We start from the raw sequence: 72,089 nt of genomic DNA on the forward strand, positions 1-72,089 counted from the left end.
AGCCTCTCACCCTTACAATATTGATCACAATAAAACCACAAGAGTAAGGGAGGGATAGAAACACACACAAGCGCTAGAGTCAAAGCAACACCATGCACACAAGTCAAGAAACGAGCACACAAACACAACGCAGCGAGTTCACAGCTCAACAAGTGCTCAGATCTCAAACACAACGAATCAAATGTGTGCTTGCGGAGTCTAGACGTCTTAGGATGTTCAATGAAGGCTTGGTGTACTGCTCCATGCACCTAGGGGTCCCTTTTATAGCCCCAAGGTAGCTAGGAGCTATTGGAGCTCCATTTGGTACGCAATTCTTGCCTTCTATCCGTGGGCACACCGGATAGTCCGGTGCACCACCGGACATGAACAGTGCACGATTTATTTCCTTGTTTAGCGAAGCCGACCGTTGTAGCCACGATCCCCTTGGCACACCGGACAGTCCGGTGCGGCCTGGTGACCGTTGGCTCTTGCCACGTGTCGCCCGTTGATTGCGCGCTAGTCCGGTGAATTTTAGTCGCAGCGTCCTTGGGGATTCCCAAGAGGAGCGAGTTTGTGGCTGCACGAGCCTGGGCACCGGACAGTGTCCGGTGCACCCGCATGCTGGTGCAAGTCTGGCTGTTCCAGCTTAACTCCTTTTGCTCTGTTTGGACTTGACTTAATTGAGTTCCTGGCAATTAGACAAGCATGTTTAACACATAAAAAATTGATTAAATGTCTAGAACTTACCTTCATACTTGATCCATCTCGATATACCTTTGCTCAACATTTTGTTAGTTCTCACCTAGTGTGTTGTGCATCTAATCACCAAAACAATATAGAAATGGCCCAAGGACACATTTCTCTTTCAATCTCCCCTTTTTGGTGATTTATGCCAACACATTAAAAGGTAACTCATTTTGAACCAACATATCTAGAAGAGCTAAAAAATGCAAATTTATGTCAAATTGAAGACCAATAATATTATTATGGAATTTGGCATATTTGGATCACTTTTGCCACCACTTGGTTTATTTTCACAACACAAATTATTTTTCCTATCTCTATGTCAAACACACTTGTTTTTGCAAATCAAGAGATTTTTCAAGAGTAAATTTGATCAAATGCCAAAAAATCCCCTTTTTCCATACTCAAATTTCTCCCCCACAAGAGAACAGTTTTTTTGCAATAAGGGGTTTTGTTCAAACACAAGGAGTCTAACTCTACAATTTTTGAAATTCACAAGTGGTTGGCTGATCCAGTTGCTTTGGCCTTAATTTCTCCCCTTTGGCATTAAGCACCAAAACAAGAGACCTTTTTGGCCCTTTAACCCCATTGCCTCACCAAAATGTCAAATAAGAGCAAAAAGGCAATGAGAACACAAGTAAGAACTTGGGACAAGATACATTGATACTGGAATGCAGTGGAAGCCCTTTGTTTGTCCAAGTTCACCCTTTTCCCTTTCAATGCAACTTTGAGACTATATCAAAAGTACTCAACAAACAAGTCAGTCTCAAAGGAGTCAAGTTGTAGCAGATCCTCCCCCTAAATATGTGCATCATTTGCATAAGGACTTGTGAGGTCCGGGATGACTTGTACAACTTGAGCGCCCACAAATAAGCAAGTAAAGACATTGATGCTTAAAGTAAAATGATCAAAGGCATAGAACACATATATGCTATAGATCAATCCAAGTTACACGAATCTAAGACATTTAGCTCACTACGCAACCTGCAAAACCTTTTCTCATCTAAAGGCTTGGTGAAGATATGGGCTAGCTGGTTCTCGGTGCTAATATGGTAAATATTGATATCTCCCCTTTGCTGGTGGTCTCTCAAAAAGTGATACTGGATGTCTATGTGCTTAGTGCGGTTGTGTTCAACAGGATTATCCGCCAAGCGGATTGCACTCTCATTATCACATAGGAGTGGGACTTTGCTTAGATTGTAGCCAAAGTCCCGGAGGGTTTGCCTCATCCAAAGTAGTTGCATGCAACACTGTCCTGCGGCAACATACTCGACCTCAGCGGTGGATAGGGCAATAGAAGTTTGTTTCTTAGAGCTCTAGGACACCAGGGACCTTCCCAGAAACTGACAAGTCCCTTATGTGCTCTTCCTATAAACCTTGCACCCGACATATTCGGAATCTGAGTATCCGATTAAGTCAAAGGTAGACCCCTTTGGATACCAGATCCCGAAGCAAGGCGTAGAAACCAAATATCTAAGAATTCACTTAATGGCCACAAGGTGACATTCCTTGGGGTCATATTGAAATCTAGCATACATGCATACACTTAGCATAATATCTGGTCTACTAGCACAAAGATAAAGCAAAGATTCTATCATAGACCGGCATGCCTTTTGATCAACGGACTTACCTCCTTTGTTGAGGTCTAGATGTTTGTTCTTTCCCATCAGTGTCTTTGCGGGCTTTGCATCCTTCATCCCAAACCTCTTGAGCAGATCTTGAGTATACTTTGTTTAGGAGATGAAGGTCCCTTCCTTGAGTTTCTTCACTTGGAATCCAAGAAAGTAGTTCAACTCGCGCATAATAGACATCTCGAATTTTTGCATCATCACCCTGCTAAACTCCTCACAAGACTTTTGATTAGTAGAACCAAATATTATGCCATTGACATATATTTGGCATACAAAAAGATCACCATTACAAGTCTTAGTAAAGAGAGTAGGATCAGCTTTCCCAACCTTGAAAGCAATAGAAATAAAAAAATCTCTAAGGCATTCATACTATGCTCTTGGGGCTTGCTTAAGTCCATAGAGCGCCTTAGAGAGTTTGTAGACATGGTCGGGATACCTGTCATCCTCAAAGCCAGGGGGTTGTTCCACATACACTTGCTCCTTGATTGGTCCATTAAGGAAGGCGCTCTTCACGTCCATTTGAAACAACTTAAAAGAATGGTGAGCAGCATAGGCCAATATTATGTGAATTGTTTCAAGCCTAGCTACTGGAGCAAAAGTCTCCTCAAAGTCCAAACGTGCGACTTGGGCATAACCTTTTGCCACAAGTCGAGCCTTGTTTCTTGTCACCACACCGTGTTCATCTTGCTTGTTGCAAAACACCCACTTGGTTCCCACAACATTTTGCTTCGGACGTGACACCAGGCTCCAAACTTCATTTCTTTTGAAGTTGTTGAGCTCTTCCTGCATGGCCAACACCCAGTCCGGATCCTGCAAGGGTTCTTCTACCCTGAAAGGCTCAATAGAAGAAACAAACGAGTAATGCTCACAAAAATTAGCTAAACGTGAGAGAGTGGTTACTCCCTTGCTGATATCGCCCATAATCTAATCCACTGGATGATCTCTTTAAATTATTGCCTAGACTTGAGTTGGAGGAGCTTGTGGTGCTTCTTCCTCCTTATCTTGTTCTTTATGTGCTCCACCTTGATCCAGCCCTTCATCTTGAGGTACCTATTCCTCATTTTGAGTTGAGGGATGCACCAATGTGGAGGAAGAAGGTTGATCTTGCTCTTGTTGTTCATGCGGTCACACATCACCTATCGCCATTGTTCGCATCATGGCCGTCAGAACCTCATCCTCGTCTACATCATCAAGATCAACTTGCTCTCTTGGAGAGCCATTAGTCTCATCAAATACAACGTCGCTAGAGACTTCAACTAATCTTGATGATTTGTTGAAGACCCTATACGCCTTTGTATTTCAGTCATAACCAAGTAGAAACTCTTCTACAACTTTGGGGGCAAACTTCGAATGTCTACCTTTCTTTACCAAGATGTAGCATTTGCTCCCAAATACACGAAAATAAGAAACATTGGGTTTGTTACTGGTTAGGAGTTCATATGATGTCTTCTTGAGGAGGCGATGCAGATAGAGCCGGTTTATGGCATGGCAAGTTGTATTCACAACTTCTGACCAAAACCGCTCAGGCGTCTTGTAATCTCCAAACATTGTCCTCGCCATATCAATTAGCGTCATGTTCTTCCTCTCTACTACACCATTTTGCTATGGTGTGTAGGGAGCGGAGAACTCGTGCTTGATGCCTTCCTCCTCAAGATACTCTTTGACTTGAAGGTTCTTGAACTTAGATCCGGTGTTGCTTCTTATCTTTTTCACCTTTCACATCAAACTCATTTTGAGCTCTCCTTAAGAAGCGCTTTAGAGTTCCTTGGGTTTCAGATTTATCCTGCAAAAAGAACACCTAAGTGAAGCGGGAAAAATCATCAACAATTACAAGACCATACTTACTTCCCTCGATGCTAAGATAAGCAACGGGCTCAAAGAGATCCATATGTAGAAGTTCCAATGGTCTTGATGTCGTCATTACGTTCTTGCCTTGATGAGTACTTCCCACCTGCTTCCCTGCCTGGCACGCTGCACAAGGTCTGTCTTTCTCAAAACATACATCGATTAGTCCTAAGTAGAGCTTGTCGTCTAATACACCCTTAAAAGCTAATGAACCATCACTTCTTCTAAAGACAGATACGTCAATATTTGTAAATAAGCAATTATAACCCATATGACATAATTGGCTTACATACAACAAATTGTACCCGAGCGATTCTACTAGAAACACTTTTGAAATTGAATGCTCGGTTGTGATGGCTATTTTGCCTAAGCCCTTGACCTTGCCTTGGTTCCCATCTCCAAAGATGATAGTGTCTTGGGAATCCTTGTTCTTGACGTAGGAGGTGAACAATTTCTTCTCCCCTGTCATGTGGTTTGTGCATCCGCTATCAATGATCCAGCTTGAGCCCCCGGATGCATAAACCTGCAAGGTAATTAAGCTTGGGTTTTAGGTATCGAACTCTTGTTGGGTCCTACAAGGTTAGTCACAACAGTCTTTGGAACCCAGATGCAAGTTTTGTCTCTCTTGCACTTAGGTCCCAAACTTCTAGCAACTACTTTATCATTCTTGCATAAGAGAACAAATGGAACATCACATGTTTGATAAATCATAGTTGGTCCACTTGATGCCTTCCTAGGCGCATTAGAAACATTATGATGGCACCTAGATCTATTCCTATCATGAGCATATGAAGAACTAGATGCAAACATGGCATGGGAATTATAAGTAGCACTATGACATACAGGTGAAACAACATGATTATGACTCCTATCATGATGAGCAACACTAGTAACTTTTTTTTATCATGAGCATAAATATAGGCATTGTTCTTTTGAGAGCTACTAGCCATAGGAGCCTTCCCTTTCTCCTTGTTGAGATTGGAAGTCCTTTGGCTTGTTGAGTTCTTAGTTCCTTTTTGGAAACCTAGTCCATCCTTAATAGAGGGGTGTCTACCAATGGTGTAGGCATCCCTAGCAAATTTTAACCGCAGCATCCTTGGGGATTCCCAAGAGCAGCGAGTTCGTGGCCGCGCCAGCCTGGGCACCGGACAGTGTCCGGTGCACCCGCAGGCTGGTGCAAGTCTGGTTGTTCTAGCTTAACTCCTTTTGCTCTCTTTGGACTTGACTTAATTGAGTTCCTGGCACTTAGACAAGCATTTTTAGCACATAAAACAATTGATTAAGTGTCTAGAACTTACCTTCGTAGTTGATCCATCTAGATATACCTTTGCTCAACATTTTATTAGTTCTCACCTAGTGTGTTGTGCATCTAATCACCAAAACAATATAGAAATGGCCCAAGGATACATTTCCCTTTAAATTAGTAGCACGTGTAGTAGGTCGAAGAGATGCTAGGTCACATTTCCTTTACTGGATGATCTTCTAATGCTAGTCCACCTTAAAGTGCACCAGACACTTAGCCTCGACCCACTTGATCAGTTGTCTTTTGTAGTCCTTGAATTCATGTTGTTCTTCAGCCGACAGGTTCTCAAGAGTTGAATTCATGATGTTGTTGGGGGAGCCTTCGGTGTGATCCTTAGAACCAGTCATTTGGAGGCCGATATTTAGTAGATATGGACACCCTCGTCCCTAGCGGAGTCGTCAAAAAGTGTGTTGGCGCCTTTTTGGGCCAAACACTTATGATCCCTAGATCTGGCTCGTAGGGAACAAGACCTTGGGGAACCACTCTGCTTGGCAGCAGACAGTCTGTGGTAGGTCACCGGATCGTCTGCGGTTGGTCACCAATGTGTAGATAACTAGAGATAATCACCATCGAGTAGATAACTAGAGATAGTAATCATGAAAGCGATGATCTCCTCCCTACGATAGGTCCAATTGCAATAGGGGATCCCCACCTCTATGTTGGCACCATTTCAGGGCCAACTACCAAGAAACCCTAGGGCCTTCATCTGATGTGCAGGACCTTGGGTTTAGCTTTGAGAGGTGCTAGGGGTCCATGGTAGGGTGCCGGACCATTTGCAGTAGGCCACTGGACGTCCGCGTGTAGGCGGCAGACTATTCGCGATGGTGCAGAAATGTCCCAAGACGACGTAGAGTCACCTAGGGATTAAGAAGATGGAAGTGGTGGAGACTAAGATGAAATGGACCTTGCTCTACCGAGGGGAACCTCATCAAGGTAAGATCCTAGTGTTGTCTTGAGGTCGATAGGCCACCTAAGGCGGTTCTAGACGACGTAGAGTCGAATAGAGGCAAAGATGATGCCCTAGGATCGACAGGCCTCCTAGGGCGTCCCCATATGAATTCGAGCCAAAAAGGGTGATGATTGGGGGGACTACAACTAGGGCTACGCTACATCTACTCTCCTAAGGCATGAATGATAAAGAAAGTAAATTGATTGGTTCGATTAGAATGTGTTCGACGGTTCTCAATCGGCCACCCCTTTATATTTATAGGGGAGGACATCTGGACCTGTTCCTAGGCGAGATCCAACAGAATCCCTGTAACATCCCGTCCACTCCCGTATTGGCGGTACTTACTCCTGGCAGCTTTCTAGGACCATAGACCATCCCCATAGACCAATACGAGTCTTTTGTGTGCACTTTGTCCTCACTCATGCGCACCTAAGAAAACTTCTCGGTCGGTCACCCATCCTAAATTGCTTCAAACCAAGCACGCTTAACCTAGAGGTTCTTTCGAGATAGGCTTCCAAAAAAGAAGATACACCTTGTTAGTATGAGTAATCTATTAATTCTATTAAGCCTTGGGCCAGGATATCACCATCCACCAGGCCAGGATATCACAATCCACCCCCATAGAAGATCGACGTCCTCGTCGATCAACCCCAAGCCAAGTACCTCCCCTCTTGGCCACGTCTGCGTGTCTAGTGTAGTCATATGTCATGTGACCACTCTGGGCCCACATGCGCCATGCACTATATACCCGAACCCCTAACCAACACTCGCCCGTGTAACCGCAAGGGTCGGCTCTGATACCAATTGTAACACACCGTGTCCAATCCTAAACCAGTGGATCTTACACCTGGCAACCATCTAGGACCATAGACCAACATGAGCCTTTTGTGCGCACTTTGTCCTCACTCATGCGCACCCGAGAAAACTTCCCGGTTGGTCACCCATCCCAAATTGCTCCAAGCCAAGCATGCTTAACCTGGAGGTTCTTTTGAGATAGGCTTCCAAAAAGAAGATGCACCTTGTTAGTATGAGTACTATATTAATTCTATTAAGCCTTGGGCAAGGATATCACCATCCACCGGGCCAGGATATCACATTACCTCGGATAGGTTAGGATAACCTCGCATGAGATAAGTACTCTCGCCCCTCTTAATCTGGTCATGGCAGCGCGATCCGAGCCATAGGTCCAGACCATCTGGCCATGCCCAGGTGCCAAATATGGTGCTTAACAGCTCCATACTGTTAGGCCTGGTTCAAAAAAATAATTGAAATTAGTTTCATCCTTTTCTGGGAAAATATTTTTTTCAAGATTGAACTAAATTTGGGACCAAACTGCCATATTTTTAAGAACAATATTTGGGTAAATTTTTGAAGACTAGTTCTTTAAGTTTTAAGTCTGTTTTATCCCTTAAACTAATAATAGTCTGAAAACATATAGTTCCTAATGGTTTTGGTGATTAATGACGACACATGATTTTTATGACTAACGTGGGCTTTGCAGCGACAATTTAACTTGGATTACAATAATAGGGATTGTTTAGACAATCAATGTTTTTATGTCCCTAAGTGTGGAAATCATTTCGGTTTTTCAAAGGATGGACGACTACAATTAAGGTTATACTAGTTCTTAGTGTCGATTGGATTCGAGAGACACTTAGAGTAGTTTTAGACTTTGTTTTTTCATTGATCGTATTATAAAGAGGGTATAAACTAGTAGATTGACCTAGAAAAGGCTAAAGGGTTAAGTGTGGTGCACATTAGTTGTCTTTAGCTCTAGATAGTTCAAATGAGGTCCATAAATTGTTTGGAACAAGCCACATTGCTAAAGTTTTTGAAATTAAAAGTGTTTGGGAAGTTTTTGATGCGCCTGATCCTAAGAAACACGACATCAAACCAATGAAAATGGTTTGACGCCTGCACGTGCAATGCCAGTGAAGGCATGATCATTGAAACCTATGAGGAGAGTTGTCACACCAATGATAAAGAGTCTGATAGTCTACGAAAATAGAATAGATAGTTGTAGGTTACGTCGAACTAGTTTGATAAGGGTCATTGGACCAAACGATGGAACTATACTAGCTAGGGTTCTTCTATAGGAACATTAGACCCTATAAACAGGGTGATCATTGGACTAGTATGTCCCGATCCAATGCTCTTTAGAGGTTTTATGAGTGTTGGATTGGTCCAACAAAGGGCATCGAACCTTACGCTCCATGCATTACAGTCTAGCAGCTATGTCTGACACAGTGGGGTCACTATAAGCATTATGTCTGATTGAACCTTGACTAATGGTCTGACGACTATGGAGTTTGCCAAAAGTAACGGCAATAGCTAGTTGGCCAGTTGGAGACTCTTTTCTCATGAACAATTATTCCTACCACTAAGTTGTTGATGTAGTTTGCATTAGGAAAAAATATTATTATTAGAACTTGACACTACTATAAAAGGGGCTTTGAACCCCTTACATTACTCCCTAATTAGAACAAGTACCAAAGAGATTTAGGTGGTGTTTGGTTTGAAGGGACTAATTTTTAGTTACTCCATTTTATTCCACTTTAGTTCCTAAATTATTAAATACGGAAAATAAAATAAATTTTTCGTTTTTGTATTTGTCAATTTAGATACTAAAATGGAATAAAATGAAGGTACTAAAAATTAGTCCCAAGAAATCAAACACCCCTTAGTACCAGATAATAATAGATGTGGTCTCAAAAACTCTTTTGTAATTGGAACTAAAGAGTTGACTTTAGTATGGATTAGTGACATCAACCAATACTAAATAAAGCATCGAACCCTTACCGATAACCAGTACTAAACCCTTTTCTAGAGTTAAAATAGAAAAAAATATCTTCTTATTAGTCACAAATAGCTCTATAGTTAAGGGGTGTTTGGTTTCTACGGGCTAATCTTTAGTCCCTTCATTTTATTTTATTTTAGTTCCTAAATTATTAAATACGGAAACTAAAATAGAGTCTTAGTTTCCGTATTTAGCAATTTAGTTACTAAAATGGAATAAAATGTACGGACTAAAAATTAGTCCCTATAAACCAAATATCCCGTAAATCCTAGCATCGCACATGCTTGTATTTCAAAAATCACGTGAATTGTAACGTGAGTATGTGTAGTATCAATTGGAGAATATTTTTGTACCAAGCATGCAACTGGAAACCAAAATAAGAGAACGAAAACTTTAGACCGGTTGAAAATCGAATACTATATACACTATCGGAATTCGGCTCATTGTCGAGTGCCAAATAAAAAATCCTCGGTAAAAGAAAACACTCAGCAAATAAGCTATTTGCCGAGTGTTATATTTTTGACACTCGCAAAGAGTTGCTAAGCGTAAAAAATATAACACTCGGCAAAGAGCTTCTTGCCGAGTGCTTTTTTCAACATTAGGTAAAGACAGTTTAAAAATCATATTTTAAAGTAGTAAATCAATTTAAATGAAAAAATTTTCAACTACAAATTTGTATAACTCATCATGATGTACAATTTATATTTTGAACATTTCTTCATATGACAAAATAAGAGGAAATTTGTTCATAAAATCTATATCTCTCGTAGTTTATGAAACTACGAGAGAGATGTATTAGATTTGTGCATATTGTTAGAACCATCATGTGAGATGAACAAATGACCAAACAATCAAAATAAACTTTGTAGATATTGAGAAGTAGTAGAATTTTGTAGTTGACAACTTTTTCATTTGAAGTCATCTTGTCATTAAAACTACGTCTGGATTTAAAAAATTTAAAATTTGAATTTTGAAAACGACCTCGAAAGACCACCAACATGAAAGTTGTAGGTATTGAAGAGTTATGAAACTTTGTAGTTGACAATGTTTTGGTTTGAAATCATCTTGTCATGTAAAACTATGTTTGAATTTTAAAATTTAAATTTTTCAAACTACCTCGGATGTAAAAAACCATCAAAATAAAAGTTGTAGGTCTTAAAATGTAATGAAACTTTGTAATTGATATATTTTTGATTTGAAATCATCTTATCATTGAAAAAATCATGTGAAGTTTTCAAATTTAAAATTCAAAATTTGTTAACGGCCTCAGATGTAGAAACTATCAAAATATAACTTGTAGATCTTGAAAAGTTATGCAACTTTATAGTTAATTGGTCACATTTTCAAATGAATTTATTTAGTGCCTAAAATAATCAAATTACTCTCGGTTTGTTATAGTACATGAGGAATGAAAATGTAATATAGACATAATTGATGTAGTAGTGTAGTGGTAGAGTAGGGTATGCGCGAAAGAGAGGTTGCGAGTTCGAATCTCAATATTCACAAAATATGTAAATTTGATTCAAAATAATAATAATAATAATGAAAAATTATAGGGTGATGGGTATGGTAATGGGGTAGTGGTTGGAGAGTTGTTCCCATAATTTAAAAATGTTTTGCTGTTTTTTTGGGTTTTTTTGCAATTTTTAATTTGCCGAGTGATTTTCTTTGCCGAGTGCTTTTCGACACTCGGTCCGAGAAAAAGTACTCGACAAAGAACCCTTTGCCGATAAAATGTTTGACGAGTATTCTTTGCCGAGAGACTTTGCCGAGTGTAAAATGACCCTCGACAAAGAACACGGTTCCTATAGTGATAGCCCGTTTTCGCCTGGTAGTAAAGACAATGATGGTAATGGATCGTGATCCAAATGTTTCATCACAATTTGTTAGAATTTTAAATTAATTTTAGTTTGAAAATAAATAGAAATAGAGCTTAATTCTAATTCGATCTGATCCTTAAATTATATAATATAAAATTTAAAGCCAATTGTCACTCAGTCTAAATAATAAAACCATGAACCGGAATCTTGAGCACTGTCATGTGATGTAATCAAAATAAATGTATTGTCAAACTTTATCACTTAACCCTACCAAGGTTGCCATGTGAAAATCGCGAGCGATACAAACACCCATTTAACCGGATATTAATGCATTTCCCCCTTTCTTATAAACATAAAAATAATAAACACCGTATAATATGATGAGTCTTTTGAGTTTTTTACTCTTTCCAGATAAATAGATATGCTCACCACCAACTTGTTGATGTAGTATTGATATGGAATAAAAGTTACTCCCTCTTTCCCAAAATAAAATTCATTTTACATTTTTAGTTCGCTTCAAATAAAAGACGGCTGTTTAGTTTGCTGCAACTGTAATTTATAGAGACAAAAAATATAGAAACATCAGAAACCGGTATAGATTAAAGCCAAGCAAACAGACTTAGAGATTCATACAATAATTAATGTATTTATTTTACATATATCTAGATTTATTCTCATTCATTTAAATATAGATATAAAAATCAAGAGCTAAACGACTAATATTTTGAAACGGAGAGAGTATTATTTATTATTAGAGCCTAGATAGCCGATTGTCTAACAAATCGAACCATGAATTAAAATCTTAAGTATTTTGTCATCTAATTTAATCAAAACAAATATTAAGTTCAATGCAGACACTAGTACAACCGTTGACGAAGGTTGCCATGAAAATCAAAATATATCCAACTGCGGCTAACTCCTCGCCGTTTAATCAGATGTTAGAATCATACCTCCCTCTCTTCGTCCTAAAATAAAGTTTATTTTAACTCTTTAGTTAATTCATATACAATACTTGGTATATGTGTTCTATATATGTGTTTATATTTATCATCATCTAGTTAAATATAAACATAAAAATTAAGAGCTAAAATGAATACTATTTTGGGATAAAGAGAGTATGCTTTTATGGGTACTCTCTATATTTTTTAATTGATATAAATAATGTTTTTATTAAAAAATACCTTCAAAAAGCTTATTTAAATAGTTATTAAAATATAGTTATCTTCTATTTCGATATTCTCGCTAGTCAAATATAGAAAAATAAATGGCTCTATAGAGTACAACTAAGATATAGAAAAACTATTGGAGATTGGAAAGATATATAAAGTAGTTTTTATGTAAATTGAAAGACTCTTGGAGATGCTCTCTATTGTATCTAACTCTATCTACAAATAAATAGTATGAAAATCAAGGCTATAATATATATAAGTAAATATTAATGAATTTAACAACAAAAGGTTTCAAAATTATATTTTAATTTAGTTTACACTCAACAGGACACTGGAATTTTTCTTTCTACCAGCCATAATAACTGCACAGACCCCACAGGCCAGTGGGTCACTAACCGTTCGAAAAACATGGCGCGCGCGCAATGGCCGGGCAGCCATCGGTTTCGTCTCCACCTCATGTTTCCACGAGAGTTCCTCCCATCCTCTCAAGTTTACCAGCACGACGCTTATAAAACTTCTTCCCAATCTCCCTTTGCAACTCACCCCACAAAGCAAGAAACAATCCTTGCACCCCTCCCCTGCGTCACCCCACCATATCCGGCCAGCCCAACGAAAATGTCGCGCGCCACAGCTGCGGTCCTCTTCTACATCCTCGCCGTCGCTGCCCTCAGCGCGGCCGAGGCACCGGCAGAGTCACCGAAGGCAGGCAGTCCTGCCAAGGCACCGGCCGAGTCACCGAAGGCAGGCAGTCCTGCAGCTCCTGCCAAGGCACCCGAGTCTGCTGCCACGAGAACTGCCCCCGCTAAGGCACCTCAAGCCGCCTCCACCCCCGCCGCTGCCGCTGCCCCATCGTCGTCGTCGTCTAGGAAGTCTGGTCCAGCTGCCGCGCCGACCACCGCCGCCTCTACACCGTCTTCTTCCACGGACGAGGAGTTGAGCCCTTCGCCGTCGGCATCCACCGCCGAGGTGGCGTCCCCTGCCGCTGATGGGCCTGCTGAGGGACCGGCGGCTGCTGATGCCTCCGGTGCTGCTACCCTTGGAAGCGGAGCTGCCATCGCTGGTGTCGCCGCTGCTGTCGCTACCATGATCTTCTACTGAGTTCACCAGGGACCGTGTCGTCGAGGGTGGGCACGTAGTTGGCTGTGCGGTAATTGCTCGTCTGGTCGGGAGGGACCAATAACGCAAGTGTTGCTTTGCTTTGCTCACTTCGTTTGCTCTTGTAACTTTATGGGGTCAACCGTTATATAACTGAAACGATTTGATTAATTGATACTAATGCTCTCTATCTGTCATGTATATATTCTGGCGTACGGCTTGTTCTCTTATTGGTCTTTCATATTTGTTTACCTCAAACTCTACATCATAAACAAATTAAAGTGGGTTCACACATTTATGTGTATGGAAACAACCTGTATAATGCCCTAGCTAGATTGGGAAATTCTCAAAACTAGCTACCAGGAAAATACTTATCTGGGTACCATCATGGATGTATCACACGTTATACACATAACCATCAGACCAACACACAATTTTGGATTGTTTAACAAGTATTGTTTTTTTCTTTGTACTCCTAAATCACAAATACATGTTAATTTGCTATCAAAATTTAAATGGATGTAGCATGCATGGTTTCTCCATATTTTTCTTGTTTTCAGATTTTTTTTGAAACAAATATAAATATAATTATGGATATTTTGGTGTTCAATACATTATTTTCGCTAAATATGAATTCCCTTTTTAGTGGTAGTCACAACAGAAAAACGATACAAGTCTGACGGTTTGTGTATTTCCGACGGTCTCCAGTCAACCGTTGGAAGTAAAACAAACCTCAATCGATGCCATGTAAATCAACAAGTGGCTCATGCTCTCTTGATAGATTGACACATTATACAAAGTGATACAAGAAGGGACGACACATATACGTCATATATATATATATATATATATATAATTGGAATCCGGGCCTTTGCCGAGTGTTAAATATGTGGCATTGGGCAAAGAGAGTCTTTACCGATTGTCTTCATTGGATACTCGGCAAAGCATATTTTTATTTTTTTATTTTGGCCACCAAACTTTTTGTGGTATGTTCCTACACTATGTAGACCTACATGTACCATTTTGGGATAATTATAACAATGTTTTCAATAGCTAGTAGATTTAGTACGTTTATTTGATTTTTCGGAAAATTCATATTTGAACTGCAAGTCATTCGAAACTTGGAAAACCGTGCATGCAAAAATGATATTCATGCTACTTAGCACAATTTACGATCGATTTCAGGAGCGGACCGGAAACTTCGAGCACCATGCTCACTCAACATGGCCGTGAACTTGCCATCCAGTTGTTTAAAAATTGTATAAAACACAAACAAAGTCAGAAAATCATGAAACCTGTCCACGTGTCATGATATCATATATAGAGGCTGTGATAAAAATTTGAAAAAGTTTTGAGAAAGCTGTGACGCACTATGTGTACAAACCTAAGAGATCCACATTGAAACTCTATGATTTCATGTGTAGTTCTCTTAGGTTTCTACACATAATGTCTCACAACTTTTTCAGACATTCTAAATTTTTTACCACAGCCTCTACATATGGTATCATGACACATGGACAAGTTTCATGATTTTTTGAGTTTTTTTGTGTTTTATAAAAATTTTAAACAGCTGGATGGCAAGTTCACGACCATGTTGAGTGAGCATGGTGCTCGAAGTTTCTGGTTCGCTCCTTAAATCGGTCGTAACTTGTGCTAAGTAGCATGGATATCATTTTTGCATGCACGGTTTTCTAAGTTTCGAGTGACTTGCAGTTCAAATGTGATTTTTTCGAAGAAATTCAAATAAACGAACTAAATCTACTAGCTATAGAAAACACTTTTCTAATTGTATCAAAATGGTACATGTAGGTCTATATAGTGTAGGAACACACCACAAAATTTTGGTTGGGAAAATAAAAAAAATAAAAATGTACTTTGCCGAGTGTCTAGAAATAACACTCGGCAACGTAGCCTTTGCCGAGTGTCCCCTGGGCGACACTCGGCAAAGAATTGTAAAATAGGCTTTACCGAGTGTCGCCCAGGGGACACTCGGCAAAGTCGTCTTTGCTGAGTGCCCCTGATCTGGCACTCGGCAAAGCGTATTTTAAAATTAAAAAAAATCTTTGCCGAGTGCCAGATCGGGGGCACTCGACAAAGACGACTTTGCCGAGTATCCCCTGGGCGACACTCGGCAAAGCCTATTTTACAATTCTTTATCGAGTGTCGCCCAGGGGACACTCGGCAAAGGCTGACATAAAAATTTGAAAAAGTTTCGAGAAAGCTGTGACGCACTATGTGTACAAACCTAAGAGATCCACATTGAAACTCTATGATTTCATGTGTAGTTCTCTTAGGTTTCTACACATAATGTCTCACAACTTTCTCCAAACATTCTAAATTTTTTATCATAGCCTCTACATATGACATCATGACACGTGGACAAGTTTCATGAATTTCTGAGTTTTTTTGTGTTTTATAAAATTTTTAAACAGCTGGATGGCAAGTTCACGGCCATGTTGAGTGAGCATGGTCCTCAAAGTTTCTGGTCCGCTCCTGAAATCGGTCGTAACTTGTGCTAAGTATCATGGATATCATTTTTGCATGCACGGTTTTCTAAGTTTCGAGTGACTTGCAGTTCAAATGTGATTTTTTCGAAGAAATTCAAATAAACGAACTAAATCTACTAGCTATAGAAAACACTTTTCTAATTGTCTTAAAATGGTACATGTAGGTCTATATAGTGTAGGAACACACCAAAAAATTTTTGGTTGGGAAAATAAAAAAAATAAAAAATGTACTTTGCCGAGTGTCCAGAAATGACACTCGGCAAAAGTAGTCTTTGCCGAGTGTCCCCTGGGCGACACTCGACAAAGAATTGTAAAATACGCTTTGCCGAGTGTCGCCGAGGGGACACTCGGCAAAGTCGTCTTTGTCGAGTGCCCCCGATCTGGCACTCGGCAAAGCGTATTTTAAAATTTTAAAAAAATCTTTGCTAAGTGTCAGATCACGGGCACTCGGCAAAGCACTCGTACATAGCGCTGGTCAGTTCTTCTTCTTCCTCACTCTCTCACTCTCTCACTCACCGTGCCCACGCCCTCGCCGCGCCGCCGTGCCCTCATCGTGCCCCCACCGTGCCCTCGCCGTGCCCCCGCGGCGCCCCCGCCGCGCCCTTGCCCGCCCGCCGCCTCGCCCGCGACCCGTCGTCTCGCCCGCGACCAAACCTCCAAGGTGATTGCTTGCTTTTGTTTTGTGATATTGTAATTAAAAAGCTTTATGTTCTATATGTATGATTTATATGAAATGATTAGGTTTAATATTGAGTTAATTATATATGTGTATGATTAGGTTAATATGTAGTCTTGTTGTGTTAAATTTATGTACGTGTATGATTAGGTTAATATGTAGTATTGTTGATTGCCGGCCATCGTGCCGTTAAATTATGTGTGGATGTCAACCATCGTGCTGATAGTTTTATTTGTAGGATTTCGAAACCTCCCCGTGCAGGGGAGGTGCTGCCGAAATTTTCTGTTGCTAGGCTTTTGTTAGAGCATGGAGGACCGTGAGTGGATGTACACGGGCCATAGAGGAAGGAACGATGTCACCACTGAATGGATTAGAAAGACCGATGATTTCGTGGAATGGGCATATGGTGAAGCTGCTAAAGGAGCGAGTCTAGTCCCATGCCCGTGCAGCAAATGTGCCAACCGGAAAAGAAAACCAAAGAAGGTCATGGTAGAACATATTTGGAGGAATGGATTTACGCCGGGCTATACTCGATGGATATTTCATGTTGAAGCGCATCGTATGAGAGAGGAGGTGCTGAGACAACTTGTCGAGGATTATGACACGGATGCGGGGGTAGCGGATATGTTGAACGACTATCAGGAGGCACAGTACACGGGAGGATGTATGGATGACGAGCCAGAGCCGACTGCAAAGGCGTTCTACGACATGTTCGATGCGGCACAGAAGCCCCTTCACGGCCAGACAAAGGTTTCTCAACCGGATGCCATTGGGCGTGTAATGGCGTTCAAGTCGCAGTACAACATGAGTAGAGATGCATTCGATGGCTTGTTGACGGTTATTGGGAGCCTGCTTCCAGATGATCACGTTCTGCCAAAGAGCATGTACGAGGCACAGAAACTCCTTCGTGCACTCAAGATGACGTATGAGCAGATTCATGCTTGTCTGAAGGGCTGCAGCTATTTAGGAAAGAATACGCGGAGGCAAAGTACTGTCCCAAGTGTAAATCGTCTAGGTTCATGGAGGTAGACTCTGGTGATGGACAGAAGAGGCAGCTCGACATCCCCTTGACAATCCTATGGCACCTTCCGTTCATACCGAGGATCCAGCGTCTATACATGACAGAAGAATCCGTGAAACAGATGACATGGCACAAAAATGGAAAACGATACAATCCTAACAAGATGGTGCACGCATCCGATGGTGAAGCATGGAAACACTTTGATGTCATTCACCGCGAGAAAGCCGAAGAGGCTCGTAATGCACGTGTTGTGTTGGCCACAGATGGGTTCAATCCCTATGGAATGAGCGCTGCCCGTACACATGTTGGCCCGTGTTTGTTATCCCAATCAATCTCCTCCTGGTGTGTGCTTTCAAAGGCAGAATATATTCGTGTCGTTGATAATTCCCGAACACCCGAGAAATAAAATGGGCGTGTACATGGAGCCTTTGATCGATGAATTGGTACATGCCTGGGAGGAAGGGGTATGGGCGTATGATCGAGCTACGAAGACAAACTTCAGAATGCATGTTTGGTACCAGTACTCCATGCATGACTTACCAGCGTATGGGCTATTCTGCGCCTGGTGTGTTCACGGTAAGTTCCCATGCCCAGTTTGCAAGGAAGCTCTCAGGTTCATTTGGTTGAAAAAGGGTGGCAAATATTCGTCCTTCAATAAAATCGACAATTTCTCCCTCCTGACCATCCATTCTGCCTAGACATCAAGAACTTTACGAAAGGTGTCGTAGTGACAGACCGCCCACCTGCAACGATGACTGGTGCCGAAATTCGTCAACAGATAGATGGGCTCGTGGCCAATACAGAAGGTGGTTTTGTGGGATATGGTGAGCAGCATACGTGGACACATAAGTCTGGCTTGACTCGGCTCCCCTATTATGACGACCTGCTCCTTCCACACAACATTGACGTGATGCACACTAAAAAGAATGTTGCTGAGGCAATGTGGGCAACAATTATGGACATTCCTGATAAGTCAAAGGATAACATGAAGGCAAGAGTGGATCTGGCAGCGTTATGTGATAGACCACACCTAGAGATGAAGCCGCCAAGTGGCGGAAAGACGTGGAGAAGGCCTAAGGCCGATTTCATCCTAAGCAGGGCCCAGAGGAAGGAAGTACTTCAGTGGATCAAGATGTTGATGTTCCCTGATGGGTATGCAGCTAACCTGAGTAGGGGGTGAACTTATCTACTATGCGAGTCTTAGGGATGAAGAGTCATGACTTCCACATATGGATTGAACGGATTCTTCCTGCGATGGTTCGAGGCTATGTCCCTGAGCATGTCTAGCTAGCGCTTTCAGAGTTGAGCTATTTCTTTTGTCAGCTTTGTGCAAAAGAGTTATCTCGGACCGTGGTTGTAGACTTGGAAAGATTGGCACCCGTGTTACTGTGTAAGCTTGAGAAGATATTTCCACCCGGCTTCTTCAATCCAATGCAGCATTTGATTCTTCATCTCCCCTATGAGGCACGAATGGGAGGGCCCGTGCAGGGACGTTGGTGCTATCCAATCGAGAGATGTCTAAAGACTATTCGAAAGAAATGTAGAAATAAATGCAAAATCGAGGCTTCCATTGCAGAGGCATACATTCTAGAGGAGGTCTCAAACTTCACAACAACTTATTATGGTGACAAACTGCCGAGCGTGCATAATCCACCCCCTCGTTACAATGATGGCGACAATGAATCGAACCTTAGCATATTTTGAGGCCAACTCGGAAGCGCAAGTGGCTCGACCACCAAGACCCTGACACATGAAGAGTGGCGGCATATCATGCTATATGTATTGACCAACCTTGAAGAGGTGACGCCATACATGGAACAATTTCTTCATGAATTCTGGCGTCGATCAAGGGACCCCACTCCACAGGAATATGACACTCTTCTTAGAAAGGGTGCAAGAAATGGGTTGCCCGATTTCATTTCCTGGTTCAAATGTAAGGTATGTGTTTAGTTTGTAAAAGAGATACGTCTTTGAACTCAATTTAGCGTCTTTTAACTTGTGAATACTTGCAGGGCCAAAGAGATCCGTCTATGAGTGCCGAGTTGAGACAAGTAGCCAACGACTTTGCTTATAGGGTCAAGAAATATTCTGGGTATGACGTCAATGGATACCGTTTTCGCACAACAAACTACGACAAAAGTCAGCCTAATCGGAAAACAACGTGTTCTGGAGTCTTTACGCCCGGCCTTGATGATGTCGATTATTTTAGACGAATCGAAGAAATATATGAGCTCAGTTTTTATGGTTCCAAACCTCTTACTCCAGTGATATTCAAATGTCATTGGTTTGACCCTCAAGTGACGAGATGAACACATTCTAATCTTGGGATAGTCGAAATTCGACAAGATTCCACCTTAGCAGGAGACGATGTCTATATCGTGGCCCAACAGGCCACACAAGTGTATTATCTCCCATATGTGTGTCAAACGAAAGAACATCTTAAGGGTTGGGATGTTGTGTATAAGGTATCGCCGCACAGGAGGTTACCTATTCCTAACGATGAAGATTACAACTTAGACCCGGACACATATGATAGAGAGTTCTTCCAAGAAGATGAGCTAGAAGGGTGATTTGAGATAGACTTAACCGAAGCTATCAGAATGGACGTAGGTATTGAAATGGTTGTTGATGAGGAGGATGATGAGGTGCAAAATGATAATGACTTAGTAATCCTTGAAGGCAATGACATTAATGATGAACTTGCGTCTTCCGATGGTGTTGAGATTGAAATGGTTGATAGTGATGATGAGAGTTATGATCCGGCTAACCCCGACACATATGAAGATTATTTTTAACGTAATGCTATATAACTTTTTATTTCGCACCTGTTTTTATATATATCTTTTTATATGTGTTTATTTGTTTACTCTTAATTGCAGGTTTTTGGACAAATATGGTGGGCGGTTGGCTGAGGAGGAGGAGGGGGAGGAGGAGTAGGACACCGGACGAGCCAGAGCAGGACGAGGCACAGCAGGCGGCGCAGCAGGACGACCTTGTCCAGCAGCAGGCGGCGCAGTAGGACGACGACGACCAGCAGTAGGACGACGACGAAGCTCAGCAAACCACCTCAGGTTCTGGCGCCTCAGGTTCAAGGAGCATCTACCTGCAAGGTCCCGCAAGTCTGCCTTAGCGTCCCATACTTCGGGACAGGCGACCTCTGATTTGGCTGGATGGGGAGAGGCATGTAACTTTATGTTCTTCATTCTTGTTCAAAATCATAATATAAACTAATACTTTTTATTTATCACTTGGACAGGTCTTGGACGGTTGTGGATTATGATGGGGGTCATCGTCGCCTCCCCAATGGCATCTCCGGGCTGCTATGCAGGGAACACTTCCCTGGACTGGTTGAGTACGCTGGAGTAACGGGCCTAGCCTACACCTTCGACCACTACGCCGTCGCCCCTGATGCAGTAGACCGGGACGACCGGGAATTCAATAACAAGGCGGAGCGGGTGAAGCAAGAGCCGTGGGTAAGTCTTAGTATAATGTAAAATATGTCGCATTTGTTGCAAATTATTTAAATAATGTATGGATACATCATTTTTGTATGCAGGATTTCTTCAGATGCGAGGCTGGATACGAGGCTAGGGTGAATGTGGTGGCCACCACGAGCTGTAAGAAGCTCGTCGTGGACATGCACTATGAGGCCCGAATCCAGGCCATCGTCACCTACCACGGCTCCATCCTTGGGGAGAGGGTGACCAAGCAGCAAGCCCGAACCATGTCGTTGACCAGGGACCAGTACTTGCAGGTAAATCATGCATGTTTGGTACCAGTACTCCATGCATGAATTTTATTTTATCTTCTGATATGCACTTTACGTGTTTACTTTGTAGGTTATTCCACATTGGTGCGCCGCACATCCTCTGTGTTGGGAGCAGATGGTGGATAGGTGGTATTCGGCTGAGTGGGACGAGGCGCACAACGCTAGCCGAGAACGGCGTATGATGATGCAAGGTCCCTCCCATCACCAAGGCAGCCGGAGCCTGGGCCAATATGCCGAAGCATGGGTACACCCTCTTTTTTATTTAGGTATATAGCACTGGATTACATATTATTTCTAACTATCTTGTTGGTTTTCTTGCAGTCGGCGTCACATGGTGGCCGGCCTTGCTCCACCTTCTCGGCCTATGCTATGGCCCATAAGGGCAAGGTGATGTCCAACGTCACCTACAACTCGGATGACAGGCCCGAGGCCTACACCAACCCCGCCGTCTACAGCCGCCTTCATGACTACACCGCCATGGCACAAGAGGTCCATGGCCCAGAATATGATCCGAGCACCAAGCCGATCGACCCCGATGTGCTCATGAGGGTCGGAGGAAGCAAGAGACATGGGCGGTACTGGATTGCCGATGGGGCAATCGACTCGTCCTCCACTCCCACTCTGTCTCAGGTGAGAGCAAGGAGCACGGGCTCGAGTCCAGCCATATGACCTCGGCACGACAGCTCACAACTTCGCATACAACAACTCGAGGTTAGTGCTTCTGTAACTCGACCTTCCATGAGTTATATACCTTCTCTTTGAGTTACTATAACGTTGGCTTGTAATATTACAGACCCAACTAGAAGAAGAGAGGAGGGAACATCACGAGATAGAGGCATGGATGATGGCGGAACGAGAGGCGGAGCGGGCGGAGCGGGAGGCTCGCCTGGCAGATCATCAGAGGATGGCGGAGATGTTCCAGTACATGCAGAGCCTTGGCGCCACACAGGGTTTCGCTCCGCCACCTCCATTATTCCCTGCAGTTGACCCTGCTATCTTCCATACTCCTGTGAGTATCAATATTGTAGTTAGATGTTGGTAATGCATCTGGTATAACACATGCAATCTCTTCTCTGTGCAGGGCCAATCTGGGGCGGCATCCAACAACCCTCATGAAGGGTTCAGCCCAACGCAGCACCAGTCGAACCGCCCACCTCCATGAGAGTTATGTTTTCAGTGTTTAGACTTCAGAACTTGTGTTGAATACTTATGTTCTTGATACTTATGAGACTTATGAACTTGTGTTGAATAGTTATGTCAGAGCTTGAGACTTATGAGACTTATGTTTTTGATACTTATGTTTGCGTTGAGAACTTGGATATTTATGTTTGTGTTGGATATTTATGTTTGTGATGATATCTATGATATATGTGAAGTATATGTGGTATCTTTTGTTTGGATGGATGGAATTAAAAAACAAATAAAAAAGGTGTATACTGGTCACTTTGCCGAGTGTAACACTCGGCAAAGAGGTGCTTTGCCGAGTGTCAGGGTCATAACACTCGGCAAAGAACCAAGACCTGGGCACCGGTATAGGTTCTTTGCCGAGTGTAATGTCTATGGCACTCGGCAAAGAAGCACGCTTTGCCGAGTGCCATACCAAGCACTCGGCAAAGTACATGACATGGGGACCCCCTCTGGCGGATTCTTTGCCGAGTGCTGTCAGGCTGACACTCGGCAAAGGTAACTTCTTTGCCGAGTGTTGCAAGGGACACTCGGCAAAGACTCCATCTCCATCACCCTGTTGCCGCAACGCCTGCTTTTCTTTGCCGAGTGCTCTTTGGCACTGGGCAAACCACTTTGCCAAGTGCCCGAGAAAAAGTACTCGGCAAAGACTGCTTTGCCGATGCACTGTATGCTAAGCCCTCTTTGCCGAGTGCGACACTCGGCAAAGCCTTTGCCGAGTGTTTTTAAGGCTTTGCCGAGTGCTTCAGGCACTCGGCAAAGCCGGCGATTCCGGTAGTGATAACTTGAGGCCTGATTGAGGAGTTCAACATTGTGGTGACACAGCACTATAAAACAACCTGACTTATTTCCCACATATATAATATTATCTCTAGCAATCTTACATATTCTATCTTATATTTCAAACTCCACTTTGCAAATAGTTAATCTATAGTGTGAAAAGTGTAAAGCAGTTAATCTGTAGTGTGAAATAGTGCAAAACAGTGTTTTGCACGACCATATACACGACAAGTTTAGTTTAGCCTTTTTCTGACAAGCTTTTATGAAAATCTTGTGAGACTCTAGGATTACGTGCGGAGTAAGATAAATGGGTCCATATTGGTTAGGATCTAGAAAGTGACATATTCCTCTTATCATCATGAGACTCGGTTGATTCTGTGTTCACGTTGATTTTAGACGGTTTTTACCAAAGCAGTTATCAAAGAAACAGGATAAAAAACTAAACGTTTCATAGTTCGCAATAGCTTTTGGTAGCGAGAAGCTAGATTTAAGCTAAAACAAACAACCGAATAGTCTGCTGGTCATATCCTAATGGCATGCAGACACCACCCTTACCTTGTGGTTGTATTCACATAAAGTTTTGTGCAGGTCAAAGTACCAACAAGCATTGCTAGGGCAGCACTCTGCATTGAAACATCAATTCAATGAGCCATGTGAGATAAGGTATTCATGCACATACCGTTGTAGAGATTGGTTTCCACACTATAAAGAGGTGACGACGCTAGAAGGAAGGTTTCAAGAGTAAACCCTCGTGATACCATGATATATTGATGTTTAATATAACATAGCAAGTTTTTCTAGTAGGGACAATATGCATGTGTTGTTCATATATAGCATTAGACCTTCAAGGAGAAACTCACAAATCTAGCCAATTACAATATGTCTAAGGTATGATTTTGACACATTCTCGTCTAACTATTTATCGGTGTTTGGACCACGGGTCCTTAACCAACCAGTAATGTGTCGCGTGGCTGGCTCTAGATGTGTGCGAGATGACACAAGCAATTATCCTGGTTCAGGCTTCTCAAGGCCCTACTTCCAGCAGAGGGGATGAGGCTTATATTACTCGCACCATGGTGCCTACAGTAGGGGTTTACATGCACAGGGGGAGAGGGGAAGTCCCCAAGTCCCTAGAGATGATTGAGGCAAGTGCCAATATCTAAGACAGAGTGAGAAAGTAAGAACTCATCTACGTGTGTCCTCCTATCCCATGGAGGGACCACTACCCTATTTATACACCAAGGGGAGGGTCCGCAGTGAAGCTGAGTCTTGTATTCGAAGGAGAGATGCCCTAGCATCTGATGTGATGACGATCCATGAAGTAGATTCGTGCCCGCTGATTCTATGTAGAATGTCGGGGCTGAGGGGTTGTCCGTACGACCGAGCCCCCGAGGGAGAGGCTGCCCATGCCGTAGTGGTTGTAAACAGCATCGGGGTATGGGCCAAAGGCTGCTTACAGGGTGCGTCATCATCATGGCGCGTGATGACGTCGAGATTCCCTACAACGCTCATTGAGATCAGAGTCCCTATTTGGCGAGCTCGAGCGAGATGGAGAACTTGCCCGAGGACTGAGCCCGAGGTCAGACGAGGCAGAGCGGTTGTGCCCGAAGGCTCGTCTGCTCGGCTTGTCGCGTTAGGCGTCCCATTGGAGGGCGTCAGGCGGTGTGCACGCACTGTGATGTAGGCGTAATCATACCGCTGTGCTGGACGTGATTGTTGTCTTGTCTGATACTGTGTTTTGCTGCCACAGCGCGAGTTGGCACACACATTAAATGCACCTGTCCCCGCCCGTTTTGGGTGCCCTTGTCCTATTCGCTTAAGGCCGGCTCGGGCGAGACGAACTGGGCTGAGGCGGCTTCGGGCAAAGCGGAGCGAGTGGTGTCGACTTCAGGCGAGGTGGGGCCCTGCTCAAGGTGGGACACCCTTGGGGGATGTCTTGGTCTTATTATTGGTGTCTCTGTCGTCACCTTTTGGGAGTTCTGTCCTTTATTCCTCTAAGTGCGTTTGTTAGGGGAGTAATCAGGGTATCCCTAATTACTACCCCCGACAGTAGCCCCTGAGCCTTCCAAGGAAGTACTTCTGGTACTTGTTTGGAGGCTCTGCCGCTGGCCCACGGGCGTGCTGCTTTTTTGAGAGATAGGACATGTCTGTTTTCCGAGGGGTGCGCATGAGCGCACCCATCGGGTGTAGCCCCCGAGGCCTCGAAGGAGTGGTTGACTCCTTCAGGGGCTTTAATTCTTTGATCGGTCTCGTTTGATCTTTTGGTCAGACTGGGGGGACCTTTTTGCGAGGGTAGCCCCCGAGCATTTGCATAGAGCAATAGGTCGATCGAGGGATGTCTCGACTTTTGGTTCATATGCCCCTTCATCGCCTCTCCGCAAGGAGGAAGGGGGGATGCATCACGCTGTCCTTGATGGGCGACGAGCGTGACGTTTCCATTGAGCTGCTAATGGGAAATTCAAGCAGGGGTCTGAGCTCCTTTCGATTGGAGTCAGCTTGAGATCCGGATACATGCCCCAAAGGCTCCTACAGGTAATTCGCTTGGTCCCAGACCCGTTCGATGAGGTCCGAGGGCTCGATGCCTCCCTACGATGGGATACCGTCACGAATCGCTCTCGGGGGTTCTCGGATATGCCTTAAGATACCTTGGGTCGCAACCCGAGCCGAGGACGTGTACGGGCGTACCTATAGTCATCCCTGACTCTACGCTATGGGTGGTTTTGAAGCCCTTTCGAGGGGCCAAACTTTGAACCCCTGATCAGTATTGGGCTCAGGCCCTAAAGTCCTGAGGTAGTTCGTCTTATTCCTATTGAGGGTCGAGCCTTTGAACCTCTAAACAGTATCGCTTTTGCCTTTTTTCCTCCCGAAGCGACACATCGAGGTAGAATACGACTCCGATTCGCTGCTCCTTTTCTGAAGGGGTCACCCGAGGCAGATGACGCTTCTTTCTAGTTTGGTTGCCGAGGCGAGTAGGAGGTGGTATAGTCGAGGGGAGAGGGCGTACCTTTTGAGGCGGAGTGCGGAACAACGCTCAGCGTGTTTTTTCCTCAGAGGGGACATGGTCATTTAATGCGATGAGACGTTCTGCCTGCCAACCAACCGTTCGTGGCACATGTGCTCACGGGATTCGAAATGGCCGTCGTCCAGCCGCTTTTCGAATCACACCTTGGTGGCTCTGTCCATCCTATAAAGCTGACCGAGAGGGAGGGCTTCAGACCGTTACCTTTGCAGTCTCAATCCTTTGCCTTCAAATGTCGTTTTCACCTTCTGCCTAGAGAGCTCTTTGTCTTCTTCTCACCCTTCTGTTTATTTCAATGGCAGAAAAGATCATCGTCCTTCCTCCCCGCGACCCGTGGCCTATGTCTTCCATCACCAATGCAGATCTGGAAGCGCTGGTTGATGCCGACCTGCTCCGACATTGAACTATCGGCCCGTAGCCCGAGTAGATCGCGCCGCACAATGAGAAGGTGCCGAATCCGTTCACTCGCTAAATCGTTAGCTTCACCTCGTTCCATGAAAGGGGCTTTGGGGTTCCAGCGAGCCGCTTCATGCGAGCCTTGCCGCACTACTACGAGGTGGAGCTGCACAACTTCAACCCCAATTCCATCATGCAGGCAGCCATCTTCTCTGCCATCTGTGAGGGATTCCTGGGGATTGAGCCCCACTGGGACCTGTGGCTCCATCTCTTCCGTGCAGAGCCCTTCTCCCTCCCTAGCGAGGTGAGGAAGGTGCGCCACGCCGTCCGCGCCAGTGGCTGCATGCTCCAGCCGCTTAGATCGAGTGGTGCTGTACATCCCTGCCACCCTTACCTCGTCGAACAAGGGGTGGTAGAGCCTGTGGTTCTACCTCCGTAACAACGATGGGCGGCTGCCGGAGTTTACACACCGTGTCGTCCTCGGAGCGGAGGAGAAGTGGAGGTGGGGGCTGCAACGCGATCTCCAGACCCACCTGAAGTCGTTGCTAGAGGCGCTGCGGAAGCTTCAGGACTACAATCTCACCGCAGCTGGAGTTGTCGTGGCCTTCCATTGGTGGCGAGTGCTGCTGCTAGCCGACCGTCGACTCCGACTCGATGTGATGACCCTCGAGGGATTCGTGGAAAGTTCTTGGATGGCCTCGGACGCCCTCTCCACTGACAAACTTCTCCAGCAGGTGAAGGGAACAGTGGGGAAGGCAGATTATTCTGCCGTAGTGCTGATGCGCCCCGAGCAGGGCTATGTGTTCTTGGCGAGTCTTTTGTTTTTGTTTTTATCTTTAGCTTCTTCTTTTTTGTCCCAGTCTTACCTTCTTGTCTCTCAACAGGAACTCCGGGGCTTCCTAACCGCCCGACCCCCGGTCCCAGAGGATGCGGCGGCCAATGAGGTGCACTGGCTGGCAGCCAAAGAGCAGAAGCAGAAGAAGGATGAGGCGAAGAGGCGAGCCCGCAAGAAGATGGTGGCCCATGATGTGATGGAGAAGTGTTGCAGAGTGCAGGCGAGGGAGGGGCTCCCGCTCGAGTCCTCTCCCAAAACTGAGGTGGAGGAGGATGACGATAATGATGACGACGAGGGGATGGAGGTCCACGAGGGCTTCAGCCCCCAGGCCAGGTTCAGTTCCGTGCCAGCCTCCATGGATCCTTCTGACGGCGCAGCCCCTCCCTTGTAGGGGCTGGCAGCGTCCTTGTCCGGGGTGTGGGTATTTGCCGAGCCTGCTCCCGTCCCTGCCAAGATGGAAGAGGCAGAGGTCGTGGAGGGGGAAGTCGTACCTCTTCCCGTGGAAGTCATCATCGTCCCTATGGGTGCGCCGACGGGGTCGCCTTAGCAGCCTCCCGCTGGAGGGAACACAGAGGACGGGCCTATCACTCCCCCTCATGTTGTTGTCCCGGGGCCCGTAGTGGCCCCAGCTATTGTCCCGCCCTCGGCCCCCGCGCCGAGGGTTGCAGAAAAGGTGACCATTGCCCCGCCTTTGTCATTGGTGGGGCAGTAGGAGCCAAGGATCCGGAGGACAAGGCGTCAGTTTTTACCTATCTCTGGGTACGTATTCATAATGCAGGAAAGTCTACTTGTGTACCATCTTTCTTTTTGACAGTCGTTTCTGTTTTTTGCACCAAGCACCGGGCCGACACGCCAATCTCTACTGCCACTAAGGCAGTGAAGTGCGGCATGGGGACGTCTGCAGGGGCCTTGTCTCACCCCCCTTCTATCCAGGAAGCATCTCAACAAGTTGCTAGGGTGGCAGTACCCGTTCCCGGGGCACCGGTCGAGCTCAACATAGCTGCGACTGAGGTGGCTCCCGCACGTCCGGTGTCGCCGACTAGGGCCATCGTCGTCTCCTCTGAGGATGAGGCAGAGGCTGCGCCGTGTGCCACGACGCCCATAGTCTCCGACCTCCTGCACGCTATGCCCGACACCTCCGAAGTTGCACCGAGCTCAAGGACAGGGCACGTAGAGGGGGCCAGCACCTCGGAGGGGCCGTGGAAGATACCCTTCAGGCCATTGCTTAGCGACCTGATAATCGTCGAGCCCCCCATCGTGGGGGTTACCGTTCATCTTGTCCGCTCCGGGCTGAACACCTCGTTCCAGTCAAAGGCGCCCCTAGCGTGGGTGTCTACCGAGGGTGACCCATACTTCATCCTCAACGACATCGACGAGTGGGATGCCTAGGCCGAGTTCTAGGCACAGGGCCATGTAAGGGCATTGACCTTTTCTTTGCCGAGGTTGCTTGTCCCTTAGCATGCAGCGATGGAAGTTTCATTTCTTTACATGATCTCATGTTGCGGTCGATTGCTAAGTCCATTTCCTCCGCCACGAACGGGGGTCTAGGAAGCGTTGTAGCCTCACCAGGCCACACTGCTTCGGTCAAACGAGCAGTTGGCTCAGAGGAGCGCCGAAGTGGCTGACCTAACGTCCCGGCGCGTGGGACTAAAGGAGGAGGGTGCGGTAGACTGTGAGGAGGCCCGTCGACTGAGGGTTGAGGTCCTTGGTCTGAAGGCAGTGGCAGACCACCATGAAGAGGTGCTGCGACGGGCGCAGGAGGGCCTCCAGGCAATGACAGAGGAACGTAACTCCCTTGTCAAGTCTCTGGAGGATGAACGGTCCTCGAGTCGGGCTCTAGGCGCCCGTATAGAAGGTGTGTTGCTGTCGTCTTGTTTTCGCTTTTCGGGTTCGGCTCTTTGTCTTATCTTGTCTTGATCCCTTCATCCACTTTCCAGGTCTTGAGAAGAGTCTAAAGGGTGCAGCCCGAACCATGGAGCAATAGGGGGTCGAGCTGAGGGAGGTGTCCGAGGCGGTGGCGGACCACTTTTGAGACCTCGATGTGGTGGGCGTGCCTCGAGGTGGACCATGTGGCCTTGCATGCAAGCCCCAGGTGACTTTGTACGGGGTGAGCTCCGCGGGGCCATCCACCACAGGGTGAAACGGGCCCTAGCGGTAGTCGCTTCCCACTACGAGATTGACCTAGAGCGGGTGTGCGACGGCTTTGTGCTCCCCGATGAGCCCGAGCTGGTTGCTGCCGAAGGGCAGAGGCTGATGGACGTCGTCGAGGGGCTAGGGACCTTGCTAGGTTATCACTTCGAGGACGAGGCGTTGCCTATTCCCTCGTCGCCTGCGGTTGTCGAGCCTCCTGTGGGACCTCCTCCATCTGCGTGAAAGATGACCCTAGCCCTACGAGGAATTATCAATCTTTTTGTAATATATGCTAAGACTCTTTGTAGATACTAAGTGTTTAAACTCGTATCCTTTTGTTGTGTGTTTTTTCCGCTGTTTTGTGCCTTTTCCTTAGTCCTACCGTGGTGTCCCCATTAGAACGCGAGTTTCCCTTTGGGGAGAGAGTAGTGAGTGAGGAAACCGTATCCCTGAGGCATAGGTGTTCTAGTGGCTCGTCTATTCTTCCTTAGTCAGGACGGCCTCTGTTCCTAGGGGCTTCCACGTTACAACTTAGGGCGAGGCTATGAAACATGTTCATTTTTCAAAACTGCGAGAGAAAAGGCAACATAGAGGAGGGGTTCCCCCTTCTAGCCCCCTAGGGAAGCTCGGTTTTGAAAGCAAGGCCGAGCCTCTTTTGAGAACCATTCATTATTAATTATGCAAACATAGTACAACTAGGCCTAGACCAGTATGCCTAAGGGTAAAAGCGACGTAGCTGCTCAATATTCCAGGCATTGTCGTAGATTTCTCCTTTCTCGTTGCAGAGCATGTATGTTCTCGGCTTCAGCACCATGGCAATGATGAAGGGTCCTTCCCAGGGGGGAATGAGCTTGTGGCATCCTTGGTTGTCTTGTCATAGCCGAAGCACCAGGTCACCTTCCTAGAACCCCCGGGGTCAGACGCACCGTTCGTGGTAGCGTCGTAGGGGTTGTTGATATTTTGCTGAGTGAAGGAGAGCTACGTCCCGAGCTTCGTCCAACTGGTCCAGAGAGTCTTCACGACTGACTTGATTGTTGCGTTCGTTGTACGCCTGTAGCCTCGGGGAACCATACTCTAGGTCAGTGGGTAGGATAGCCTCGGCCCCATAGACCAGGATGAATGGTGTGAACCCCATGGCTTGGCTCGGAGTAGTCCTTAGGTTCCAGATCACTGAAAGGATCTCAGCGAGCCATCGCCTGCCGAACTTGTTTAGGTCATTGAAGATCCTCGACTTTAGGCCCTGTAGGATCATGTCGTTGGCACGCTCTACTTGCCCGTTGCACCTCGGGTGTGCCACTACTAACCAATCTACACAGATGTGATGGTCGCTGCAGAAGCTGAGGAACTTCTTCCCTATGAACTAGGTGCCGTTGTCGGTGATGATTGAGTTGGGGACCCCAAAGTGATGAATGATATCCATGAAGAATGTGACCGCCTGCTCGAATTTAATGTTGTTGAGGGGTCAGACCTCGATCGACTTGGAGAATTTGTCGATGGCGACCATCAGGTGCGTGAAGTCCCCAGGTGCCTTGTGTAGAGGACCGATGTGATCCAATCCCCACACCACAAATGGCCACGTTATTGGAATCATCTGAAGGGCCTGAGCTAGCATGTGCGTCTGCTTTGTGTAGAACTGGTAGCCTCGGCAGGACTGCATGATCCTGATAGCATTCGCTACTGCAGTCGGCCAGTAGAACCCTTGCCTGAAGGCGTTGCTGACGAGGGTCTGGGGCATCGCGTGGTGCTCGCATGCCACCAAGTGGATTTCTCCTAGCAACTCCTTCCCTTAGCTGATTGGTATACACCGTTGAAATATTCCCAAGGGGCTACTTCGGTACAACTCCTTTTCTTCTCCTATCAGCACAAAGGTCTTTTCTCGGCGGGCGAGGCATCGGGCCTTGGTCTTCCCTAGAGGGAGTTCTCCCCGAAGGAGATATTCTAGGTAAGGTGCCCTCTAGTCCAAGGCTGGAGCGGCTCGGTCATCGTCGTCATCGATCTACATAGCCTCGAGTCCATTGGTCGGGGGCGAGCTTGGATGCCTCCTTGGGCATTACCGAGGGTTTGAATATGTCCCTGGCGAAGACGTTTGGGGGACCATGGTTCGCCCTAAGGTGATTTTCGCTAGTTCATCAGCTACCTCGTTGTACCGGCTTGCGACGTTGTTGAGCTCCAGGCCGAAAAATTTATCTTTGAGGCGCCGAACTTCCTCGCAGTAACCCTCCATCCTCGCGTCATGACAGCTTGAGTTTTTCATCACTTGGTCAATGACAAGCTGGGATCCCCTCAGACGTCGAGGCGTCTGACCCCTAGCTCGATGGCGATGCGCAAACCATTGACCAAGGCTTCGTACTTAGCGACGTTGTTGGACGCAGCAAAGTGGAGATGCACGACATATTGCAGATGTACGCTGAAGGGTGAGATAAAAAGCAATCCAGCGCCTGCCCCAGTTTTCATCAGTGATCCATCAAAGTACATGGTCTATAACTCGGCTTGGATCGGAGCCGTTGGTAACTAGGTATCAGTCCATTCAGCCAAAAAGTCAGCCAGGGCTTGGGATTTGACGGCCTTCTTGGGGGCGAACGAGAGAGCCTCTCCCATGAGTTCGATGGCCAACATGGCTACCCCACCTGAGGCTTCCCTATTCTGGACGATCTCTCACAAAGGAAAAGACAATATCACCGTTACAGGATGGGACTCGAAATAATGACACAATTTTCTTCTAGTTAGGATCACCGCGTACATCAGCTTCTAGACTTGTGGGTAGCGCACCTTTGTTTCTGACAGCACCTCGCTAACGAAGTACACCGGCCTTTGGACCAGCAAGGTGTGTCCTTCCTCCTTTCTTTCTACCATGATAGCGGCGCTGACCACCTAGGTGGTTGCGGCTACGTAGAGTAAAAGGGGCTCCCCTTCATCCGGGGATATTAGGATGGGAGCGTCAGAGAGAAGCTTCTTGAGGTTCTTAAGGGCCTCTTCGACTTTGGGTGTCCAAGCGAAGCGCTCGGTCTTCCTCAAGAGATGATATAGGGGCAGGCCCTTCTCGCCGAGTCGCGAGATGAAGCGGCTCAGGGCCACGAGGCATCCCATGACCCGCTGAACCCCCTTGACATCTTTGATGGGCCCCATGTTAGTAATGGCCGAGACCTTCTCCGGGTTGGCTTCGAGATTATGAACCCTAAGAGCATGCCTCAGGGGACACCAAAGACACACTTTTCAGGGTTAAGTCGAACGTTCTTGGCTCGTAGACAAGCAAATGCAGTCTCTAGGTCGGCGACAAGGTTGTCGACCTTCCTAGTTTTAACCACTATATCATCGACATAGGCCTCAATCGTGGAGCCTATGTGGTCGCCGAACACGTGGTTCATGCAATGTTGATACGCGGCTCCTGTGTTGCGCTGCCCGAAGAGCATGGTTGTGTAACAATATATGCCCTACGGGGTGATGAAGGAGGTCGCAAGATGGTCGGACTCTTTCATCCAGATTTGGTGGTAGCCCGAGTACGCATCAAGGAAGGAAAGTGTTTTGCACCCTGCAATAGAGTCTATGATCTAATCTATTTGAGGAAGAGGATAAGGAACTTTCAGACATGCATTATTTAAACCAATGTAGTCTACACACATCCTCCATTTCCCTCCCTTTTTCCTAACTAATACAGGGTTTGCTAACCACTCTGATGGAATACTTTCTTGATGAACCCATCCGCCAATAGCTTGTGGACCTCTTCCCCAATGACCCTGCATTTATCCTTGTCGAATCGGCGCAGGGGTTGCCTCACCGGTCTGGAGTTGGCTCGGAAGTCCAAGGAGTGCTCGGCGACTCCCAATGGTATGCTCGGCATGTCCGAGGGACTCGACGCGAATACTTCATGTGAAGAAAGTCGACGAGCACTGCTTCCTATTTGGGCTCAAGCTGAGAGCCCATCCGCAATGCCTTCTCCCTAGAGCTACTAGGGTCGAGGGGGACAGTCTTCATGGCTTCGGTCGGCTCGAAGTTGTTGGTGTGCTTCTTGGCGTCGGGCACCGCTCCAGCGAGGTTCTCTAGATCGGCAATGAGAGCCTCTGAGTTAACGAGCGCCTCGGCATATTCAACACATTCGACGTCACACTCATAGACATGGCGGTAAGTGGAGCCGACGATGATGATGCCCATGGGCCCAGGCATCTTTAGTTTCAAGTACTTGTAGTTTGGGACGGCCATGAACCTAGCGTAACATGGCCGCCCGAGCACAACATGGTACATACCTCGAAACCCTACCACCTCAAACATGAGGGTTTCCTTTAAGTAATTAGTGGGGGTCCCCAAGCAGATAGGCAGATCAATCTGCCTGAGGGGATGCACCCTCTTGCGTGGGGTGATGCCGTGGAAAGGTGCGGCCCCGAGTCGAATCTGAGATCGCCCGACCCCTAGGAGATCCAGAGTGTCTGCATAGATGAGGTTGAGGCTGTTGCCTCCATCCATGAGCACCTTTGTGAGGCACGTGTTGCCTATGATGGGGTCGATAATGAGTGGATATTTCCTAGGGTTCGGGACGTGGTCCGGGTGGTCATTCCAGTTGAAGGTGATGGCGCGATCCAACCAGTCTATGGACCGGGGTTGCTGCTTCAACCGAGAAGACTTCCCGGTGCTCCGGCTTGCGTTTCCTTGAGGACATGTTGACAATGTCCCCTAAAGATTATGTAGCAGTTATGCACATCGGGGAAGCCATCAACCTTGTTGTCGTCGTCTCCGGTATCGGGGGACTTCCTGTTTCCTCCCTCCGTGGAGGGGCTAGGCTTGTTGTAGAAGCGCTAGAGCATGTCACATTCGCCGAGGGTGTGCTTGACCGGGCCCTTATGATAAGGGCACGACTCCTTCAACATTTTGTCGAAGACCCCTGGCCCCCCTTGGGGGACCCGAGGATTGCGTTTTTCCGTAGTGACAACGAGCTCGGTGACGAGGGCCTCGAGCGGGCCCTACTGTGTTTTTTCTTCCTTTTGCCCTTCTTCGGGTTACGTGGGACAGATGCCTAGGGGGCACCCTCCTTTCGCTTCACATCCCCTTTGTCCTTGTGGAAAAGGGCCTCGACTGCCTCCTGCCCCAAAGCGAACTTCATGTCGATGTCCATTAGTTCGTTGGCCTATGTTGGGGTCTTGCGACCCAACTAGCTGACCAGGTCCCGGTAGGAGGTGCCCGCGAGGAAAGCCCCTATGACATCGGAGTTGGTGACGTTGGGGAGCTCAATGCACTGTTTTGAGAACCTGTGGATGTAATCGTGGATTCTTTCATCGGATTTCTGTCGGCAGCTTTGGAGGTCCCAAGAGTTTCGCGCGTGAAAGTACGTGCCCTAGAAGTTCCCTCCGAAGACCCGGACCAGGTCTTCCCAGTCATGGATTTGTGCTGGCGAGAGCTGCTCGAGCCATGCTCGGGCAGAGTCGGAGAGAAAGAGAGGGAGGTTCCGAATAGTGAGATTGTCATCACTCGTTCCCCTGAGCTGGCAAGCGAGCCGATAATTCACGAGACATAGCTCCAGCTTCGTTTCTCCTGAATAAAACTTGGTGATAGTAGCCAGGGCCTAGAACTGAGGCGGGAATGGTGCCCTGTGGATGGCCTTGCTGAAGACTTGGGGGCCTGGTGGCTTAGGAGAAGGACTTCAGTCCTCCTAGCTATCGTAGCGTCTGCCTCGCTAAGGCTGGTAGCCAAATGTTTCACGCTGCCAGGTGTGTCCACCAAGACGGTCATGGACCGCATGTGGTTGGCGATTGTCTCGGAGACAGTCATGCATCGTGGGTGCCCTCTGCATGGTATGCGCAGAATGCACCGAGGCTTCCTTCTCGAAGCGAGAGGGCCCTGGCTGGAGGCTCGAAGCGGGTCCCTAGAGCCAAGAGGCCAAACTCTCGGCCTACTGGACCGTAGCGCATTCTAGAAGCCCCAGAAGTTCGTCGTGGATGAAGTGTCCCTCGGTGGTGGAGGGCTCCAACATGGTGCAGAGTAGGAGCGCAGCCGCTGCTAGGATTTGGCTCACTCGGTTGAGGGCGGGGGCTCGGTAGAGTCGACGTCTTCCTCCAAAGCCTTCGCCCATGCACCTCTGTCGAGGGCTTTGCCCACGTCCTCTCCCTCCAAAGCCTATCGCAGTTGCTGCAGGCGTTGCTGTTCTTCCACAAGCTTGTCGTGCAACTCCCGGAGTTGCTCGAGGTGAGCCTCATGGCTCCCCGGTGGGGTCTGGGTCCCGTCTGGGTTGTGCGATGGAGGTTGGTCGCCCTCTTATGGCATGCCAAGGTGATCTCCTTCCTCGGGGAGCCCTGAGTCGACGTAGAAGCACTCCCGAGTCGGATCATAGCCTTCATCACCGGAGCTGTAACCCTTCGAGCTTTCGAAGAGCATCCCATCACATGTGTATAGGAACTGCACCATGGACTCAGGGTCCCTCAGCCCGGAGAAATCCAAGGCGTAGTTTGGGCCATCTTCTTCCTTGGAGTCCAAGCACCTGGAGGGGAATGGTAGCCCGGCATACATCTGAGCATCGTAGCTGGTGTCATAACATGGTTGGAAGGGGATGGGGTTGAACATAGATGGTTCTCCTTCTTCTCCTACCATGTCTCTCCAAGGAGCATCCGGCTCCTCCCGACCCGTGGGTGGGAGGGCAGGTGCCGCTGAGACACCTTGCTCGACACCGTGGGGGAATGGTGATTCCCCCATTGGAGCAGGCGGTGCCAGGAATGTTGGCGCAGGCGCTCGAGGTGAAATGTTGATGCTGGCCAAGTCCCTTGAGAGAGACTCAATGCTGTCATCATTCCCGGTGGCATCTTCTGCGCACAGAGTGCCCCGTGGGGCACGATTCTGGTTACTCCGTCTTTGCCTCCTGCAACGAGAAGGGTGGTGGCGAGAGCTTTGATCCTCTAGAGGGGCAGGCGGGAGGAGTACCAAGTCGTACTCGATGCTGAGAGACATGAACTCAAGACTCCTGAACCTGATCATCATCCCGAGCATGAGTGGGTGGTGAGAATCTGCCATCTAAAGCGCTGGCGATTATTAGGGACGTTTCACACGACTACCCCCTACCTAGCGCGCCAATTGTCGGTGTTTGGACCGTGGGTCCTTAATCAACCAGTAATGTGCCGCGTGGCCGGCTCTAGATGGTGTGCGAGATGACACAAGCGATTATCCTGGTTCGGGCTTCTCGAGGCCCTACTTCCAGTAGAGGGCATGGGGCTTATATTACTCACACCATGGTGCCTGTAGTAGGGGTTTACAAACATAGTAGGAGAGGGGAAGTCCCCAAGTCCCTAGAGATGATTGAGGCAAGTGCCAATATCTAAGATAGAGTGAGAAAGCAAGAACTCGTCTACGTGTGTCCTCCTGTCCCATGGAGAGAACACTACCCTATTTATACACCAAGGGGAGCGTCTACAGTGAAGTTGAGTCTTGTATTCGAAGGAGAGATGCCCTGGCGTCTGATGTGACGGTGATCCATGTAGCAGATTCGCGCCCGATGAATCTACGTAGAATCCCGGGGCCGAGGGGTTGTCCATACGCCCGAGCCCCCGAGGGAGAGGCCGCCCATGCTATAGTGGTTGTAAACAGCGTCGGGGTATGGGCCAAAGGCTGCTTACAGGGTGCGTCATCATCCTGTCGTGTGATGACGTCGAGATTCTCTGCAGCGCTCATTGAGATCAGAGTCCCTATTTGGTTGATGCAGAAGTCTTCCCGAGGCGCTGGCCGAGCCATGCGCTACAGTCGGGCAGAGTGGCTGTCTGCAGGATTCGCGGCAGTCGGTGGCCGAGGCTGAGCTCAGGCAAGATAGAGAATTTTCCCGGAAACTAAGCCCGGGGTCGGGGCAAGGCAGAGTGGTTGCGCCTGAAGGCTAGTTTGCTCGGCTTGTCGCTTTAGGCGTCCCATCGGAGGGCGTCAGGCAGTGTGCGCGCACTGTGATGTAGGCGTAATCATACTGTTGTGCTGGACGTGATCGTTGTCTTGTCGGCTACTGTGTTTTGCTACCACAACGCGGGTTGGCGCACACATTAAATGCACCTGTCCCTCGCCTGTTTTCGAGTGCCCTTGTCCTTCGCTTGAGGTCGGCTCAGGTGAGACGCACTGGGCTGAGGCGTCTTCGGGCAAAGCAGAGCGAGTGGTGTCGTCCTCAGGCAAGGTGGGGCCCTACTCGAGGTGGGACACCCTTGGGGGACGTCTTGTTTTATTATCGGTGGTTCTTTTGTCACCATTCGGGAGTTCCGTCCTTTATTCCTCTGAGTGCGTTTGTTAGGGGAGTAATTAGGGTGTCCCTAATTACTGCCCCGACACTATTGGTGCTCTTTATGGTTGAAATGTCGAGGGGTTAATGCTCGCGATAGTTTTCAAGAGGTTCACCAAGAGACTTGGTGAATGGTTCATACTGCATCATGGTTGAGTTTTAGCGACCCTTATTAGGTACGAACTGTTGGTTGCTAAAAGTTGTGGACCGACAGTTGGTCGCTAAACCAATGGTGGGTCATTATAGAGGTCGTTGGGGACTAATGGCCGGTCGCTATAGAGGTAGGGTTCCCAATCGATCCTTATAGCCTGATCTGTAGATGTTAGGTACTAAAATAAAACAATTAAAAGATTGGCCGAATAAATTGTAGAAAAGAAAATGGAACCGTAGAAAAGAAAAACACATTGATTGCATAAATTGTAGAAAAGAAAAAATATATAGAAAGAAAAAAAATCATGGTTTGAACATTGAACTTATATGGCTTAGAAGTTAGGGACTTAACCAACTAGACTAGATCTGGATCTATTTTTTATTGTGTTTGGTTTTTTATTTATTTACAAAGGCACATCTCAGTTCATCACACCCGCCACGAAGTCCATCTAAGAGAAAACGTTACCACATCACCACATGCAGCCGCCACGAGAAGACGTTTGCCTGTTGCTCGATCCCGATCCCGACGCTCATCGCGGCCCCATCCCTCCCGTGGGTGGCGGTCCCATCCTGCCGGCCGGTGGTTTTGTGTTTATATTTGTGGTGGTTTTGTGTGTAGGCTAATGTGGTTTTGTGTTTATATTTGTTCACTAGTTAGTTGCCTGTGCGTTGCTACGGTTTTTTCGTATCATATAGATAGACATCGTTTAAATGAAACACTTATCCAAACACAATTATATTTTATATTTTTAAATTCTTAGTATTTTTAAAATTTCTATCCTTTAATAACCGAACCGAACCTGCACTATAGTGGCCGAGCAGTATATATTTGGCGAGGTGACACCAAAACAAGAAGCAGGTAGATACATCCCAAATGGTAACACAATAAAATACAAATCTCTACTACTCTATAAGATAGTAGAGTGGGCGTCCACCTTTTTTGGTGAAGCACGCCATGCCCCCGCCCCGCCCCGCCTGACATCATCAGCGTCTCCCGCTATCCCCGCTCTGTACCGCTCGCTACTGCAATCCCAGCCCGGCCATCCCACGCCCGCGCCGTCGATAGCTATCCTCCTCGCCTCGCGTCCACCACCTCCTCCTCGCCCCGCATGCTGATATCTGGGGAGATCTCTCCCCACATGTGGCGGAAGGTCCGCCACCTCACCTCCCTCCCGCACCCGCGCCGTCAATGGAAGGTCCGCCAGATCTCCTCGTCCTTCATGCGCCGATTCGCTGAGGTCTACGCCACCATGGGGGAGGACGACAAGGGCGTCGTCGAGCGTTGTGCCAGGAAGCAGCTCCTCACCACCGGCTTCCACCGGCAGCTCCTCACCACCGGCAGGAAGCAGCTCGTGGAGATGCTCAAGCGGTCACCCTACTTCCTCTCCACCTGCGTCCACCTCTAGGTCCGAGCGGGCGAGCGATCCAACGAGGCACCGGTCTCCCCATCAAGGTAACCTAGATTTTCTCCTATTCCCACCAAATATTGCATCGGTTACTACATCGCACATGGAAATAGGAGCAAATTCTTTGGGTTTTGTCGGTTGAGAGTTGCTGGTGTGCTCACCTTGTGTATGTCCAAACTCTACTACTCTATAAGATAGTAGAGTGGGCGTCCACCTTTTTTTTGGTGAAGCACGCCACGCCCCCACCCTGCCCCACCTGACATCATCAGCGTCTCCCGTAATCCCCGCCCTCTAGCGCTATCCCCGCTCTCTACCGCTCGCTACCGCAATCGCTGCCCGGCCATCCCACGCCCGCGCCGTCGATGGCTATCCTCCTCGCCTTGCGTCCGCCACCTCCTCCTCGCCCCACATGCTGCTATCTGGGGAGATCTCTCCCCACATGCGGTGGAAGGTCCGCCACCTCACCTCCTCCCGCGCTCGCGCCGTCAATGGAAGGTCCGCTAGATCTCCTCTCCCTACATGCGCCGATTCGCTGAGGTCTACACCACCATGGGGGAGTATGACAAGGGCGTCGTCGAGCGTTGTGCCAGGAAGCAGCTCCTCACCACCGGCTTCCACCGGCAGCTCCTCACCACCGGGAGGAAGCAGCTCGTGGAGATGCTCAAGCGGTCACCCTAATTCCTCTCCACCCGCGTCCACCTCTAGGTCCGCGCGGGCGAGCGATCCAACGAGGCACCGTTCTCCCCATCAAGGTAACCTAAATTTTCTCCTATTCCCACCAAATATTGCATCAGTTATGACATCACAAATGGAAATAGGAGCAAATTCTTTGGGTTTTGTTGGCTGAGAGTTGCTGGTATGCTCACCTTGTGTATGTCGAAATACTCTTTAGTGAAAATATTGCTTGGTAATCATGATTTCTAAATGGATGAGAGACTGATGAAATATTCGACAAACGCAGTCGTACTCATTTTCTTCTGTCATCGTCTCATTAAGGTGATTGCAATGTATAGGGTTTCATAACAAATGCTGTGAAAAGACATATGAGACTTCAATATCTTCTTCTGAGCTAAGCTGTCTTGGTACATATTCCCTACTAATTTATATCGTTATTTTTAATTTTAATGATATACATTGCTTACAGATACTATTTACATATCTAATGTCTTTTTTGGAACATCTTAGCCACTAGGATCAAGAAGATCCTAACCTCACAATGATGTGTTGTTGTTCTAAAAAATGCATCCAAAACAGTTTCTTCTTTATAGTTTGTAGACATTAGGTGGCTATACACTTTCTGTCTTGATTATACAATGAAGCCTTTAGCCAATCTTATGGAAAATATTGACCTATGTTTCATTTTTTATGCCACACAATGATTTATTTTTTCCCAAGACCATGCCTTATCACACATGCTACTGCTGGGTTGTGAAAAATAATTTCATTTTGTCAATGTGCCTCAAGTCAATCTTTTGAATTTTATTATCAGTCTAAAATACTTATTTGTTGTTTGTTTACAATGGCTAGAAATATTCATTATTACTGACCTAACCCATAAGACCTAGCTGATTGCTCAAGACAGTTACACAATTAAGGGTTTCATTCTAAATATTCATTAACTTGGGATTCCTATGTTGCAGGGCAAAGCACCAAAAAATCATTCTAACTTTATGCTTGATAAATTGATAACTAGCATATTAGTTGTTACAGTCAAGCATCATGATTATGAATCTAGATTTTATTAATGAGTCAAGCATCAAGTACTTATGTTAAATACTCTTGCTTGCATGGACTTCTTGAGCAAAAACATTATGTGACGCTGTTGGCAGGAGATAGATACTTTGCTACAGATTCTCAAGGAGACAACAACACAGAATCATGTATGATGCTTTCTTTCTTCATTAATTACATAAATTCTTGAAATTTCTTCAACAATTTTTTATGTAGATAAAACATAGTACCAAACATGAATGGCTTCAAGGCTAGCAAATGTTCGAGGACACTTGATCTGCACCAATGAGGTACAACCTTGCAACTTCCAAGTATGGATCAATATTTCGTTCAGCAACTAAATAGCATGAATGTGTAGTTGCCATTTTTTTCTCCTTTTTAATTACACATGCCAATATGCCGCACGGAAACAAAGCACATTCATCACTGTTTTTCCCCAGTCATTGTTGCTCCAAGGATAACAGGTACGTTTACCGCAAAAACTGAGAATGTCAGGTATTATCTATTTTTAAGTTGTTGCATCCTCATATCTAATTTTAACTTGTTGGCTCATCATAGGTACTACCTCGTAACAAGATTACTACTCCCTCTGGTGTCCTATTATTTGTCGTTTTGGACGAGGTTTAAGTCAAACTTATAAATTTTTGACTACAAATAACTGTTTTGTTATTTAGTTTAAAACCTAATATTTACATGCACCAATTTGTCTTAAAAAGTACATTCATAAAAATATAAATGTATAAAGAGTTCATTTGTATTTTAACAAAAGTCTTTGGTCAAAGCCATATTCTGGAGACTGTGTCATTGTCCTAAACCACGAATAACATTGGAGGGAGTAAATTATATCTCATGTCTATCAGCAAAGTTTTTACTTTTTAGGTTCTATAATTGTCTAATTTTTGTAACCCCTATTTTTTGGTATCTCAATTGTTGCAGTCAGGAAACCTTCCATTACGACCTTATTTCTGCAGAAGTATGACATCAACTTTCATCTATTCTCTACCACCAAAGAGATGGAAAAGCAGGTTGCCCCCACCCCCATAACAGGTTTACCTATGTTATATAAAGACGCCGTAGCAACGCACGTGTAAAGGTAGATTTTCTGATTGGTTAATTTGGGAGTGAAAGCATTCGTTCGATTGTGTCTGCTAAAGGGATTTCTTTTTTTTTTCTCCCAATTATTTCTAGATACAAATGGATACACCATCTGGTGTGAAGGGTTCCATTCTTTCCTGCATCAAGTTTTCTGTGCAGGTTCCAGATAAAATACCATACAATGGTATATATTACGACCCACCCAAAGAGATATGTTCAAATTTTTATCTTGCATTTTTAGTAAACTATCATTCAATGCAATGTATTATCATTTTATGATTCATTAAATTATGTGGTGTTTTATATAGATTGACATTTCAAGTATTTTATCTATTAGTTTTGTCATAACAACATATAGCTCAAATATTGATTATCCTTTTTCAGACGTATAGAGAATAGACTTACTACTAATAGGATCAAAACATGTAAACCATAGATAGGAAATAAGTAATATGTGACTACTATCCATAGCCTTACTCAAAGAAGCAGCCAAATGCACATGTCCAACTTAGTATTTGGTAATGGCCTGGCACCGGTGCAGTAGACGCCAATGTTGTGCATGAGCAGAAGAAATGTTATTCCCTTCAATATTAGTAGAGGTAGAGATATTTACTTTTACCAGCATTTGTGTTGTGATAGCTATTTTTAGCCTAATGTTTCAGGTTAAAGGGCCATACTTCATAGCTATTTTCCCCTCAATGTTTCAAGTGAAAGGGCCTAAGAGTATTGGAGCACTCTATGTTACCTGCTAGGCGCCAACTATTCAAAATTTATTCTAGGGTAGTAGATAATTTTCCTTGTCGAGTTTTATTTTGGTATATGTAACTTTGTAATTGGGCCTAAGCGTATTGGAGCACTCTAAGTTAACAGGTGTTTGAAGCTGATGATGAAATTATACAGCTTGGATGAATAAACATTTTTTGTAGTGACATAAGGAGTTTCGAAATTGCAAGGAATTTTAAATTTGAATATTTTTCAGTGAGATGTTGAGGTTGATAATATATGTGCTTTCGTTTTTAATCTTTGTGCACTAATATTTTGTAGAAAGTAGTTTGTTCACCGTTGCAACGCACGGGCACATACCTAGTGGTAATTTAAAAGTTCAACCACACAATATTATGTACATAACAGTAGTGAAAGTTAGCCACACCCAAATATGTAGTACAACCGAACATTATGACACTCCAACGACATGTAAATACATTTAACAATTCAACATAATAGTGGAGAGTGAACACTGTTTCAACATCGTGGAAACCATTCCCTGATGCACGCCCTTCTTCAGCTGTTCAGGCCCAACATCTCGGCCTCCATTCCCGATGCCCATTCCCATCGTGCAAACTTCACCTCCAGTCCCATCGCCCATTCCCAATGTGCAAACTCCATAGTCCGCACGCCATTTCAATTCCCATCTTCCATTCCTATCGCCCATTCTACACACTGCGCACGTCGGCCCATGCGACAACCTCTAATTTGGACACTCCGCACGCAGCTTCACGTCCGCTCACGCAAAAAATGCCATGAGTGGACACAACACATGAACACGACTGCTTCCTCTGAACTGGGAAGGTTTATAACCTGGTACTACAATGTTTGGTTGGCTGGTATGGTATATTATTTACACCGCAGTGACAACGACAGTAGCTTGTGTGGGCTGAGTTATTTGGTTACCATATGAGGCCCATTTGTCCCCTCTCGCGTCCGCTACCCCTGACCCTACCTCTCAACGCCCCCGCCGTAGTCCTCACCCTCCACACGACTCTCAGCAACTGACGCCCACGCACCGCCGTCACGGTCGCTCACACGAGGATCCGCCCGCCACGCCTCTCTCCACCCCACCCGCCTGTCATCCCCGACACAAGAGATCTATCCAACGACTAGCTGTTCGATGAAGCAAGGCATCCAGCCGATGCGGCCGATCTTGGAGGCGATGGCCAGGCAGTGCATGGTTTTTGGTGTGCGGCGGGGTCGAACTCCCCCTCGCGCTCCATCCCGGTGTCAGCCCCTCACCTCAGTCGCCCGCGACGTCGTGCGACCACCTCCAAGAACTGGGGTGGTACACCATTGAGGCGCAAATCTCTGCCTCTCCTCCCTCTATCTTGTAGGTGCTTGAGGTGATCCACCTCGACCATGCCAATGTCTCCAAGGTGAGATCTCGGTCATGCCGCCCCGGTCTCAAATCTTTACTCCAACGTTTGGCCTAGATCTCAGGGATGTTCTTTTTGTTCGCTTTTTGTAGGCGGAGTTGAAGGAGAGGCTTGCCAAGATGTACAAGGTGAAGGACCCCAACACCATCTTTGTCTTCAAGTTCCGCACCAGTTCCACTGGCTCTGGCCTCATCTACGACAACCTCTACTCCAAGAAGTTCGAGCCCAAATACTGCCTCATGAGGGTATGTTGTCGTCTAGCCCTTCCTTCTGTTGCATGCAGATACAATGTTTTGATAGTTCGGTAGTAAAATGTCTGATTAAGATTTAGTACCGCTGGCATCATATATGCTACTGTTGTTTTACTTGGTCTTAAGTAAACCTTGTTGTTTTGTCACTTTGTTTTTTCTGGGAGCTTCATTGCACCTGTGAAACTAGAGATTGGTCATGACTAGCACTTCTTTTTCTATAAATTGTTTTAGTGTTTCACATTGATATGCACTAGGGATTTTGATTTGATTTTTTTTCTATGGTGGTGATTAGCGCAAGTTCGCTCAGTGGCGGAAGAGGTTCAAGTCAATGGATTTGCACCCCACTAAGCCATGGTAAGTTCAGATTCTTCTTCGAGGGTCATTCACGAAATTTTCACCATTTTGTCTGCCTATGCAGCGTGCTTACCGCTTTGGTATGCTTGTTATTATTGTTGATGATAGTTTCTTCCAGCTAAATATGTTAAGCATGCATATTAGTTTATTGTTAGGCTCGGCTCTTATGTCATATAGGCTAGGAAACACATCCTCTGTTCGTGGGGGCAGTACCAATATAATATGGGCATCCTATATTGATGAATTGTATTGTAACCAATCGGTTTACGGTTTCCTTGTTTTGATGGTGAATCATATGACATACTAATGAATCAAACTGCTACCTGCAAGTTCTGATGGCACAACTAGCATGGTTTGCAAACACCATGTACATTTGTATATGTTTTAGGTTCCACCCCAACATACATCTTGATGCACGCAATTCGATAATCAACAAAGAGCTAGGCCAGCTTCTTATAAGTCACATTAATGGTTTATCCTTTATCTTTCTTTCAGGCTTTTTACCCTCTTCGTTCAAAAAGAATGTAAGTATGAGCTACGTATCAGTTAAAATGATTCACATTTATTTAATGTTTGTATCGATCTATTGTAACTTAGATGTGTGTTTCAGGTAGATCAATAGAGGCAATCCAGTTTGTTTCCATTCAAATGCCCCACACACCTATACTTGTAGTTTATTTTTTTGCAAATGTCCCACCCACCTGCAATAATAGTTTTTTCTTGCAAATGTCCCACCCACCTAAAGTAGTTTTTTCTTGAAAATGTTTGACCAACTCGCAGGTTGCCAAACTAATCACCAAATTTTGTAAGTATTTTCTGTTTCAAATAGGGACCAAAAGCTTGAATGATATTTATATTTTACTCGTTGGTTTGGAATTTTTGCCAGTTATTTATTCAGTTGTTAACCACTGCAGGACCAGCGGTACTTGATCGAGAAGATGCATATTTAGCTCAAGTTGTTTTTGAACATATGCAACTAGATGACAATGAGGTATTTGGATATTAGAGGTTTTAAAAGTATTCTAGAATCTCGAGCAAGTGCTTTTTTTGTTTACAAATAATGTTCTCGTATGACTGGTTTAGTGTTGTGTCGGCTCATGCTCATGTGGTCTTTAAGGGCACATGTTTCAATTTTCTTTATTGTTCTGTTCTTGTAAGCGCCAATAACAATCAAGAGTGTTTGTTCAGCTTCTGGTGTTTTCAAATAATGTAAGCGAGATTATTTGTACAAGTGACAAAAAATAAGTGGTCATATATAAAATATTTGTTTGTAGGTGGTTCTAGGAGGTGGTCAGGATGCAATGAATGTGACTATGATAGACTGTCGTGTTGGTAAATTTGAGGCTAAATTCTATCACAAGGTAACTTATTTTCCAGTTAATAAAGTGCCAATGTAATACTCCTTTTTGTGTTCCTTGCTAACTTTGTATGATTTACATATTTGAACTGTTCAAGGCGAGAGCCATGACACCCGAGTCTGAGGTCAAGTGCCATGCCACCGTGTTTTCAGGATGGTTCACCGAGCGACCATCACGCTGGTATGCCTCTAGGTTGTGTTGCTTTGTCACATGTACTATTTTTATTACCACTCTCATATGTTGACTGGTTATTTTACTCCATCCTGATTGCTATCTGTGCACGTAAAGCCAGCAAGGTTTAGTATTATACTAACCCAATGTGACCATGTGCTTAGTCCTCCTGCTAATACTGTTTACCTTATGTTATGTCTCTTAATTAACATTTGTCTACCAGAGGAATGGTATCCCAAATTTTTTAAGTTAAACATTTGATTAAACATGGAATGCTTTGTCTCTTCATGAAAGTTGGAACGTTGGGAAAGCTAGAAACATTTGATCAAACTTTTTTTTTGCATTTTCATTAAACAGGGATATGTTGGACATGTATTTAAATTGTATTGTAACCATATTTCCATTCCATTGATAATTCCTTATGCACATTTCTTTCTCATGTTGATTATTTATGAGCTATCCAAAACATATTTGTGAAATGAGTTAATGATTCTTTTCATTCACTTGGCTCAAATCTTTAGTTTCCCATTGGGATAGACTCTGATTGTTTCAAGCGAGCATTGGAGCTCCTAGCATTGAAAAGGCACATAAGTGAATTTATAGAATGTTTTGCTGGTCGAAAGGTATGAAAACACTTGTCCTTTATTTACTCTAGAACAAACTTAAAATCCATTATTGTAAGAAATTAGATATGAAAATAAGTTTATCTATATATTCCTCATGATCATGAGTCCTTTTTAGCATGTACTAGTTCATTTTGGGTATTTTAGAACACAATCAATTTTCATGTGCAATAGATATTTGCCATAGTCCACAAATCAAAAACATGCATTCTTAAATCTTAGATTTCTGTAGCATGACTGCGTAGTGATAATTATGCCCATATCATAACCAAGGTTCAAACCTTAAAAAACTATTTAGGAACAGATCTGTGAGTGACACAGGAGCCATTTCAATTCAATGGTTCAAGTAATGTTCATTGCTTGAACAGATGAAAAAATGATTCCAGCAATTGTAACTACAACCTCTCTTTTGTCAAACACACAATAACTACATATAATCATTGAATCAATAATAAAATAGTTGCATTCTATCTGTTATTACTCTCTTGATTTTCAACTATATGATGTGTTTTTCCAACATCATATATGCAAAACATGAGGGAGTATCTAATTTTTTGAAACTGATAGGTTTACTTTTTTTCTTTACCACATCAACTTTAACTATGTGAGGTGTAGAATTCAAGATGCATATGCCATTTTTAGACATACTATGTGTTAGTTTTGTTTATGCGACATGTATGGTTTATTTGAACTGTCTAAACCCGCTAGTTTTCCATATAGACTACAGAAGAGGGACAAGGCATCAATGTTCCTAAAACCGTTAGTTTAGCATGATTATAATTTGAACTGTCTAAATCATCCATTTTTGGTGTGATGAACTGTTATTTGGAATGGTGCTACAATAGTTTGTATATTTGGTGATGAACTATCAAAGGTTTGTTCATGTTGAAGGACTCGATGACCTGTCATTCCTGAATGAAGGGTTGCTTAAGGATAGAAGAGGGTTCAAAATTGTCTATAGTATCATCTTTGGGGGCACAACTATACATGTAAATTTTTTCTGAAATATTCTTTGCATAATGTATCTACAATTCAGATTTCTAAAGCATTGTGTGTGGCACAAAATTGCATGGATAATTAAATTAGGCTACTTGTTTAAGATATGTGCCTCGAATTCGTAACCATTAATTGTTGTCTTGTCTTCAGGTTAGCATGACGCTGAACATTTTGGCTGACCTTCCACATCTTTTCACGTGGGACACAAAATAGGTAAACATGTATTTCTGGTACTTCAGACCATTTCCTTCATGGTCGCCGTTCCTAGTTTCCACTAATTTTTACTGCACAATAAAATATGATTTTATCTTTATGTACAAGGTCAACACTGAAAAGTAAGGAATCCCCGAGCAGAGGAAGTACCTCTCGTTAATGTTCGGGTCTTTAAGCGAATGAGAATTTGAACCTAAGTTTCGGATAACTGTATTAGAGTATTCTCAGTTTGCAAAATGATTTTTCATTAGAAAATTTTAGTGTATCTTGATACATCAGTGCAACTGAATCTCTTATGAACCTTTTTTATTGTGTTGTTCAAGCGAAACTTTAAAAGATTGTTGCTTAACTTTGCTTTTGTTGCATGCTTGTAGGTGTTTGTTTTTGTGGCAGCAGAGTGTGAGAATCCACATGATTCTTTGAATCAAGTAAGTTTGTCGGTTATTGTTCTTCATGAGTCCATATATTACTTGTGGTCCTATAATGTAGGTCATTATTATAGTGGCTTATATGATCGTTAATCACTATTAGCCTCCAACAATTGTCCATAAAATCATGAGTTTTCTGCTTGGGACTATAGTGCAATCTCATGAAATTTCCACTTGCTTGAGGGTTGCAGTAATGATGTCATATAGCTTTTTTCTTGGTCTTTCCTTCAACTTACATTGGGAGTTGTTGCAGATGCATATAGTGGTTTTGGAAAGTGAATTTTTACTTTGTTGTGGGTTGTGCCAATTGCCAAATCTTTCAAAGCTACACAATCTTACCTAACCCATTAGACATCTCCATGTGTTATTCATGGGATTTTTTCACCAATATATGTAAATCTAGATGAACAATAATTGAGTGTATATCAGGGAAAAACTGAAGTCTGTAGGTTAATTAATCCATGTCCTTGTAGACCAGCTAGCTAAATCTGGTTCAAGGAACATCAATAGTTGATAAAAAGAATGTAGTTTGATTGCAATATGCCAAAACAACATTTTAGAACAAGGTAAACAATGCCCTTGATGTTAGCTTGATAATTTGCATAACTACTGCTAGTTTTCCAAACTTTTGGGTAGCAACTTGAGACTGCTCTATATATTTGTGTGATATAATCTTGGACTTAATGGATACATGAACCAGTATGTTATTTGCACAATTACTGTTGTTTTTACCTTCAAAGTCGTTTATGCTTCTATTGTTAATGTTCATTGTAGATTCACTCTTCTGGCACAATTGTGCTTGACTACTTGTGTGTGATTGATTAGCTTAGTAATTGGTTAAACTTATTAAGTTTTGCAGGCAAACAATAAGATGTACATTTACTTGTCGCCATTATGAAAACAAAGAAATAAGTTATGTCCATTAAATTGTGTGATTTCTTAAAAAACTTTGTTGCTGCTGTAATGGTGGGAAGTTACATGCTCATGTGTTTTTTGCAGTTGTGTTCAAATACGGAATTGGTTTGATTATCATAGCCATATTTGTATTGTAATTATAATGCATGATTTTTAGAATTTTCCCCAACTTGTCAACTAGACATTGGGGTCAAATCAATCAATAAATTTCAATGAATGAACAGGTCTGTGAGAAGCTTGGCCCAAATTTATATGAATTTCTGTAGAAAACTGACATATGTGAAGGAGAAGTCCCTTGGGCTCCTCACTCAGAATTTTGTCAAGCTCTTCCTCACCATGGAGGTTAGAGGACTAAATTCACCCTGTGTGGTTCTGGTTATTTCTCTTTCACACTTAACTATAATGGGGCTTGTATTTTGTGCGGGTTGAGACAATCTCACTTTGACGAAGGTGCAAGGCTTCTCCTTGGAGACGGACATGAAGAGAGCAACATGAGAAGTTAGTGCATGCATTCCTTTTGTTTAGTTCCATGTTTGTGTCAAATGCCTTTTCTATCCAAATAGAACATACAATGGACACACATACGCAGATATATACTCCAATCTTTAGATGTTCGTTGTTAAAACACTATTTGTTTAATGATGTTATTGTCAATTAAACTAGGATCAGTGGTCTTCTCCATAAAGGTATATGTTGACAGATGCCTTATTTTCATTTTTATTTATATTAGTACCCTATATTGTTTTTTTGGGGAATGAAGTGCACAAGAATTTTGTAGTGTGGGTGATGATGCTTATCTTATTCTGTGGGATTCTCAAACTGGCACTAGCCCAATTAATTCGATGCTTGTCTTATTATGTTAATTTTAATATATTTTATCATAATACGTTCACTCCATAGCAATGCATGGGCGTTCACCTAGTAACTTAAAACAGTGGATAAACATACATGGTGCATGAAGATATTATTTTAAAATACGCCTTTTGGTTCAATTGAATTTGTTTTTGCTTCATGAGCTCCATCAACTGAAGGACCCTTTCAGGTTTACCACCCTTATTCAATGCTTCCATGAGGGATGAATAGACAATATAGCATCTAGTTGCGTGCCATTATTTTCCATCCCTTTGAATAGGTCACATGGTCTCCTCTAGCTCCCCTATGAGTTATGATCCATATGGAACACGTGATTAAATAATAATTTAAAACTACTGAAATATTTTATCATCCAAAGACTCCTACCATCATCACTATAGGTTTAATTAATGTCGTCTATCTCAACACATCAGAGAAGCAACCAGTTTCACACTGAATTAAAAGTAGATGCTGCTTCAGTTAGTTTGCTATGAATTAAAGCCATTGTTAGAATACTAATTCTTTACAGTGAACCATAGAGATAATCTAGCAACACTACCATGTTTGACATATGAGCAAATCACGGACGAGTAGACTTCCTTGGTCAAATGAATATTTAGTTCCATCATGTCTTCAAAAAAATTGCAGAGACTCGACATACCTTCCCAATTTACAAGATCCACTAAAGAGTATATTGTAAGTCATAGCATCTAGTTTCACATTGCCTACCCTCATTGACGTGTACAACACCAAAGCTTTCTTATAATCTCCCAAACTTAAATAACTTCTGATGCCTGAGTTGTAAGCAACTGTATTTAGTTGGATCCCTCGAGACTTAGCTGCTGCAAGAATTATGTCAATTTTAGTTACAGAAGAAGGCTACACCAATCAATAGTTGGATCCCTCGAGACTTAGATGTTGCAAGAGTTATATCAATTATAGAGAAGACGATAGGAATAAGTCATCAAAAGAGGAAAAGTATGTACTGTAAAAGTATGTATTGTAGAGAATACGACTCGCAAGACTCTCATACCTTTCCCCATAAGTCAGAACTTGTCTTTATCTTTAGATGCTATAGATTACCAAAGAGGAAAAGTATGTATTGTAAAGAACACTTTAGGGAAATAGGTCATACAATTAGGATTTGACCAGGAGCAAGAACATTGTACTCTTGATTCCAAGTTGATCAAAACTACAGATTTGGTTGCTTCTTTAGCATGATCAAGGTGTTCTCGTGTAACTACAGGACATAAAAGATGGAGGAAAAAGGAATGTGAATGATATTGGTCAATCCAGAATAGTAACAGTCTGCATGCCACATGCAAATCATAATCCAAAAGCATAATGATTCAATCACCCAAACACTGCAAAGAACATCTCGAAATAGTTTTACTTGAGTCGAGTCTACACGCCAGAATTTTTGCATGCCAATACAGAATAACACGATTCAACGAATCTTGAATCTAGTCCAACAGAAAATCCATGAACAAGATAATGGAAACGAACCTCACGTCAGGGCAAACCCAGTTGCCTTCGTGTCCATCCCTGCGCCCGCGCACCACCTGTCGTGGTGCTCCCTTGCATTGAAACAGAAAAATCACTCCTCACAAGTCATGCTGCTTAAAAATTTCATAATTCATGAAAGTTTCATATAGCTATTTTATACATGCTACATACCACTTGTTGCAACTGTAGAAGTCATATAAATGACTCACATGTATTTTCACTCTTGCTAAGTCAGATTGTTTTTAACTAACTTAATATCTTTTCACTCATGCTAAGCTAGATCCTTTTTAATTAAACTAAAATATTAGTGCTATTGGAACATGGTATAGGAAAAATTTGAAAACAGAAATCTGCATCAAATGTGTCTACAGAAATCAGAATAAGAGAGAAATCTAGAACTTGAAGACAAAAAAATAGAAATATGGGACATGTCAATAGATCAATTCATTGATATGCAATTAGATAAAAAGGCAGAAATTAATCGTTTATCGCCTAATGAGTTAGCTATGAAACATTGCATTAAGGACAAACTTGCTACCATTTTGAGAGACGAGGAAATTCTTCTGTTCCAGCGATCAAAAGTGAAACACCTGCTTAAGGGTGATGATAACACAAAATATTTTCAATTGGTGGCAAATGGTAAATATTGTAGACATAGAATATATAGCCTCGAAGATGATAATGGGGTCTATATTGAAGAAGAGGGGCTCAAACGTCATATTACTAATTATTACAAAGGTCTTCTTGGGATATCTGGACAAAATGCGATAGAAATGGATGAATCGTTTACTCATGATATCCACCAGGTGTCCAATATTGAAAATGAAATATTAATTGCACCCTTCGCTTTAGGTAAAATTCTTGAAGCTGTTTTTCATATGGATCATAATAAAGCCCCTAGTCCTGATGGTTTCCTAGCTAAGTTTTATCAAGCATTCTGGGAAGTCGTAAAAAATGATTTGATTGCTCTATTCACGGATTCTCCTGGTTCATAGTCTAAGCTTTGGGATCATTATATTAATTCCTAAGAAGTGTAATGCTACCAAAATTCAAGATTACCGACCAATTTGTTTGCTAAATGTAAGTTTTAAGTTAATTACTAAAATTCCCACGAGTGGAATCAGTATGGTCACAGACATGATTATGAAACCTTCATAAACAAGTTTTAAGCTTGGACGAAATATTCTTGAAGGGGTTATTGTGCTTCATGAGACTATGCATGAGCTTCATATAAAGAAATTAGGAGGCATTATTTTAAATTATACTTTGAGAAAGGATATGATAAAGTTAAATGTGACTTCCTCCAGCAAGCAATGCATTTGAATGGTTCCTCACCTAAATGGTGCGCTTGGATTCAAACTATAATCTCGAGAGGCCACGTCGGGGTAAAGGATCAGGATGATGTAAGTCCGTTTTTAGTACCCACAAAGGTCTGCGATGGGGTGATCCCCTCTCGTCGATACTCTTGAATATCATTGCGGATATGTTGGTGATTCTATTTTTGAGAGCCTAAGAGTCGGGTCAATTTGCAGGGGTAGTGCCCCATTTGGTACATGGAGGTTTATCCATTCTCCTATATGAAGATAACACAATTGTTTTTATGGATCACAACTTGGAACATGCTCATAATGTGAAATTACTTTTGACGGCATTCGAGTTAATGTCAGGTCTAAAAATTAATTTTCATAAAAGTGAACTATTCTGTTATGGATTGCCTAAGGAATGTGAAGCTCATTATTCACATCTTTTTGAATGTGGTACTAGTTCAATGCCTGTTACATACCTCAGGATTCCTATGACACATCACAATTTCAGAAATAGTGAGTGGTGATGTGTCATTGATAGTTTCGAGAAAAGACTTAGTAAGTGGAAAGGAATTTTTTTATCCTCAGGAGGGCGCTTAGTATGTTGGGGCAAAGGCAAAGGCGCTACCCTTCGCGTGAAGCCTTCGTCGCCTTGCTACACCAACGAAGGAGAGATGATCGGCACGGTTGCCCTTCGTCCTCCCCATTGCAAGACGAAGGCTAGACTCCGACGAAGTCTGTTAGTCCCGCGTCCTCATCTCGCCCGGAGGCCCACATGGAATTCGGCCCACTGTAACGGCCCCGCGTGGACAAGCGTGTTACAGGCCTAATCTGTAATAGCTTTTCTGTAATGACGGTCTGTAACCCTCCTTTATGGGAATATTCTGGGGATAGTCCGGGTACCCGAGGGCATAAACGTCCTTGCCTTGGGACGTTGGACACTCGAGTACCTATAAATACCCCCGTGTAGTGCCCTTGAGAGGCCAGATTAACAGAGCAAATGTCATCCCACGTTAAACTTTGCTTGCACTCTTTCCACTTCCCCGTTGGATCCACTTGCCTAGGAGAGCAAGTTCCAACATTTGGCGCCCACCGTTCGTGCTACGAACAAACCACCCGCGATGGCACCCGAGAGCTAGTTCGAAGGCAGCCCCATCCGTCGACGAAGCAGCGAAGGCAGCGCTACTAGTCGAGAAAAAAGGAAAATCCCTCGCAGATAACACCCCCAAGAAGCCTACGAAGACGAAGATCTCAGCAAGAGATAGCACCACGAACACCCCACTCCTGAAGGCACCCTACGCACCTGCAGCTCCGGAGGACTACCACAAGCACCACCCCTAGGCTTCGCTCCAGCAGAAGGCGAAGACACAACAGAGGATGGCAAAGTCATCAGCATCTCAGCCGAAGAATAGCTATAGCTATGGGCCCTGCGTATCAAGAACCGCAACCTCCAAAAATAGAGAGACATCCTTGAGGCCAAGCACCAACATGTCACCGCGCAAGCCAAGGTGCGCCAGATGATATGAGACGAGGAGCAGAGAGCCCGGGAACTCGACCAAGAGATTGCGCTCATGTAGAGCGAAGGCCACCATGATCTGCAACACGGCCCGCCCCTCCAACATCGCGCGCCAGCCGGAGACTTATTCATACCCCAGCGCGCGCCCTTCATCCCGCACGCCTCAGCTTTCCAAGGCATCAATTACCTTGATGAGTGAAGCCCCCTGGCTCCGCAACTCCAAGTGTCACCGTGGCCCGCCAACTTCAGGGCAGGGACCTACCCCAAGTACAACGACAACACAGACCCGGCACAATACATCATGAGCTACAAAGTCACCGTCGCATCATTCGGAGGGGACGACGCCACAATGGCCAAGTCTTTTATCATCGCCCTCGAGGGTCCAGCCTTAACCTGGTACACCAGGTTGCCTCCATTGTCCATCGACTCCTGGAAAGGACTCTGAGACAAGTTTCTACTCAACTTCCAAGGATACTGACCCGATACTGATGCTTTGGCCGAGCTATCACTCTGCAAACAACAAGAGAAGGAAACCCTACGGGAGTACTACCGCAAGTTCCTGACTCTCAAGTCACAATTGCCCTCGGTCGACGACCACATCACGATACACTACGCCATTTGTGGCCTTCGGGCTGGTGTCCAATATAGTCACTGCATCAGGGACCCACCCAAAAATCTCCAAGAGCTCTATCAGCTATTCGAGAAGTACGCCAGATTCGAAGAGCTCCATCAGCGAAAGGTTGAGTCTCAGAGAAAGCCCAAGGACCCTCTGCAGTCCAGCCAAACCTGGACAAGGCCTTTGTAGCCAGACTCCGGACGGGACAGCTGCAGTCAGCAGCAGGTGCACAACATAGCCAACCAGCACCCCACTGGCGAGGCCCCTCGCTGTCAGGAATATCCCCCCTAGGGCCGCGGTAATGGCACGCGAGGCCGGGGATGGGTGCAACAACCACGCAGATATTACTGTTTGTTTCATGGCAAGGACTACGCACACCCAACCAAGGATTGCCCGGAAACAAAGGCCACCAGGGACAGGATGTCTCGAACACAACCAGCCGACAACCAGAGAGTTGTCGCGCACACAAATCACCACCACCACCCACAACCATACAACAACGGCCCCATCCAGCACCCACCCAACCACGCATATCCACACTATCAGGAAGTACAAATCGTCCCACCCCCGCCTCCACCTCCGCATCACCAGAACCCACACCACCAAAATCACCCCAGGCACCAAAGCAGGAAGACTTCGCCGATGAGCCGTATCGTGGAGTCATTCACATGGTCACCGAAGGGTCCAACGTCGACTTCGAGACAAAGAGACAAAAGAGGGATCACTACCGGAGTGTCAACCATGTCGCCCTCACCGGCCCAGTGGTACAAACGAGGTGTTCACATGTGCCACTAACTTTCGACGCCAGAGATGTTGATCTGCGCAGCGCACCCCACCTCGACGCCATGGTAATCAACTGCAGTGTAGCAGGCTGGGACCTGCACAAAGTCCTAGTCGACAACGGCAGCCAAGCAGACATCATCTTCCTGCACGCCTTCGACCGCATGGGCATCAGCCACAGCTTACTCAAGCCTTCGGACAACCCCCTATATGGCTTCGGCGGCAAGGGCACTTTCCCTGTGGGCAAGATAGAGCTACCCCTGTCATTCGGCGTAGCACCCAATGCACGAAGTGAATAGGTCACCTTTGACATCGTCGACATGGTCTATCCCTACAACGCCATAATGGGTCGGGGCTCCATCAATAAATTTGAAGCGGCCATTCACGGATTGTACCTCTGCATGAAAATTCTAGGTCCGCAAGGCGTGATAACGGTTTACGGTAACCAGCAGACTACGCGTAACATTGATAGAGACTTTGTTCCAGGTCAACGGAACGTACACTGCCTTACAACACAGCGCGAAGTCTTCGAAGCGACCCGCCCAGCCGCCGACGAAAAAGTAAAGGCACACCTGCAGAGCAACGACGGAACGAAGACAGTTCCCCTCGACCCGGCGACGCCCAAGCAAACGGTCGTAATAAGCAAAGACCTGACTTCACAAGACGAGGAGAAACACATCTCCTATCTCTCCGGAAACAAGGACGTCTTCGCCTGGTCCGCCCTCGACCTGGTCGGAGTCAGCCGCACCGTCATCGAGCACGGTCTGGGCATTGACCCGTCGGTGCGCCCAAAAAAGCAGCGACTGCGCAAAATGTCCGATAAAAAGACGGAAGCTGCCAAAGCCGAAGTGCACCGCCTACTGGAGGCCAACGTAGTCATGGTACAAAAGAAAAGCGACAAGTGGCGCATGTGCATCGATTTCACCAGCCTCAATAAGGCCTGTCCCAAGGACAATTTCCCGCTGCCACGGATCGACAAGATAGTCGATAGTGCAGCCGGGTGCGAAGTCATGTCACTTCTCGACTGCTTCTCCGGCTACCACCAGATATACATGAAGGAGGAAGACAAGGCCAGCACCAGTTTCATCACACCCTTCGGCACATACTGTTTCATTAGGATGCCAGAGGGACTCAAGAACGCTGGGTCAACCTTCTCTCGCCTCACCAAGAAGGTGCTCGAGACCCAAGTGGGCCACAACATTTTCACGTACGTGGACGACATCGTCGTCGCAAGCAAAAATAAAGAACATCACTTGGCTCACCTCGCAGAGACGTTTGCAAACATGCGGGACGCACGACTTCGCCTCAACCCCGAGAAGTGCGTCTTCGGAGTTCACCAGGGGAAGATACTAGGCTACCTGGTGTCGCACCACGGGATTGAGGCCAACCCGACCAAGATTCAAGCAATCATCAACATGACACCCCCGTAGTCAACCAAGGATGTCCAGCGTCTGATAGGCAGATTAGCCGCCCTTAACAGATTCATTTCCATGTCCGCGGAGCGGAGTCTACCCTTCCTCAAGACAATGCATGGTGCGAAAGACTTCGCATGGGACCAGAACAGGAGGCAACCTTTGCATCACTCAAGCAACACCTGTCATACTTGGCAATTCTTACTAGTCCCGACCCCTCGCTGCCTCTGCTGCTCTACATCGCAGCCTCACCATATGCAGTCAGTGCAGCGCTAGTCCAAGAGAAAGATAGAGAGGGCATGACCCGGTAGTGTCTAGTCTACTACGTCTCCAAAGTCCTCATGGCTTCCAAGTGCAACATGACTGAATTAGAAAAAATCTCTTACGCAGTCGTCATGGCATCGCGCAAGCTGCGCCACTACTTCGAGGCGTTCAAGGTGCGGGTCACCTCGGATTGGGGACTGGGACAACTGTTCAGAAACCCGGAGGCGTCTATCCGAATCGCCAAATGGGCAGCCGAACTCTTCGGGTACCACATCACCTTCAAACCCAGGACAACAATCAAGTCGCAGGTCCTGGCAGACTTCATCGTCGACTGGATAGGGCCTTACACGGCAGCAAGAAGAGCCTCTAGAGAAGGTGTGGACCATCCACTGTGACAGCGCATGGTGCCATGCGGGGGCAGGCGCAAGTGCAATTATCACATCACCCACAGGCGTCAAGCACAGATACGCATCATGCCTTAGCTTCGCTTTGGAGTCCGACAGATGCACAAACAACATAGCAGAATACGAAGCCATCATCTTGGGCCTTCGCAAGCTGAGAGCGCTCGGTGTCACCACCTGCATAGTCAAGACAGATTCCAAAGTAGTTGCCGGCCAGGTCGAAAAAGAATATTCAACAAAAGACCCCGCACTCATGCAGTATCTCATGGTTGTTCGCAGTCTCGAGAGACAGTTCAAGGGCTTCACCCTACAGCATGTGGACCGCGCCAGGAACGAAGAGGCCGATGCGTTGGCTAAGGCAATGGCCAGAGGCGAGACCTTGCCCTCCAACATGTTCTACCACGTCATTGGCACACCAGCCGTCCGCAACCCAGAGGGCTTACAAGTAACCAACGACGCCGAGGGCCATCACATCGTCAACCTCATTATGACTGAAGATTGGCGAGCCCCAATAACCCTGTTTCTGCAAGGATATTACCACCCAAGTGACGTCAATGAGGCCAAGTGCCTCAAGCACCAAAGCCGGGACTTCGTACTAGTCGAGGGCCAGCTATACAAAAAGGGGATCAGTCAGCCCATGCTAAAATGCGTGACCGAAACCGAAGGCATTCAAATCCTTCGTGAAGTCCACAGTGGAACTTGCGGGTCCCACTCAAGGCCCAGGGCCCTCGCTGCCAAAGTAATCCGTCAAGGATTTTACTAGCCCGCGATAATCTGTGCCGTGAATCGAGTCACGAGGTCTTGTGAAGCATGCCAGAAGTTTTCTCCCCGCTCAGGAAACCCTTCGTAGTTCACCAAGCTGATCGCCCACACCTGGCCACTTCAACGCTGGGGGCTGGATATTGTCGGACCACTACCTACGGCTCAAGGGAACCTCAGTTTCACCTTCGTCGCGGTCGAGTATTTCACCAAGTGGATCGAGGCCAGGGCAGTATCCACAATAACGTCGAAGACCGCACAAAAGTTCTTCTCGCAAAACATTGTTTGCCGATTCGGAGTCCCGTCTGAGCTCACAGTCGACAACGACAAATAGTTTGACAGCCAGGACTTTATGGATTTCTGCCTCTCCATTGGCACCAAGCCTGCCTTCGCCTCGGTATACCACCCACAATCCAACGGCCTCGTCGAGCACGCCAACGGCAAGATTTTCATCGCCATCAAGAAAAGACTTCTCGACCACAAGAAGGGTAAATGGGCCGACCAACTACCTGAAGTGGTCTGGGCCCTAAACACGACCAAATGCCGGGCAACCGGATTCACATCTTTTTGTCTATTATATGGATCGGAGGCCATGACGCCGTAGGAGATAAAGCATGGGTCGCCCCGAACAAGCACATCAGTGGTCCTCGACGTCGACGAACCAACGTCTAAAGACCTTATCGATGGAGACCGCGTCCTCACCCTACAGGCCCTCAACAAATACCAAGCTCAAACCAAGGCCTGGCGCAACAATGCGGTCGTCCCAAGAGAGTTCAACAAAGGAGACCTCGTACTCGTCCGGACCACTCGGACAGAGTCACGGGGCAAGCTGGAGCCGAAATGGGAGGGTCCATTCATCGTCAAGATGAAGGCATCCCCCAGCGCGTACAGGCTATCAACGCCCTCCGGCGAAGACTTAGAGCACTCCTGGAACATTGACAATCTCTGGAAATTTTATGTTTAACCCTCAGGGCCCACGCGCCCTTGTAATCCACCAAACAATACTATTCTGGCCCGCACCCTTTTCCTCCCGGGGGTGAGGTTTTTAACTAGGCGGAGCCATGTAATATACCTACAAAAGCCCCCGCAAAAACAAAAACTCAGATGCAACGTGTCGAAAAAGACCGCATCGACGGTCTTCAGCATTCGACCACTCCGAAGTCACCGCGACAGGTAGCGTAGACTACCCTCGCGTGCGACACTCCACGCAAAAGTCACCCAAGGGTGCAGCCGGAATAGCACAACAAGTGTGATAATCGAAGTCTTTTATTAAAAAGACACTCCACGCAAAAGTCGCCTAAGGGTGCAGCCGAAATAGCACAACAAGTGCGATAATCGAAGTCTTTTATTAAAAAGACACTCCGCGCAAAAGTCGCCTAAGGGTGCAGCCGGAATAGCACAACAAGTGCGTTAATTGAAGTCTTTTATTAAAAAGACACTCCGTGCAAAAGTCGCCTAAGGGTGCAGCCGGAATAGCACAACAAGTGCGTTAATCTAAGTCTTTTATTAAAAATACACTCCGTGCAAAAGTCTCCTAAGGGTGCAGCCGGAGCAGCACAACAAGTGCATCAATGGAAGTCTTTCATTAAAGATGCTCCGTGCGAAAGACGCCCAAGGGTGCAGCCGGACAGGCACAATAAAATACGCCATCGAAGTCTCGCGCCGAAAAAACACTACGTGCCAAAATCGCCTAAGGGTGCAGCCGGAATAGCACAACAAGTACATCAATCTACACTCCGCGCAAAAGTCGCCCACGGGTGCAGCTGGATCAACACAGGCGTGCGAAAACGGCCGACAGGCCACATTACAATACAAATCACAGTTGCATACACACGGCGAGGGCACCATATACTACATCGGCTCAACCTTCTGGATGATACCCAACTCCCTATAATTGAACAACATTATCCTCAATTCCTCACCCTCAAAAAGATTTTGTAGATCCCCCTCACCTATGCTCACCCCAATCGGCGAGGACAACAATTCTCGTTTACCAACCCGGTCTAATTGAAGACGGACACGCTCCATCCCCATACGACGGCGCCTACCACTTCGCGAAAACTCACCCACACTATGTTTTGACACCACCCTTCACCGCCTGTACTCAGTACTCGCACTAGGAAGATCAGCAGCCCCGACACCCTCCACACGCGGCGAAGACTTCGCTGTGGCCACATCTAACGCAGCAAAATAATCCAAGCCTTCATCCGATGACTCCTCCGTCCAGGAAAATGAACTCCCAGACTCACCATCAGACTCAAAACACTCAGATCCAGAGACAAATAAATTATCATCGGCAGGCACTACGGTTGAGGCCGCCACAAAATCAGTATTGCCAGCAGCGGTTGCTTGCGCAGGCCCAAACGTCGGAACCTGCGCAGCAACCGAGGTTCAGTATCACAAAAATAGAAGTCTACACCGAAAGCCCTAGCCCCTATTTCGCCACCTGCGAAAGCCCGACCGACGCCGCTGGGTCTTCGGCAGCTGGTTCGCCCACCACCTTCGAAGCGCCCTCACCCGTCAGCGCAGTGGCTAGCTTCGCCAGCTCCAGTCGGCGCGGGGGTCACCGAGGGGCTCTCACCAGCATCGGATGGCGGCGCCAGCTCCACCCTCGATGCCTCGGGCAGCGTGCTATCCAGATAACCGAGGTCCTCAACCTCTTCATCATGCGCCATCTACAGCAATAGCACATTCATTCAACAAACCACACATACCCGCACATATAATCACACAAATGCACCTTTACCTGATCCATCGCCCGGTCGGACCTCTCCCGGACAGTCTCTCGGCCGTAATGGCCCCACATCCTATCAAAAAGCGCCCCAACCGACCGCTTCATCACCGGGTCCTTGACTTGGAAGATTCCGCGCTCGAAGCCTTCGTCCAACTGGTCGAAGACCTCAAAGTGCCTTCATCCCTCGTGGGACAAGGCATTCATCACGGCCCCCTCGCAGGTGATGAGGGAGGCGAAGGACATGAGCCCATCATAATGGTCGGGAGCACCTCTAGCTCCTCCTGTAGCCACCCAAGGAAGCGGAGGCCCACCTCCTGACCGGGCGCTTAGAAGGGAGCGGTCCGCGCACCCAGCTCCCCGTACGTGTCCACCAGCTGCATATGCGTCCGCTCAACCTTCGCGCGTGTCGAGGCCTCCATCTTGTCCAGACGGTCGCGCAGGCTGCCGAGCCTCGTCTCCATCTCCTCGGCGCGCTGGCGGGCGAGATTGGCCACCGCTCGTGCAAGCTTGGCCTCGGCTTGCGCAGACTGCGCCTCAGCACAAGCTTTGTTTGCGTCCCTCCACTCCTCCACCAACTGACGCCTGAGATCCGCCTTCTTGGCCTCCGTAGCCGCTAGCCTCTCCGCCAGCCTGCGGCTCTTGTTCTCCGTAGCTGACTTGTCCCGAACAACATCTGTATGCTGCGCTCGGAGGCGCTCGATCCTGCCCTCGAGTCGTTGCCTCTCAGCAGCGAACTCCGAAGTCAGGGTGCCTGACGTAACATGGTTGGCGAAGGCGACCGCCTGCCATGAAAAATCCATCAGAACCACAACCACATAAAAACAACGAACTAACGAAGTCCAAGACGGCTTACATGCTTCAGCTGCCGCGACGCATGCCTCAACTGCTGGGACACAGAGCCCGCCACGTCTTTGGCGGCGGCGGCAGACGAAATCTCACCGCTGGCGCAGAATTTGGACCATGGGTCTTGTGAAGTACACTTCGCTCCAACCGCCGCCGCAGGCGAAGTGGCCGCCACCGGAGCCGGGACAACAGCCAGCTGCCCCGCATCTGACCCTGCACCATAACCTTGTTCAAGACCCAGTCCCAAAAAAAACAAAAAAAACTCACCAACGAGGTAATTCTCCACGCAGATGTCCGTGTCGAAGTCAGCACCACCTGCCGCCGCTTCGTCGGTGCGCACCGACGACAGCGGCCTTCGCTCCTTCGTGGGCTCAGCCAAGGGCAGCTTGCCCATGCCAGAAGCAACAGCCCTCGAACCCGCCGAAGACTTGCTGGGCCCGAGGACAGCAGGCTTCGCCGCCTGCAGTGGTTTGCTGCTGCCAGGGGCAGTGGACTTCACGCCTCCCCGCGCCCGCTTCACCTCGCGACTAGGGTCCCTGACCCTAGTGAACGCCTGGCGCTTCCGTGCCGCATCTTGGCGATCCTTGTCCATCACTACCGATACAACAGCAGCAATATTCCGTCCATAAGGAAAAATCTTCATGTCACGGGCCAAACGAGACGTAAATATGTCCTCGCCGGCCGCCCGGGGAATCGGAACGTTCCTTGGCCATCGACCCCCGGTAACCTTCAGCATTCACGCCGAAGACTCCCGAAGCTCGGGCGAAGACATCCTTCCCCCGAGGGCCGCGCAAGTCCCCATCAACTCCACAGCAAAACGGTCATGGACCCCCAACCCCCCACTGCAGTACCTATTTTTCTCTTCTTAGTGGCTGGAGCAGCCTCCCGCGAAGGGCCTTCCTCAGCCACAACCACTGGTTTTTTCCCACGGCGATCAACAGCCGCAACAGCGTCATCCCCAGGGTAACCACCGTATGGCAAACGGTTTAACTCGAAGACCCAATTCAAGCGAACATTGGATCCTCGAATATCCCAACTCTGCAGACTCTCCGTCCTCGGCGCATACCGCCCTACAATCCTCACAGCCCCGTCCTCCACTTCACAAACGAACGCGGCTGGGTCTCGGCCGCGCAGGTCCAAAGCGAAGGCCGGACTTCGCACCAACTGCTGTCCCAAAGTAGGCATCTGGTGATGGCATACTTCGCCAAGCACCCAGCCATGCGCCAGGGGCTACACTCCATAACCAATGATTTCCTCAACCAAATCACGCCCGCTGCTCATGCGGGCAGCGCACCGGAGGGCCCTTCGTCCTCATCTTCCTCCGCCACCTTAAATTGTGGGAATGCCACATAACAATGGGAGCACATTACAGCCGCGGGGAGCCCTGGGAGGTCTTCGACTTCGCTTCCCGAAACATAAAACCAATAATCCCACCAGTTGCCCCACTTGTTGCGAGCACAGGGAACTAATTCCACGACTTCCGCCGAAGTCTTTCCGGTCCTCGGCGTGAAGGTGCACGATCCAAACTGTGCAATCTTTCTTCCAATCTTTCTCTTTTGCTAGTGCAGACAGTAATTCTTAGCGAAGACCTCTACGGAAGGCTGACTGCCGTACGAAGTCACCGCCCAGACATACTTCGCCAGGGCCACCACGATGTTAGGTGTCAACTGGTGGACCTGGACCTCAAACCTCTGCAGGACCTCCGCCATGAAACGATGCGCAGGTTGGCAAAGGCCGGCGATGAAGAATGCCCAACACCGTCCCCAAAATACCCCAACTGCTACATATCCTGCACGCGAACCGAGGAAATCCTCGAAACGCCGAACTCCACCGTGTGGCCCGGCTGTAACTCCACCGCCGCCAAATCGCTCAAGGTATCTTCGGACGACGAATCGGTCGGTGGCGCATTTGCAGCAGATGAGGAAGAAGATGACATCGCTATGTACCGTCGGCGGCGGCGCGTGGTTTGCTTGACGCGGGCCAGATCTCCGATGCAAAGGAACAATGAGGGCAGGCGAGCGGGCGAGCGGTTTCAAAAGCTTAGGGTTTTCCGGCGCACGCAAAGGTAAGAGTCAGCCCGAGCCGCGCCGCCCTTTTTATACACACGGCACGGCGCTTCAGGAAACCCGCAGTCCAACAGTACCACGTCCATCAAAGGTCACATCAAAAACCCCCACGGGACCACTTCGAGCGAGGGCAGCGTCTCCACCATCTAGCGACGTCTTCGACACCAGATGACTTAGTCGAACTGGTCCCTCGGAGGGCAAATGTTGTGGCAAAGGCGAAGACGCTACCCTTCGCGCGAAGCCTTCGTCGCCTCGCTACACCAACGAAGGCGAGATGATCGGCACGGTTGCCCTTCGTCCTCTCCATTGCAAGACGAAGGCTAGACTCCGACGAAGTCTGCTAGTCCCGCGTCCTCATCTCGCCCGGAGGCCCACGTGGAATTCAGCCCACTCTAACGGGCCTCGTGTGGACAAGGATGTTACGGGCCTAATCTGTAATAGCTTTTCTATAATGACGTTATGTAACCCCCCTTTATGGGGATATTCTGGGGATAGTCCGGGTACCCGAGGGCATAAACGTCCTTGCCTTGGGACGTTGGACACTCGAGTACCTATAAATACCCCCGTATAGTGCCCTGAGAGGCCAGATTAACAGAGCAATTGTCATCCCACGTTAAACTTTGCTTGCACTCTTTCCACTTCCCCGTTGGATCCACTTGCCCAGGAGAGCAAGTTCCAACATAGTACTTATTAATTTGGTTCTAAGCAGCCTTTCGATTTTCATGATGTCTTTCTTCGAGATACCAACGAGAGTGTTATAGAAACTAGATACTATTCGATCCAGATTCTTTTGGCAAGGAGGCTTGCTAAAAAAATACATGCTTGTGAAGTGGAAGATTATTTGTCAACCTAGGGAGGTAGGTGGCCTTGATGTTGTTATCCTTGCTACCAAGAATATTTGTTTACTCAGCAAATGGTTGTTTAAGCTTCTTAACGAGGATGGAGTTTGGCAGCAAACCCTCAAAAATAAGTATTTAGGAACCAAAACGCTTACTCAAGTTTCAAGGTGACCAAAAGATTCTCAATTCTGGTCTGGCCTCATGAAGGTTAAAGATGATGTTTTAAGATGGGGTCGATTCCGGATAGGTGATGGTCAATCTACCAGGTTCCGGGAGGATAGATGGGTTATAAATAGACCTCTAAAATAGCAATATCCAAATCTTTTTAATGTAGTGAGACATAAGACGACCTTAGTTGCAGATGTCTTAACTGGTGTCTTCCCCAACCTATCATTCCGCAGACCAATTGTGGGGATAAAATCCGTTGAGTTGTAAAATCTATCGCTTTTGTTGGCCACATTTGATTTGAAATCTACGAGAGATAGGTTTCTTTGGGGTGCTCAATGAGATGGACTCTTCTCGGTCCAATCTATGTACTTTGTTTTAATAAATCCCTCACCCAGAATCGTTACGGACTGCTTTGGAATCTAAAATTCTCCCTAAAAATTATAGTTTTATTGTGGTATTTACAAAGGGGAGTAATCCTCACCAAAGATAACCTAGAGAAAAGAGGGTGGAAGGGTAGTTTGAAGTACAGTTTTTGTAATTAAAATAAGAGAATTCAACACCTTTTTTATTGTTGTCTTGCTAGAATTATATGGAGAACAATTTTCTTTGCCTTCCACTTAGACAAACCCTCTAGTATTAATCATATTATGGGGGTTTGGGAACCCGACAAAGGAGCAGCTCATAAAAAGAAATTGTTAATTGGAGTTGCGGCAATGTTTTGGACCATTTGACTTTGCCGCAATGACATCGTTTTTAATTGTAAGCCAATACCATCAATTCTGCATATTATTTTCAGTGGATCGTATTTTTCTCCGATATTGGAGATTGTTGCAGAAAGAGGAATCACACCAAAAAGCCCTCCATGTCTGTCAATGTTTGGAGGTGGTGGCTATGGAGATTTTCACAAGCCATGGATAGTGATCCAATGCTAGAGTTGTGGCTCCGTAGCTTGTTATTTATTCCATTCAGATAATTTTCATCTTCTCTAAATTATCTCTAGAGTTATAACTTTTCTTGCAAGTCTGTATGCATGGATGTGCAAAAGGCTGGAACTTTGTTTTCATTATTATCAAAAAAATATAGTCTTGCTGATGCTAGGCTATAAAATCAAAATCGGGGATTTTGGGCTCTAGTAACTTCTCAAGACAATAATAAAGGCACTCGAGGTCGAGCTCAAGCATCCTAAAAGACAAAAGCATCGCCCATTCGAAATTTGAAATGCAGGTCCTGTGCACGTTACTAAAAGTTGCACCGTGCAACCCTTTCCAGAACTGCATTTTGTCCATCCCATCGGTCATGCACTAGCAGAACGTCCTCAACCTCAAGCCGACCATTTTTTGGTCATACATGCAACATGCTACTGAAGATGGTCCCTGTAGGCTGTAGGCATGCAGTAGAGCATGCACTGAACTACAATACAAACAAGGCCATATATACACCTCACATTTATCACTCTCTGCATCTCAAATCTCAGCACGAGCCCATCCAACACCTAGCGTTTCCAGCTGTTTGCTCCACTGGCATTTATTCAAGATCGTGAAGAAGTGGAAAGCACAAATAACATATACGACCTTCTTCAGTTTACAATTTTACACCGTCCGGCAAAACTACGGTGGAATTGATGCGGTGATCTTTAACCGTTGGATCAATTGCATCGGTGTTTGAGCGAAGACCGAATCAAACCTCGATCATGCTTACCCGATCAGAATTAACCATATTTGGACGCAGGGCCTACAACACCCGAAGACTTCGTTTGGTATCAACGATGAAGCCTCCGGCCCCACCGCCGTACGAGAAGGGGGCTTGCTTTTGTCGAAGTCAGCGACAGGCGATGACTCGATAACCACACAGCGCACGGAGCCGAAATTCTGACGGAGGCACCCTTGGCGATGGCCGACGGGCGAAGGGTCTAGTACAAGAGCGAATGCTTCAGACCTCCTTCGTGGGACTCTATTCCACTAATCTAGGGACTAGCCCCACTTGTAAGCCCCCGGGATGGGTAGACTTTTGGGTGTGTTTGGGCCGGTGTTTTTACTGTGCTGTAATGACCCCATTGTGGGGAATATTCTGGGAATGTAGCAGGTAACTAAGGGCAAAATGGTACTTTGGAACAACATATCCACTTGGTTACCTATAAATACCCCCACCCTATACACGGATGGGACAAACATAACAAGACGCTACTATTCCGTACCAACCGTTTTGTTGTGCACCTGAGCCCTATCAGTTTCCGAGTGTTTGAGTCCACCTGTCCACGTGTGATGCGAACATAACCTGCTCAGATATGACCATGTTAATGGCTCCTGCTACGAAGGTGAAACTCTTCCACATTGTGACTACCTTCAATATATTTGAAAAATTGATATTTCATCGTAAAGTGTGTATACTTTTATTTGTAGAACTTTTTACATGGATCAAGCTATGTGTTAAGGTACAAGGAAGGCATTAAGGAACAAAGAAGTTCATTGGGGACCAAGTAATGATATTTTCAACATCCCCAATCAGGCAACCACATCATCAGATTTGACCCCACACCTGGGTGAGGAGTACATGCTATTGTCGAGGACAACTCTACTACAAAAAGAGGAGGATGATGAGGACATCACTGCCAATGATAAAACCACAGCGACAACCCTTCACAAGTTAAGGACACACGCGCATGCACGTAAACTTAATTATCAGGTGAACTCGTTGCTTGTTGTTGAAGTTAATTCTTATTTAAATGATGTACTAAAGCATGGCGATAACTTTATTATGCTTAAGTGTTTGGGAGTCGAACCAGCTTGGAGTGGAGATGGCAACAAGACAATTAAAGTTGTTGGACCCAAAGGGATTTCCTAAATGCAGCAAGCACAAGATTAAATGGAGCATAACTTTCTACTCCCAAGGCCATTTAATGCAAATAAGTGTTTGTTGGAAAGGTCTCTTCATCTACTTTCTAGTTGATCAAGAATCAATGAGAGATTAGACACTAAGCGTCTAGGAACCACCGACTAAACTCTTGCTCTACCCAAGTCAATTTCGTAACTGCAGCATGAACTAGATTTAATGGAGCATATCTTTCAACTCCCAAGGTTGTTAAATGCCAATAAGTACTTGTTCAAAAGCTCTCTTCGTCTACTTTCTGGTGGATCAAGAATCAATGAGAGATACCACACAAGGCATCTAGAAAATGTCGAGAGAGCTTCGTTCTCCACAGAACTTCTTTCTATTCATCTATTCAAGGAACTAGCAGCCACCAAAGAACTTGTTGTTTTGTTTGATGTAAGTTTAGATTTTGCGACTTCCTTTGTAAATGTGTGTGTTGGCTAGACCGCCCGGTTACTTGAAACAGGACACCAACATTATCAGATTCGTGAGCGTCTGCTTGTTATCTTGTTCTTGCTTGTTCTCGATTGCTTGCAGGTTCAAGGTTGTTCTTGGCATGGCAAGAGCAGCAACAACAGGAGCCAGTGTAACTATCGCTAAGGCGCAACACCCTTGTGGTTGTTGTAGTCGGATAGCACAACATCGACCTCCACCCAAAATCGTAGTTATCAGGAGACGGTGTACCTATCGCTCAAGGCACCACACACATCTTGGTTGTGGTAGTCGGGCAGCCAACGTCGTTCTCCAACAATTTTCCAACCTCCATCATCTGTCATCAAAAGATCGGGCTCCCTTCTACCTGTTGGGTTTATCAACGTGTTAGTGGCTCCAACATTTGGTGCCCACCGTTTGTGCTCTTACAATCAACACCCGCATGGTCCTTAGAAAGTGACCACCAGGGCTAGCTCCTCTCGGGACGGGGCGACAAAGGCAGCCGTCATCGACAAGAAAGGAAAAGAGGCCTTAGCAAAAGACACCCTACATGACACAGCTGAAAACTCGACAGAGGCAGTCAAACAACAAGCACCCTTGGACGGAAGACCCCCTACCCTGGAAGGAAGCATGCCAGCATCCATACATGTAGCTCAAGAGACCTATCCCGTGATGACCCACCATCGGGATTTGCTCCTGCAGCGCACCTCATTGCTCAAGGGGTCGAAGCCATCCTGCAAGAAGGCAAAGACCTAGGAATCTCAGCGGAAGACCAAATCAAGTTGCAAGCTCTCCACATAAAAAACAACCACCTTTAGAAGCAAAGGGAAATCCTAGAGACCAAAAGGTAGAGAACCAACATGCAGGCCCGTGTGAGACAACTAACCATGGATGAAGAGGAGAAAGCGAGACCACTAGAGCAGGAAATTACAGATATGTAGTACGAAGACCCCCCTGTCACCAACGGCCAGTTGCAGCTGTTAATAATCAATTTTTTATCATTTCCACAGGCTTGCCCATATGCAATTTGCTTTCCAAGGACTAAACTACCTCGATGAGTGAATCCCTCTCTTGGCACAGCTCCAAGACTCTCCATGGTCGCACAACTATAGAGCGGGCACCTATCCCAACTATAATGGCAATACAGAGCCAATCCAATACACAATGAGTTACTAGGTCGCCATCATATCCTCGAGAGAAGATTACTCCACCATGTCTAAGTCATTCATCATCGCTCTCAAAGGCCCCACCCTCACATGGTACTCAAGGTTGCTGCCTTTGTCGATCGATTCATGGAATACCCTTCGTTATAAATTCCTACTTAACTTCCAAGGTTATAGGCCTGAGGTAGATACATTGGCAAAATTGTCCCTCTATAGACAGTAGGAAAAAGAGAGCCTTCGCAACTACTACAAGAAATTCCTCCTCCTGAAGTCACAGCTACCCTCGGCTGACGACAAGATTACGATCCATTTTGCAATAAGCGGCCTTCGAGCGGGCCATCTTTACAGTCACTGCACCAGAGACGCACCATCCAACCTCCAAGAGCTATATCAACTCTTCAAGAAATACGCCCGATCTGAGGAGCTCCATCACTAGAAAGTGGAGTTGCAGCGAAAGCGAAATGAGACTCCGCAATCCAACAAGACGTGGACTAGGGGTCCAGAACAATACCACCCTCACCAAGAGTACGGCCAGCAGCTCTAGGTCCATAATATTGCCAACAAAAAGCAACAAGGGAAAGGCCCCCTGGCACCAGAACTATCCTTTGCAACAAGACCGCACTAGCGGCGTAGCAAGAGGAAGAGGCCGATGTAGAGGGCCCCAGCAGCAAAGGAAGTTTTATTGTGTCTTCAACGGCGAAGAAGCAGAGCATCCAACCAGAGATTGCCTAGAAACCAATGAAACCAAAGACTGCATGGCTAGAGTCGTACCAGCAAACAACTAGAGAGCCATCGCTCACGCCTACCATCCTCATTCTTACCTCCACCCTCATTACCAAAACGAACATCCATACCGCCCCCAACATCAGCAGAACTACAACCATGCTTTTCCCCAGCAACCGCGCCTACATCACCAAGAAAGATTAGCACTGCCACCATAGGCAAACCAGCAACCCCCTCTACCACCAAAACAGGAAGAAGAATTCGCCAACCTAAAGTTTAGGGGGTCATCCATATGATCACTCAAGGGTCCAGTGTAGAATTCAATAACAAGCGATACAAGAAAGATCACTACCAAAGGGTCAATCATGTCGCTCCCACTAGCTCGGTGGCCCAGTGGTCCCATGTCCTACTTATCTTTGATGCAAGGGGAGTCGATCTTTGCAGTGCGCCCCATGCACATGCGCTGGTAATAAACTGCAATGTCGCTGGGTGGGACCTGCATAAGGTCCTCATCGACAATGGAAGTCAAGCGAACATCATATTCTTCCATTTCTTTGACCGCAAGAGCATAAATCACAGTTTGCTCTTGCTAGCCGACAATCCCTTTTATGACATTGGAGAAAAAGAAACATTCCCGCTGGCAAAATAGAACTACCACTGTCCCTTGGCACAACCCCCAACACCAGGAGCGAATAGGTAACCTTCGACATAGTCGACATGATCTACCCATACAACGCCATCATGAGAAGAGAGTCCATAAATACACTTGAGACAACCATCCATGGACTCTATCTATGCATGAAGATTTTAGACCCCAAGGCGTAATAACCATTTATGGGGACTAGCAAGTTGCCCGCAACATCAAAAGAGACTTCGTCCCTAGACACCACAACGTAGATTTCCTTTCCACCGAAGGTGAAGACCCCGAGAGCCCTTGCCCAAAAAAAGCAAAGCCAAACAAGGCTTAGATACAGAGCAACAAGGAGGCCAAGAAAATCCCACTAGATGCATCGGTGCCTAATCAAACAATCTTAATAAGCGAAGGCCTCAACAAAGAAGAAGAAGGCAAAATGTTGTCCTACCTGGATTGCAACAAGGATGTCTTCGTGTGGTCATCCTTGGACCTCG

General features: G+C 46.1%; 1 protein-coding gene, 2 long non-coding RNA genes and 1 pseudogene across 5 annotated transcripts; all 4 read left to right on the plus strand.

Annotated features, from left to right (window-relative positions):
* The first annotated feature begins 12,778 nt into the window (after positions 1 to 12,778).
* On the plus strand, positions 12,779 to 13,534 carry LOC100277563 (uncharacterized). The gene has a single exon (NM_001151087.2). It carries the CDS (start codon positions 12,853 to 12,855, stop codon positions 13,333 to 13,335), a length of 483 nt encoding a protein of 160 aa, NP_001144559.2. The 5' UTR covers positions 12,779 to 12,852; the 3' UTR covers positions 13,336 to 13,534.
* A 26,350-nt stretch (positions 13,535 to 39,884) lies between these two features.
* Positions 39,885 to 43,160, plus strand: LOC103638280 (uncharacterized). 2 transcript variants are annotated; one of them, XR_002265067.1, is made up of 5 exons: positions 39,885 to 40,185; positions 40,447 to 41,313; positions 41,381 to 41,785; positions 42,101 to 42,257; positions 42,353 to 43,160. It is a non-coding gene; the product is annotated as an uncharacterized lncRNA (long non-coding RNA). The 2 variants fall into 2 exon arrangements; XR_002265066.1 differs by having other exon boundaries at positions 41,381 to 42,257.
* An 889-nt stretch (positions 43,161 to 44,049) lies between these two features.
* Positions 44,050 to 44,714, plus strand: LOC109942507 (40S ribosomal protein S24 pseudogene; annotated as a pseudogene). Its single transcript, NR_164646.1, has 2 exons — positions 44,050 to 44,406; positions 44,499 to 44,714. The product of NR_164646.1 is annotated as a 40S ribosomal protein S24 pseudogene (transcript).
* An 895-nt stretch (positions 44,715 to 45,609) lies between these two features.
* Positions 45,610 to 50,416, plus strand: LOC103638282 (uncharacterized). Its single transcript, XR_002749215.1, has 7 exons — positions 45,610 to 46,002; positions 46,286 to 46,372; positions 46,467 to 46,549; positions 47,062 to 48,152; positions 48,310 to 48,372; positions 48,747 to 48,800; positions 49,940 to 50,416. It is a non-coding gene; the product is annotated as an uncharacterized lncRNA (long non-coding RNA).
* Positions 50,417 to 72,089: the final 21,673 nt, after the last annotated feature.

Source organism: Zea mays, chromosome 9 (genome assembly GCF_902167145.1).
Source record: "Zea mays cultivar B73 chromosome 9, Zm-B73-REFERENCE-NAM-5.0, whole genome shotgun sequence".
Lineage (NCBI taxonomy): Eukaryota > Viridiplantae > Streptophyta > Magnoliopsida > Poales > Poaceae > Zea > Zea mays.

Coding starts and splice junctions, on each gene's coding strand:
- LOC100277563 (NM_001151087.2), top strand. CDS start 12,853: ATGTCGCGCGCCACAGCTGCGGTCCTCTTCTACATCCTCGCCGTCGCT.